The 70949-nt window shown below is 43.4% G+C and overlaps 5 protein-coding genes across 10 annotated transcripts in view; 4 read left to right on the top strand and 1 right to left on the bottom strand.

Moving 5' to 3' along the window:
* Positions 1-14953: 14953 nt before the first annotated feature.
* Positions 14954-16012, top strand: Or52w1 (olfactory receptor family 52 subfamily W member 1). The gene has a single exon (XM_021165957.2). It carries the CDS (start codon positions 14954-14956, stop codon positions 15941-15943), a length of 990 nt encoding a protein of 329 aa, XP_021021616.1. The 3' UTR covers positions 15944-16012.
* Positions 16013-21612: 5600 nt separating this feature from the next.
* CUNH11orf42 (chromosome unknown C11orf42 homolog) lies at positions 21613-24811 on the top strand. Its single transcript, XM_029479457.2, has 3 exons — positions 21613-21684; positions 23615-24413; positions 24678-24811. The coding sequence occupies exons 1-3, from the start codon at positions 21613-21615 to the stop codon at positions 24809-24811; spliced, it is 1005 nt and encodes a 334-aa protein (XP_029335317.2).
* A 322-nt stretch (positions 24812-25133) lies between these two features.
* Positions 25134-46600, bottom strand: Fhip1b (FHF complex subunit HOOK interacting protein 1B). Of its 4 annotated transcripts, none has more exons than XM_021166860.3 (13): positions 46452-46588; positions 41067-41109; positions 36548-36879; positions 35781-36419; positions 35311-35469; positions 35088-35174; positions 34722-34889; positions 31833-31912; positions 31433-31638; positions 30271-31062; positions 27885-28063; positions 27566-27728; positions 25134-25653 (listed from the first exon to the last, which is right to left on the bottom strand). In XM_021166860.3, exons 3-13 carry the CDS (start codon positions 36683-36685, stop codon positions 25295-25297), a joined length of 2970 nt encoding a protein of 989 aa, XP_021022519.1. In that variant the 5' UTR covers positions 36686-36879; positions 41067-41109; positions 46452-46588; the 3' UTR covers positions 25134-25294. The 4 variants fall into 4 exon arrangements, with proteins under 4 accessions (XP_021022519.1, XP_029335316.1, XP_029335314.1 ...); XM_029479456.2 differs by having other exon boundaries at positions 30865-31062; XM_029479454.2 differs by having other exon boundaries at positions 31475-31638.
* A 444-nt stretch (positions 46601-47044) lies between these two features.
* On the top strand, positions 47045-55271 carry Cnga4 (cyclic nucleotide gated channel subunit alpha 4). Of its 3 annotated transcripts, none has more exons than XM_021168786.2 (7): positions 47537-48051; positions 51182-51265; positions 51401-51502; positions 51681-51787; positions 51985-52630; positions 53312-53661; positions 54163-55271. In XM_021168786.2, exons 2-7 carry the CDS (start codon positions 51204-51206, stop codon positions 54621-54623), a joined length of 1728 nt encoding a protein of 575 aa, XP_021024445.1. In that variant the 5' UTR covers positions 47537-48051; positions 51182-51203; the 3' UTR covers positions 54624-55271. The 3 variants fall into 3 exon arrangements, with proteins under 3 accessions (XP_085697564.1, XP_021024445.1, XP_085697563.1); XM_085841437.1 differs by having other exon boundaries at positions 50872-51265; XM_085841438.1 differs by lacking the exons at positions 47537-48051; positions 51182-51265; positions 51401-51502 and adding an exon at positions 47045-47516.
* A 14621-nt stretch (positions 55272-69892) lies between these two features.
* Cckbr (cholecystokinin B receptor) overlaps positions 69893-70949 on the top strand; it is an 11672-nt gene continuing 10615 nt past the window's right edge. The window contains exon 1 of the mRNA XM_021168576.2: positions 69893-70097. Within this exon, the coding sequence (XP_021024235.1) occupies positions 69947-70097 (151 nt within the window). The 5' untranslated portion in view covers positions 69893-69946. The remainder of the gene's footprint in view (positions 70098-70949) is intronic.

Here is a 70949-nt window from a genome sequence, read left to right as displayed (position 1 = left end):
TAAAAATTTAAGTTAAGATTAAAAGAACAGAAAATAACAAGTTCTGGCCAGAGTGTTAGAGACTATGCTTTGTAATTGACAATCCCAACTGACATGACTGCTCTGCAATCAGCATGCCAGTTCCTCAAAACATCAAATTACTGTATGACCCAGTATACTTGGTTACAATATGAGTTTGAAGATCAAGACTACCCTGGGTTACATGAGAACATGTTTCAAAAAGAAAAAAAAATAAATAAATAAAACCTGCATTTAGCAGGGGGGGAGGGGGGCGGGGGGGGGGAAGGGGGGCGGGGGGCGGGGCGCACACCTTGGAAGGCAGAGGCACACAGATCTCTAAGTTCGAGACCAGTCTGGTCTACAGAAGTGAGTACCAGCACAGCCAGGACTACACAGAGAAACCCTGTCTTGAAAAATAAATGAACCTGCAAGAAGTAATCACTGAAGAACCAAACAATCCAATCAATAAATGTGCTAATTAACTGAATGGCCAGTTCTCAAAAGGAGAAATGCAAATGACCAACTTAAAACTATTTTGAGATCACCTCACCCCGTCAGAGTGATGACACTCAGAAAAATAAACACCGGCAAGCACTGGTGAGGATATGGAGGAATGGAGAATGGATTCCTGTTTCTTGCTGGTGAAAGTATAAACTGGTATACACTATGCACATCATCTGAAAGTAATCAACTACATGACCCAGCTATCCATCCCTGTGTATACATGCAAAGACTGAGAATAGCACAGAAGAATGTGTGGAGTCATAGCTAAAATCAGTTCTAAGAGAACTCTTTCAGCACTGCAAACCTACATTAGAAAAGAAAAGGTCCCAGGTCAGTAATCCACATTCCCAAGCCCAAGAAGCCAGGGGAAAAATGGAAAACAAACTTTATATTTATTAGGAGTGCTATGTTAAAAATTAATTGAAGTAAGCATAGGCAGAAAATAATATTATTAAGAACAGAAATTTGGGGGTTGGAGAGGAGGTTCAGTGATTAAGAGCACTTACTGCTCTTGCAGAGGACCTGGGTTTGGCTTCTCCTACCCACATGAAGGCTCGCAGGCTGTTTGTAACTCGTTTCAGGAGCCCCAATGTCCTCTTCTGGATTCTGTATGTACATGTACAGGCAAACATAAATTTAAAACATAATAGGTCTTTTAAAAAAAAGAAGTTAATGAAACTGACTCAACAGAATGAGGTGACAGAATATGCATCCTTCATTGTAGCTTTATTGGTGATGAAGCAACGGTTGTTCAAGGGCTTTCACATGAAGAGCCTTCTCGGATTTCATTTGCTAAGGAGAGTAAGGTATGCTTCTTTCATGTTACTTGCCCCTCTGTTCTGGAAAAGCAGTTTTGCCAGGCTTACTGCAAAAATATGACTGTGCAGAAGGGATTACCAGTCTCCGGTGGCTTGCAAGGCTATGGTCACTGAGCTTCATATTTCCAGAATGAGAAAAACACTGTCCAGTCTTCATTATGATTTTTGTGATAAATGGGTACATTTTTAAAATTCTGAACAACATGTGATAAAGGTATGTATATACAAATGTGTATATACTATATATAAAACCACTTGGAAAATGTTTGACCAACTCTATTTTTAGAGGTGTGCAAGGATGCGATATATAAAAGTGGGGTTTTCTATAACTGCTGCATAGGGGACTTTGTGGCCCTGTGCACTAATGGGTCTAAGTTTCGGCAGCTAGGACCATCCATTCCCACGTGAGTGTGTGGGCACTTCAAGACATGAACTGAAACAATTCACTCGGCTGTCTGAGCAGCAGTGTTTCATAGGAAAAGAAAACCAATCTATCTTGTATTGTCTCACCACATAAAGGCTTCTTCTCTTTAAATAAAGTAAAAAGAGCTCCTCAGAAAGAAAAAGTTATATCTATTGACCTGAAGGTCTGAAATATGTTCTTGTCAAGTCCCTAAGAGTAGTGCTTGCTATAAAGACAGCACTCATTAATATTCACAGCCTGAGTGAGAGGAGGGCATGTGAGATATTAACAGAAGTATCTTAGGCATAGAGGAGCTGCTCATACAAGGACGAGATGGAAAGAGATTGTTATTAATTTGGTCTTTAGATGCCTTTATTTTTATTTACTAAGCAGTTCTGAAATCTGTGTTAAGAGAGACAATAAATAAATAACATTTTTAAATATTTTTGGATGATTTAAAAGCAAACAACCTAGCAAAATAAAAAGGAAACACTGAACAGCAAGAACAGGACCAGGGGACAGCCTGGCTACAGTTACGATCAGATGATAAGAGATTTTAAACTTAGGCAAACCAAGCTTATTCTCATGGACCTCAGTGAAGGCCTCCAGAGAAAAGGAAGTGGAAAGGTTCTGTGATAAAAGACTCAACACAAAAGCAATCACAGACAGCTGAAGGAACTCGAGGACTACCTGTCCTCAGGCACCACACACCTCTGTGATTCTATACCCGCCCATCAGAACTGGAAAAGGACAACTTGGCCCATGGGGAAGTGGAAGAAGCAGGCTGGAAAAGATGTGCATTTGAGTAGTGTGAAAACAGAAAAAATTGACATTTTCAATGCCTCTTACCCAGCACCGACCCCCATGGTTTCAGGACAGCCAGTTCTGCAGAATGTCTACACTGTTCAGTAGTCAAGGAAAGGAGGTGATAAGAGATGCTAGACAGGGAATTGGGGGTACTGCATAGAATTTTAGAAAAGCTAGAAGATATATCTGTTTGCCTTCAACAGGGAGAATTTCATCAAATTCAAAAGAGAATTCCAGAGTGCAGGCAGAAAATGCAAGTGTCTCATAGACAGGAACCATAATATAGAAGATTCTTTAAGTATAATTTGAGCAGATGTGAGCATAGTCAAGTAAATACAGAAGACAGAAGATAAGCCATTTATTTGCCTACTGATTTCAAGCAAAGCACTTGGGGTTGCTCCTTCAATCTCAAACAGAGTGTTGTTATGAGGAAAGGAAGTGCAAGCTGGGGAGAAATGAGATTACTCCAGGAACACATGATGAGACCCAAGCTGATTCCGTTTTATTAAGTTCACATAACCCTGAAACATGCTGTCATTAAGAGAATCCATTCTGGACTCATACTGACCTAAATTTAAATTCGGATTTATTAGATGTTTGGTTATCATAAGTAAGCTACTCATTCATCAGTCATATCGGACATAACGTAGAAATCATGGCATCTAGTTCCACACTAAGATGATATACGTACAAATGCTTAGCTTATACCTGAATCAGGAAATGATTGATATCTCAGGACCTGAAGGTTGTTGAGAGTCAATAGCAGTGCCTTTACAACCTCAGGGGAGGAGAACACATAATAAAGCATATACAAAAAGCATATATCCTACATGTGCTTTTATTAAAATTTAGATTTCCTTCAAGATAAATGAGACTACAAATAAAATTAAAAGACATCAGCCTAGAATGCTATATTTCTAATGTAAAATAAAGAGTTGCTGTTTAGAATACTTACAACCAACGACATACTTACACAGGAAAGAAAACAGCTGGCTAGAAAAGCAGCCCAAAGAAATGACTGGGGGGGGAACAGCACCGGGGTAGCTAGGGCACAGAGTCGGCTGACACCCGCCAGCTACCCATAAGGACCACCAAGGGATCTTAAGAACTCTGGTGAGGGGAACACAGCATCTGCTCCAATCCAATCGCGCGGGACCTGAGACTGCATTAGTTAGGGAAGCAGAAAACCCGGCCTGATCAGAGGCACAAGTCCCTTCCGGTCCACGCCAGCACAGGGGTACCTTGGGCGTGGAGTCTGCTGACACCCGTAAGGTATACACAGGATCCTCCACGGGATCTTAAGAACTCTGTGAGTGGATCACAACTTCTGCCAGGAAGCAGGTTCGAACACCAGATACCTGGGCACCTTCCCTGCAAGAGGAGAGCCTACCTGCAGAGAGTACTCTGAGCACTGAAACTCAGGAGAGAGCTAGTCTCCCAGGTCTTTTGATACAGGCTAACATAACCACCTGAGGAACAAGATCTAACCAGAGACAACTACAAAAACTAACTCCAGAGATTACCAGATGGAGAAAGGCAAACATAAGAATCTTACTAACAGAAACCAAGACCACTCACCATCATCAGAACCCAGCATTCCCACCCCACCCAGTCCTGGGCACCTCAACACACCCGAAAAACTAGACCCGGATTTAAAAGCATATCTCATAATGATGGTAGAGGACATCAAGAAGGACTTTAATAACTCACTTAAAGAAATACAGGAGAACACTGCTAAACAGGTAGAAGACTTTAAAGAGGAAGCACAAAAATCCCTTAAAGAATTGCAAGAAAACATGACCAAACAGGTGATGGAATTGAATAAAATCATCCAAGACCTAAAAAGGGAAGTAGACACAATAAAGAAAACCCAAAGTGAGGCAACGCTGGAGATAGAAAACCTAGGAAAGAAACCTGGAACTATAGATGCAAGCATCAGCAACAGAATACAAGAGATGGAAGAGAGAATCTCAGGTGCAGAAGATTCCATAGAGAACATAGGCACAACAATCAAAGAAAATACAAAATGCAAAAAAATCCTAACTCAAAACATCCAGGAAATCCAGGACACAATGAGAAGACGAAACCTATGGATAATAGGAGTAGATGAGAATGAAGATTTTCAACTTAAAGGGCCAGCAAATATCTTCAACAAAATTATAGAAGAAAACTTCCAAACCTAAAGAAAGACATTCCCATGAACATACAAGAAGCCTACAGAATTCCAAATAGACTGGACCAGAAAAGAAATTCCTCCCGACAAATAATAATCAGAACAACAAATGCACTAAATAAATATAGAATATTAAGAGCAGTAAGGGAGAAAGGTAAAGTAACATATAAAGGCAGGCCTATCAGAATTACACCAGACTTTTCACCAGAGACTATGAAAGCCAGAAGATCCTGGACAGATGTTATACAGACCCTAAGAGAACACAAATGCCAGCCCAGGCTACTATACCCACCCATCTATTACCATAGATGGAGAAACCAAAGTTTTCCATGACAAAACCAAATTCACACATTATCTTTCCACGAATCAAGCCCTTCAAAGGATAATAAAAGAAAAAAACCAATATAAGCACAAAAATCACTCCCTAGAAAAAGCAAGAAAGTAATCCCTCAACAAACCAAAAAGAAGACAGCCACAAAAACAGAAAGCCAACTCTAAAAACAAAAATAATAGGAAGCAACAAATACTTTTCCTTAATATCTCTTAATATCAATGGACTCAATTCCCCAATAAAACGACATAGACTAACAGACTGGCTACACAAAGAGGACCCAACATTCTGCTGCTTACAGGAAACCCATCTCAGGGAAAAAGACAGACACTACCTCAGAGTGAAAGGCTGGAAAACAATTTTCCAAGCAAATGGTCTGAAGAAACAAGCTGGAGTAGCCATTCTAATATCGAATAAAATCGACGTCCAACCCAAAGTTATCAAAAAAGACAAGGAGGGACACTTCATATTCATCAAAGGTAAAATCCTCCAAGAGGAACTACCAATTCTGAATATCTATGCTCCAAATACAAGGGCAGCCACATTCATTAAAGAAACTTTAGTAAAGCTCAAAGCACATATTGAACCTCACACAATAATAGTGGGAGACTTCAACACAACACTTTCACCAATAGACAGATAGTGGAAACAGAAACTAAACAGGGACACAGTGAAATTAACAGAAGTGATGAAACAAATGGACTTAACAGATATCTACAGAATATTTTATCCTAAAACAAAAGGATATACCTTCTTCTCAGAACCTCATGGTACCTTCTCCAAAACTGACCATATAATAGGTCACAAAACAGGCCTCAACAGATACAAAAATATTGAAATCGTCCCATGCATCCTATAAGACCACCATGGACTAAGGCTGATCTTCAATAACAACATAAATAATGGAAAGCCAACATTCACATGGAAAATGAACAACACTCTTCTCAATGATACCTTGGTCAAGGAAGGAATAAAGAAAGAAATTAAAGACTTTTTACAGTTTAATGAAAATGAAACCACAACATACCCAAACTTATGGGACACTATGAAAGCATTTCTAAGAGGGAAACTCATACTTCTGAGTGCCTCCAAAAACAAACTAGAGAGAGCACACACTAGCAGCTTGACAACACACCTAAAAACTCTAGAACAAAAGGAAGCAAATTCACCCAAGAGGAGTAGATGTCAGGAAATAATCAAACTCAGGGGCGAAATCAACCAAGTGGAAACAAGAAGAACTATTCAAAGAATCAACCAAACAAGCAGCTGGTTCTTTGAGAAAATCAACAAGATAGATAAACCCTTAGCCAGACTCACTAGAGGGCACAGGGACAGCATCCTAATTAACAAAATCAGAAATGAAAAGGGAGACATAACAACAAACCCTGAAAAAATCCAAAACACCATCAGATCCTTCTACAAAAAGCTATACTCAACAAAACTGGAAAACCTGGACGAAATGAACAAATTTTTAGACAGATACCAGGTACCAAAGTAAAACCAGGATCACGTTAACGATCTAAACAGTCCCCTATCCCCTAAAGAAATAGAAGCAGTCATTAATGGTCTCCCAGTCAAAAAAAGCCCAGGACCAGATGGGTTTAGTGCAGAATTCTATCAGACCTTCAAAGAAGATCTAATTCCAGTTCTGCACAAAATAGAAGTAGAAGGTACTCTACCCAACTCATTCTATGAAGCCACAATTACTCTGATACCTAAACCACAGAAAAATCCAACAAAGATAGAGAACTTCAGACCAATTTCCCTTATGAATATCGATGCAAAAATACTCAATAAAATTCTCGCTAACCGAATCCAAGAACACATTAAAACAATCATCCATCCTGACCAGTAGGTTTTATTCCAGGGATGCAGGGATGGTTTAAAATCCATCAATGTAATCCATTATATAAACAAACTCAAAGATAAAAACCACATGATCATCTGGTTAGATGCGGAAAAAGCATTCGACAAGATCCAACACCCATTCATGATAAAAGACTTGGAAAGATCAGGAATTCAAGGTCCATGCCTAAACATGATAAAAGCAATCTACAGCAAACCAGTAGCCAATATCAAAGTAACTGGTGAGAAGCTGGAAGCAATCCCACTAAAATCAGGGACTAGACAAGGCAGTCCACTTTCTCCCTACCTATTCAACATTGTACTTGAAGCCCTAACCAGAGCAATTCGACAACAAAAGGAGATCAAAGGGATACAAATTGGAAAAGATGAAGTCAAAATATCACTTTTTGCAGATGATATGATAGTATATATAAGTGACCCTAAAAATTCCACCAGAGAACTCCTAAACCTGATAAACAGCTTCAGTGAAGTACCTGGATATAAAATTAACTCAAACAAGTCAATGGCCTTTCTCTACACAAAGAATAGTCTAAGAAAGAAATTAGGGAAACAACACCCTTCTCAATAGTCAAAAATAATATAAAATATCTTGGCGTGACTCTAACTAAGGAAGTGAAAGATCTGTATGATAAAAACTTCAAGTCTCTGAGGAAAGAAATTAAAGAAGATCTCAGAAGATGGAAAGATCTCCCATGCTCATGGATTGGCAGGATCAACATTGTAAAAATGGCTATCTTGCTAAAAGCAATCTACAGATTCAATGCAATCCCCATCAAAATTCTAACTCAATTCTTCAATAAATTATAAAGAACAATCTGCAAATTCATCTGGAATAACAAAAAACCTAGGATAGCAAAAACTCTTCTCAAGAATAAAAGAACCTCTGATGGAATCACCATGCCTGACCTAAAGCTTTACTACAGAGCAATTGTGATAAAAACTGCATGGTTCTGGTATAACAACAGAAAAGTAGACCAATGGAATAAAACTGAAGACCCTGAAATGAACCCACATACCTATGGTCACTTGATCTTCGACAAGGGAGCTAAATCCATCCAGTGGAAAAAAGACAACATTTTCAACAAATGGTGCTGGCACAGCTGGTGGTTATCATGTAGAAGGATGCGAATTGATCCATTCCTATCTCCTTATACTAAAGTCAAATCTAAGTCATTTCTTTTTTTTTTTTTTATTTCCAATAGAGAAGTCAAAAATTACCAATAAAGGCATATAAAATGTATATTAAAACAAAGTAATATTATTAGTTATAGTCATAAAAATATCAGTCTAGTAATATAAAGTTATCAGTAGTATTTAAAAAAATAAGATCTTGCATAAAGTTGTTAAGGAAACACCAAATTAGAACAATTTTGAGAACAATTTTATAGTATTCTGCAAAAGAAGAAATGTGCATTATCTTAAAATCTACAATTCCACATGAAGATATATGCTCTAGAGAAAGACATATGAAATTTTCGCATCTCTATTTATACAGAAGATGTGTACAAAGTTGTTAATAATAGTATACATAGAAAAACAGCCAGTAGCAATTTTAAATATATTTTAAAATACATATTTGGTGTAGTCATAAGCTATAAAGCTCTATAGTGATTTAAATGAGTGGTAAAAATCTGCTTATCTGTATAATAATCACTCAAAAACATAATTTCTACATATAATAGTGATTACTCATGTAAGTATATAAAAGCAGCAACTAAGAAAAGCATTAAAACTTCATAATCGTTTTATCATGAGAGAATAGGACATTATAAGGGTTAAAAAAGACTTTAATATCTGTAGATGTTATTGCCTGTGTTAAAAATATCTAAAAGCAAGTGAGATAAAACATTAACAATTGGCAATGTAGGGCTTATTGATACTTGTGCATATTCTTTCTTTGTCATTTATATCTTGGTCGTTTCTAAGATAAAAGTATGATTTTTAAAAAATAAAATAATATAAAAACACACAAGAGACAAGAGGATCAGTAATGAGACTACTACAATATTCCAGAATAGGCATGAGACATAAAAAGGACATGCTCCAGTGGCAACAGGAATCTCAGACACATAGGTCCTAATGAGATGGCCTGGGTGGCTCTTTGAGTGTATATCCAGGCTGCTGTGATAAAGTGCCACAGACTTTGTGGCTTAAACAACAGGCATTTCTATCTCACACTTCTAGGGGCTGAGAAGTCCAAAATCAAGGAGCCTGCTGAAGAGGCTCCTAGTGGGAGCTCTGTCCTTGATTTAGAGTCAGCTTGCTGCTTTCTTGCTGGACCCACATAAGATGTGAAAAGATCGGAAGAGAACAAGCCCACTCTTCTGATTCTTGTGAGAACACTGATCTCATTCCGAGTGTCTCCTGGTCTCAGCTTAGCCTAATCATCTCCCAAAGACCCATCTTCAAATATCACAGTGGGGGTTGGTGCAACAGATGAATTGAGGGCATAAATGTACATTCCCCAAAAAACACAAGAAGTCTATTTATCCATCTACAGTACTGTGCTTGGCATATGATGAATTTTTAATATTTGATGAATTCTGTGTCTAACATTAGTAGCTTTCCTGCTTATAAGTCACCTATACAGTGAGTTAAGAGGGAAGGAGATTCTGGTGGGAACAGTAAAAGTACTATCCAGTACCTCAGAGAAATCTTGCCTGTTGTTTTGCAACAGTCTCACTCTACAGCTCAGGCTAGCATTAAACTAGTAGTAATCCCATGCTTCTGCTTTCCAAGTGCTACAACTACATGCATGAGTCACCATGTCTGGATGGGAAGTGATTTCTTGACGGCCTCAGCCAAATTCCAATAAAAGGAGTCACTTCAGGACCCTTCTTCTAAAACCTAGAGAACCTTTACAAGAACCCATATCTCCTATAAGCTTTTAGAGACACCCAGTACAGGTCTATGTTTTCAGCTAATAATAGTATAAATAAATAAATAAATAATCAATCCTCTTCTGTGCCTCTCCTAGAAAGAAAAGAATATTCTGTATGTTAAAGGGGTTCCTTGGTGCCCTAACCCAGTCTCACAGGTACAGTGTGCACCAGAAGACTGTGGCATCAGCATGCAGGATAATGTTTGTCACTAGTTAAATATGGTCAAAGGTGGTGTCAGCCTCAGAATTCTATAATTAGGAAGGACAATTCTGTTGCAGAGGAAGAAAAAATAAATAAGGAGAGCAGGTAATACACAAGGTTGGCTAAACTAGACATGGCAGGGTATGGTAGCACACAACAGTAATCTCAGCTATTCAAGAAGCTGAGGCACTAGGATCATTAGTCAGAGGCCAGATTATGTTATATAGTGAGTTCTAGTACTTGTTGGGCAAATTACTGAGTACATATCTCAAGAAAAAATAATAAGGAACTAGGAATATAGCTCAATGGTAGATAACTTGCCTAGTGCATGTGTGAGTTCTAGTTTCAAACTCCCCGTAAGGCAAAAAATACATACATACATACATACATACAAACATACAAACATACATACTAGACATTACCTATTCTACACTCCTAACAAACTTGAGTTCCACAGGATCCCACTATAAAGAAGATGGAGAATAAATAGTTCCTTTTTCAAATCAGTGCCCTCAGGCCAAGCACATCTACTACTCCAGGGAGTAGAGATTGGCAGTGTCCCGTGGTTTATAGACTATTTTAAGGACCTTCACAAGCAAGGGTTGGAAGGCTGGAGATGGTGGGGTGATTGATGCTAGAAGACAGAATGGGTGTGGTGATTCCATGATCTTTCCACATTTCCGTATGGTAATGCCACCTGACCTTACAAGATCCCTTCTCTTCTCTGGATTTAGGGTAAGATGAAGCTTCAACTACTATAATGCCGCTAGGTCTGCAGGTATCTCATACTGACCTGGTAATTGTGATTTGGTATTTCAGAGTTACTTAGGATTCTGTAAGAGGATTCAGTGTTTAGTGGCACCACTAAAACCAAGGTTTTCTGAAATGTAATCTACTGTATAAATGAGTAATGTAGTGTTTACAGACAATTTAAAGTAAAACAAACAAACACAGAAGAGGTCCACGTGGAAACATGCTGATATCTGACAACCCTGTCTATGGAAAATGATGTTGGAAGCTATATTAGTCTAAGTAAGAGAGTCAGAGTCAATCTCAAAACAGAGCCTCCCCTATCCTATTTTTCTATGCCAGTCTTGAAGCAACTGAGGGGATAAATATCCTCTTCTCTACAGGGGTCTTGGCAAACAGCAAGGCTGGAGTAACAATCTGTATAAGGCAAGAAGAAAATCTCGTTCAACATAGCTCAGTAGCTGGTATTGGTTAAAACTTCTAGAGTCTGGAACCAAGCTGTTTATTTTAGGTATGTTTAAGTATAGTACAACTTTGGGGAAAACTTTTCTGGTGTTACACAATCTCATGTGAACAAGGAGGCATAATTACATAGAAACTCTTCTTAAAGAACATGTGACATCTTCCATGAAGATGGGTTCTAAAGATAAGTAAGTGTTAAGGACTAGGAGTTGGTCTCGGTCATAAAGATAGCACAGAAGTTATCTAGGTTATTAGCTACCTCTGGTCCTGCTTGTGGAAACTTGGAGGAGCCTCTGGCTATGTAGACAGTACAGAGGTCATCTAGACTTTTAGCCAACTCTGGTTCAGGTTGTGGAAGCTTGGGAGTAGCCATATATGGCCTAGCCGTACAGATAGCCCAGGGGTTACCTAGGCCATTAGTCACTTCCATCCCAATTCCTCTAGGCAGGAAACGGCTTCTATATCTTCTCCTTTAAAAGGGCAACCCAATGTGCTTAACATCTCTCATCTCCCCAGTGCTATCTGTGAGCACAATGGTATCTGTGTTCCCAACACTTTTTCCCTGCCACTTCCCACAAACCTGGGAGGCTTCACATCCTCCTATGGGAAGCAGACCCTAACATAGTAGTCCTATAAAGTCATGGGCATATTGTCAAATCTCCATCTTAAGTCAGGTGACCCCAAAATGCACTCAGAGAACTTCTATAAAGATGATCTAGGGTCTAGAACACCAACAAAAGAATTTTCTAAAAACAGATCTCTTGATGCATCTTGTAAACTCAAAATTATCAGGTTTCCAAGAACTCAATTACCTCAATTCTAGATTGTTGTATCTAAGAGATCTGTGATTTATCTTACAAGTCATCTCTAATAGACAGCCAAAAACCTCTGAATCTCTTGAAGCCAAAAGCATTTTTCTCCAACTCCTTCCATAGCTGTCCTAGTATAGTTCCTAGCTCCTGAGCATTCCCCTCCTTCCTCAAGCAATTATCACCCACGGCTTGATTACATCAAACTGCATCAAAACCAAAGCCCCCTGAATTATCTGTCCCAGGAACAAGCACCCACTGCCCCTAGCTAATCTACTAAACTTCTGTGCACATGCTAAACTTCAGCTGAAGTACTTAGTGCAAGTACACTAAGGCCAAATTATTTGAGTTTGTGTACTAACTTTGCTGTTGGTTGTGACTATTGGCAGGTTATTTCATCTTGTGCCTTAGGGTGTATGTTTATTTTGTTTTGTTTTGTTTTGCTTTGTTTTATAAAACAAAGAAAGAATCATACTTACTTTAAAATCTGTTCAGAGGTGAGGGCGTAGTTCAGTACATAAACTCCTGGAGAGCAACAGGTCTTGTTGTGGTCCCTTCATCTTCCCCCATGTGGCAAAGGACCAGGAACAAAAAGGGTTCAGTCAGTTCTGCTACAGTGCTGGTTTTGAAATGAAAATTTGTCCAAACACAGCTGACATATTAGGAAACTGAGCAGTGAGTTTTATACTCATAAGTGATTCTGCATTTTAGAGACTAGATAGCCATAAAAAACTTCACCCAGATAATCCTGGCTGAGCAGGAAAAGTCAGCATATATTCTTCTTCAAACATATGTCAGGGACCTCAGTTTATCCGTATAACTTTCAACACAATTTTGACAGGCTTTCTATGAAACCAAGTTTTTTTCTCCACATATAGTATTTGCATACTTTCTAACCATATAATAACCCCCCAAAATGTACTGTGGGTTATTTTTGCATGTGTGTATATGCATGTGGAGGCCAGAGGTTGACATCCTCACCCATTCTCCATTTATTTATGGAAGCAGGGTCTCTTGCTAAGCCTAGATATACTCTAGGCTAGCTAACTTGTTCCAGAGACCTCCTGTCTCTGTTTCCTAATTGCTGGTATTTCAGGTGGCCCACCACATCCACTTGGCTTTTATGTAGGTGCCAAGGATCCAAATTCAGTCTTCACACTTGTGTACTTTATCCTTGGCCCCCATTCCTACCATTTTTAATATGTGTTACTGATATTTTGGGGTACTGCATCACTGATATTTTGGAATATAATAATGCTATTTCCATTTTTCCAATAATCCCAGTGGTTTTTACTGTGATTTTTGAATACTGTGGTTATTTTAAGGATGTCTTTTTATAGCAAAAAAAACAAAAAACAAAAAACAAAAAACAAACAAACAAGCAAAAAACCCCTGCATTGAGTAGTCTTCTGGTTGATGGTGAATAGCACTCTTCTCCATGGATACCTAACTCCTAAAACTGTAGTAACAAGTGTGCCTGTCATCCTAGGCTTTGAGGCTAACAGATCTGCTCACAGTTGAAAGTCATAAATGTTCAATCACAACCTAGACACGCATGCTAGACAATATGAAGCTGTGAAGACAACATGGTTAAGGAGAAGCAATGCTTGCTCTGCACTTCTACTCGAGTGAGGAGAGACCAATAGTTATTAGAGTGGAGCAGATGCCATCATAGAATGACACAAGTTCTCTCCAGATACAAAGACCTTCCAGAGGAAGTGTTCCTCGGAGTTTTCCAAGGTTTTCCCTTCCATGTCTCCTTTCCTTTCTCTTTATTGAGCATGCTGAGTCTGTGAGCACTGAGCAAGAATACGGTACAAAGAAGAGTTAATGTGTCACAGGTGAATGGGATAAGGGCCCTGAGGGATGCAGGCAGAACAGCTCATAAAAAGCCCCAAGAGGCATTGATCAGGTGAAGAAAGACTGCCAGCACTCAGTGCTTAGGGTAGCTCTGTAGTCAAGTCTTCCACTGGTTTTGTCTTCATTCAACATTTAAGCTTCTGCCGGGGTTAGACACTTGCAGGGACTCCCTCTACTCATCGTGCCTCCTCCATCAGAGGTGTTTCTTCCTATACTCAGTACTCTGGGATTTCTACCACTTCCTCCTTCAGCCGCCTTACCTCTGAGGCAGTCCAGGACTCCAGTTGGAACCCCCTTCGGAATCCAGAATGAAAGGATACCAAGAAGAAATGTTTCTTGTCTTGCTGCCATCTCTCTCTCTCTCTCCATTGCTCCTTACTCACAACTCTCTGCCTGATGTTCAAGATTACAACTTCAGCACCAAATGCAGAATAATGTAAGCATCCCTTGGGCCTACCAAATTTCTCCTGTCATTTCAGGCTCCCAGCTTCACTCCAGACCCTACTTTGTGCCATTATAGTTTCTCCTGCCTTTCTATACTGCCTCCTCCTTGCTTCCTAGTGTATTGATAACCCAATTATTAATTCAAGTAAATACTTAAGATCATTGTGTCTAGCCCTATTACAGAATCAAAATCATAGAAGTTCAAAGACCCTCCCAAAAATAGTCAAGATGAGGTAAGATGATCCTCACCCCACACCAGTTTTCTCCCCAAATACAGAGACCAAGACTGTCCTTGGACTCTGAGGGAAAAGGCAGTCATAGCTCTATCTTCTCAGATGACCTCATATGGGAGGACTCTGACTGTAGCAGCCACCTCATCAGTCACCCATTTCCTTAATCTTTCCTTTCTACCCCTGCCTCTGCTCTCCTTATAACACTTATGGATAACTAGGAGCAAAAGATTATCCTATGACCTAATTATGGTCATGAAATAATTACCAATCAAACCCCTGTCTCAAGCAAAGATCATTATGCTCCTGTAATATTCCAGGCCCTTCACCAGTTCATGGATGGATTTGCGGCACTGTAACATGCTCAGAATCTCTCCTCCTCTTGTTCTTCCTCTATCAGGAACAATACCCCCATGAGACTCAAACTTCATCCTTACAGAATGGCAGAAAGTTTACAGTCCAATTCTACCTTCCAATGCCCTGCTTTCTTTATATTGACTGGCATCCCAGGGTTGGGAGATGGCCAGGCCTGGCTGTCCCTAGTGTTTGGGCTCATGTATCTGCTGGCCCTACTAGGCAATACAACACTTCTGACAGTAATCGGAATAGACTCTACATTGCACCAACCCATGTTTCTACTCCTGGCCACTCTGGCAGCTACTGACCTGGGCTTAGCCACATCTATAGCCCCAGAGTTGCTGGCTGTGCTGTGGCTTGGACCCCAACCTGTACAATATACTGCCTGCCTAATCCAGATGTTCTTTGTCCATGCACTGACTGCTATGGAATCTGGTGTGCTTTTGGCCATGGCCTGTGATCGGGCTGTGGCAGTGGGGCGTCCACTACACTACCCTATCTTGGTAACTAAAGCCCGTGTGGGCTATGCAGTCCTGGCACTGACACTGAAAGTCATGGCTGTTATAGTGCCTTTCCCTCTGCTGGTAGTACGATTTAAGCACTTTCATGCCAAGATCATACACCACGCCTATTGTGCACACATGGCAGTTGTAGAGCTGGTGGTTGGTAACACATGGGTCAACAACATGTTTGGGCTAGTACTTTCACTGGCTGTATCTGGTGTAGATATTCTGGGCATTGCTGGATCTTATGGGCTCATTGCCCATGCGGTACTTCGGCTACCTACCCAGGAGGCCCGAGTAAAGGCCTTTGGTACATGTAGTTCTCACATCTGTGTCATCCTGGCCTTCTATGTGCCTGGTCTCTTCTCCTTCCTCACACATCGCTTTGGTCGTCACACTGTCCCAAAGCCAGTGCATATCCTTCTGTCCATCATCTATTTGCTGCTGCCACCTGCCCTCAACCCCCTCATCTATGGGGTCCGCACCAAGCAGATTAGGGACCGATTCTTAGAAATGTTCAAATTCAGAAAAAAGAAGTTTTAATAGACCTTGAAGCAAACAGTAGGGGAACTCCCTTGGAACAAAACCTGGAGTCTGGGAATGTGGATTATATTGTCATTGTCCTATATGCATAGTACTTTGATGACTCAAAGGTATTTTCTGTGACACCCTTAGTATGTATATCACTGGCACCTCTAAACTTTGGCCTAGCCAACCTTATCTCTTACTTGAAAGGAGGCAAAAACAGGGGCTGTACATTACCATGCAGGTAAAATAAGGAGATGAAGGAATTAGATGAGATTCTAAAATACAGTCTATTGGAGAATTTCCCTCTCCTGCCCAACCCTATCATTTCAACCCAAGTCTCACTCTGCTTCTTAGATGTGTAGATAACTTCTTGTTTGGAGTTACACCCTTGTCTGTACCTGGAGCTGATTCTATTTTCAGCCTGTTCCAAAGATGTTATACAAACTTATACGCCATATTGTAAGAATCTGAAAAATGTACCCTATAGAGCCAATTGAGCCTTAAGATATTCCCAATCAAAGAATTGTCTTGTTCTCATGTGCAATCACTACTTTATCTTCCTTTCGTTCCAATAAAGACTCCCAAAGCAATAGCTACAACTTCTTTCTCTGAGGCTGGGACTTTGGGAGTCAGAGGTCCAACTAAAATAATAATTAATTAATAATAAAGCTGATATTTAAAGGGCCATTATGATCACTTGTCAACCTGGCCTTTTGTGTACCCTCATGCAAGAATATAAAAGCCCCATGAGCACTCCTGTCTTGCTCACTGTCACTAACAACATGTGATACTGGTGCAATATGATGAAATGGGAATATTTTATGCTGCTGCAGCTGTCCAACAGAATATTAAACTGAAAACAGCATGGCATTGCCCAATGGGGGAATCCATTTATAGTTAAGGCTGGACAGTGGATGGAGTAATATATAACAGACAGGGAGTCACAGCAGTAAGGTCAAAGAAAACTGCAGTCATAACCACAGTATTGGTGTTATTGGAAACCTAAAGCAAGAACAAGCTAGCCCAGTAGCTCAGACAGCTGGACCAAGCACCATGAGACACCACAGAACTGAAGGACATTGGTCATTTCTAGGATGAAATGAGGTCTTAATAGACTCCTATAAACAAGGAAGAGGTACCTCAAAATGTCTGCATGATTTCAAAATCACACTGAATCTGACTGGGTGAAGAGAGCATCTAGTCCACATAGTTCTCAACCTTCTCATGTTGTGGTGACCCCCAACCATAAAATTATTTTCATTTCTATTTCGTAACTGTAATTTTACTAGTTATGAATCTTAATGTAAAAATCTTTGGAGGTAGAGGTGTGCCAAGGGGGTCGCAACCTACAGGCTGAAAACCACTGGTCTAGTCAATGGTGTATGAGTTCAGTCATTCTCAAAACTAACCTTTTTCATGCAGTTGTTAAGTTCAAAAGTCCTCCACAAAATGATTTTGTAAAAAGCTAACAAAATACTAGTCCTGGATCTGGAAGAGATGGCTCTGGGAAACACTCCTCGCCTGCAAGCATAGTGACCTCCATTCAGGTTCCCAGCACCCACATAAAAGCCAGGTGCTAATCTATAAATCCAGTACTGGGGAGGGGAAGGAGGAGGGCCAAGAGGAGACAGACCCCTGGAGCTCCCTAGACAATCAGTGAGCTTGGGTTCAGTGAGAAACTGTTTCAAAACATAAGGAGTAGGATGACAGAGGACAACCCACCTTCAGCTCTGGCTCCTCTGTGCATGTGTGTGCACACACAGACATACTGAACCTGATGGACCACAAGCTATGATATCCATACACTTCTCTTACAAGATTTCCCTTTGATCTAGTCTGAGAAAATAACTGAGATGTGAACAACCATGTATGGCAGTAGGATATTTATTACATTATTATAAAGAAATATAAAGAAATTCGTGTATGATAGTCCCATGTCACACATTCATACACACACACCATTTTCTTCTCTGATACATGGAAAGAGAAAGCATGTGCAATCAATGTTCATGAGCAATGAGTCTGTTACCATCCCGCCATGGGAAGATAAGGCACCTTCAACTCTTAGCTGTGCACAGTTCTCCCAGTTTTCTTGTTCCAAAGCCATGTGCTGAGAATGTTTTCTTCAAGCCAAAACTCTAACACATTTGTGTTTTGATGATCTTCCACACATACCTACCATGTGATATGTTCAGAAAGCTTTGCCAGCACACTCTCATTCTCGTTCTTCATAATAACCTGAGAATTAACTATATGCCTACTGCCCATCACCTATACTTTCAAAATAAATAATCTCTGTAGAAACATCTTTTCCATAACTTTGGCCCCAACCATTATGATCCTATTTATAGCCTTTATTTCACTTAGTGTAAATGTTCACATATCTAACTGAAATGAACGTTAACAAGTTTGACTAGGGGGCACTGCCCTGAATCTCAATGGGGACATTCCTAAACATATGAAGTATCATTTCCTTTCTTTCTGTAAACTTAAAAATTCTCAGCTTTCTTACATATTTATCCCAAAAAGTTTAAACTAAAGCATCAAGAGTGTGTATAGTTATCCCTGCAGCCTGAAGCAAGAGATCATTAGGGATCTTTATCACTCTATATCTTTACTGTCACTGCTACTTTATGCTACCAAGATTCATGCAAAGAATCCCATGTTTTCTGCATAAAGTCCTACTTATTTCCTATCTCCATACACATCACTCTCATATCCTCAAGGCAATCAGAACTTCTTTCCAAAGATAACCACACAATGGTGCCACATGGGAAACAAATCCCAGAAAGATCCCAAACAGTCCAACCCTCAGGCTCACCAACTCATTCGTGACTTAGTTATTAGTTATCATCTGTTTTCCTTGAGCATCTTTCAGTCTCAGATTCTGAGCAAAAAGGAAAAACAGACTTACTCACATTAAGGTATAGCATCATAGAATTTAGAAAGCCTAGGAATTCATGGAAATTGAAAGGCAAGAAAAGGGCAGATGAGGACTTCCAGCAGTAGTTTATTAGAACCCAATCTAACCTCTGAACCATGTCCATGAGAAAAAATTCTAGAGCTTCTGCTTCCTATTTAACCGATAAGCCATCCCTGCACTAACCTCATACATGTCTTCTCATTCTGGACTCCCCTAGTCATCTGCATTTGCTTCTCAGTCAGATCTACTTCTACACTGCAGAGGTGCAGAGGGACATGATTCTGTCCTTTCTACTTGTCTCTATCTGCCTCTTATTCCACATCCGTGTTCCTCATCAAAATTTCTGGAGGGAACAGAGTTGCCAACTACATACACTACACTGTATTTCTTGTCCTTGCCAACCAAAATGAAAGGATGGTATATATCTTCGAATGTAGCAATTAAGTCAGAAGTACACAAGTGGGAGGCCAGCTTCAGTAACACAGTGACATGCTGGATCAGGAATGGAGAAAATGCTTCAGTGATTAAAAGCACAGACAGCTCTTCCAGAGGATGCAGGTTCAGTTCCCAATACCCACATGGTGGCTCAGAACTGTCTCTAATTCCAGTCCAAGGAATCTAATGATCTCTTCTGTCCTCCACTTGCACCAAGCACACACACACACGATGCACGGCCAGACATGAAGGCAAAACACCCATAAACATTAAAAATTACAGCCCTAATACAAAAGATGGTATTGTGTGAGGGCCTTGCCAAATAGGCACAAAAAAGAAGGAACTTGGTTTCAGTTGTCTTAAGAAACCTGAGGTTTCTCACTTGGACTGTTGTGGCTTCTCTTGCATCCTGTCCACTTCCTTCTCACTAGGCCACATGTATTTCTCTCATCACACACTGAAGTGAACAGTGCAACACCACCAAAAGGATCAATATTAAGAGCTGGATCCATAGATCTGTTGTTAATTACTTACTGTGTGTTGTTGGCTAATTAGTTTTTCTGAACCTTTTCTTCACTATAAAATGAAACATAATACATATTCCAGAAAGAAGCTGGCAGTAGTGAATGCTGTAATCCCAGCATTCAGAAGGCTGAGGCAGGAGGATTGCTGTGAAATTCGGGCAGCTTGCAGCTACATGAGTTCAGAGCCATTCTGGATTACACAGTGAGGCCCTGACTCAAAAACAAACACAAAACAAAAACAAGAAATATCTAAAAGGATCATCTAAGATAATACATTTAGTATTGGACACACACCCTAGCACTGAAGAGTTCAACAAATATCTGACCTTAATTCCTCTCCTGAAAACAAGAGCAAATCTACTGTCAAGCATTTGCTCAAAGAACTGGCACTGTCTGTGCATTAGTACTGGCTGAGGAGACGTGCCTCTGGCTTGAGACCAACTGCACTGCCTTTTGGACAGTTTTCCTGATAACACTTTCCCATCAGTGCCATACCCTTCTGTGTGGCATGCACGTACCACTTCAAGCTGGCTCTGAGTACAGCCAGCTTTGCAGGACAGCATTTCTCTCTAGGTCAAGCTATAACAGGACACCCCCTAGACAGGAGACCTCCAGGGAACCTCAGAAACAGTTAAGACAAAGTATTGAGTGGGAAATGATTACTAAAAAGTTCTAAAGTAATTTTTTTGAAGAGTCATTCTTCTCAAGCAAAACATTAGGTGAGCTCTCTGGGCAAAGACACAGGGGAGAAGAGCAATAACAAGAGTGGGAGAGAAACTACTACACACAAATTCACCCAACAGGAATGGAACATGAAGAAAATCTTCATGTTTACCTGGGTAATTCTGGCTTCCTGAAAATTCCTGCCAGTTACTAAGGGAACATAATTCCATCTAGATCTTACTCTCCACATTGCTTGCTCAGCCTATCACCCTCCTACGCACACCTGCTCTCTACCGCATTTATAACCCACTCATTAATAACTGGCTTCAACCTAAGAGCTTTCAGAAGTTAGAATTCCCAGCATACCCCCAGATGAATTAAATCATAATTTGTAAAAATAGGAAACAGTTATCAGTAATTTTCAAATCTCCCTGGTAATTTATAGGTTGAGAATCCCTGGGATGATGCTGCTGCTGTTGTTGTTGATGATGTTGATGATGATGATGATGATGATGTATTTTTCAGTCTAAGTCTTGATCTATACTTCTATGTCCTTCCAGACCCCAGTGTAGCCTACTAATCCACAACTAACGAGATAGCAGTTACTCTAGTAAAGCAGTAAAAAAGAGGAGTGGTCCTACCCTGTTTCCTTAAAGAACTCAAACCAAGAACTATAGTTGAGACTTGGACAGAAAGAATATGTTGCATTTTCCTCTCCCGAAGCAATATAATGACCACTCCAGGCTGAGGCAGAAGACCACGAGACCATGAGGCAAGACTGTATAAGAAAAAAGAAAAAGAGTGAAAAGAGAAGAGGAGAGGCAAAAAAAGAGAGCGTCTTTGTGCTGTTTAAAGACAGGACAGGGCAGGGCAAGAACATAAAGGAAAAATAAAATGACAAAGAGTAATAGAAATGAGAAAAAAGAAGTAAAAATTTGTAAATATTATGACCCACAGACTGTAATGAGGCTAGTAGAGTTTCAGTGCTCTCTGTATCCAAGGCTCTATCACCTATTAGGGCCTCTATGACCTCATGCTGGAGTAGGTCACAGCCCAAAGTAGGCGGGCCTAATCTCTCTGGGCAGCTTGGGGGTTCCTGCAGCAGCCACTACCTTGCCCAACCCCTCCCACTCCCCACCATGTTGGTCAGTAGCCCCCACCTGCTAACAATGGATGAAGCAGATGCCACTTGGGCCCTCATCAAGGATAAGGTAGGTAAATTGAGAGGGCTAAGGAGAAAGTGGCAAAGTATGACCAGGCTGGGTCTTGGATGGTTTCTGTGTAGGAAGAGGTGGGAAATCTAAGACAAGAGTAGCAGTAGCAATCAACTTATAAAAGTCACAAAATACACCTGAATGAATGAGTAATGGGTGAATGAACAGCAGCAAATTTAAATGAAAACCAAAATCCATGAGAGGAAAAAGGAAAAAAAAAATGTGTATTTTCCATATTAAACCACCATCTTAGAGCAGAGCATCCAGCAGAATTGACGGCATTAACTCCCATTGCTCGTGAATATGCTAACCACAAAGGCAAGGGAGGCAGAAAAGGAGAGAAAGGGTCTTCCCAAGATTAAGACTAATTGGTTTCAACAGTGAAGTCTGTACCTAGACTAGACCTGCTAATGATTACATTATCATAAATGAGGTATTTCACTACAGAAAAGAAAAAAGAAAACTCTCCTTATATTATCTCATTGAATACCTCAGGGCAAAGATACACAGGATAAATGTGCCAACTTCAAGCACAACAGGGCACCTCTGAGTGCCCTGATTTCTTTCTTTCAATACAACAGGCCAGCACTTCAACACTGCTTTATGTTACAAAATAAGAGCAGAGCAGCTTCAGGGGTCATTGGGTAAATTCAGTGTAAGAACACAGATATGTGGAATCTGGGAGATAAAAGGCAGATAACTTGGAACTTCTGTATGGCTTTGCAATCTAGCATAACTGAGAGCCAGAAGGCTCAGCCAATGAAATCTATAATGGGTCAAAACTATAACAGCTAAGTTACTGACTACTAAAAAGGATCTTACCAGGTTCCCAGGTACTCTCATGAACTGGTCACCAAGCACAAATACGGCAAACAAAATAATAATAAGTAAAGGGCAAACCTAAGGAACTGGAAACCCTAAACAGATATTGGAACAATACAAAAAAGAGACATCACACACACATAGAAAGAATTATTCCTTGTAGCTACAGTAGAAAGAATGTAAGAGATAACTGTCCCTGCAAAAGAAAATGGACATCATAAGCCTGCATCTGTGTATCCATTTTTCCCTAATATTACCCATATAACCCATCACCTAGGCATGATCTTTGAAGATTCCTTTTTTTTTTCACATCCATGAAGAGACCAAGTTCAACCAATTCTATGTCTTCAACTCTTTCCCATTATGTAGTTCAGGAACTAAAATTGTGTTTTGCTTGCAATTATTGCAACAGTCTTAAGTTACTTCTCTTTCCTGCTTTATGCTTTTTTAAAAAATCAGCTCTCTTCTTCCTGGTCCCATCTTCCCACCATGGGCTTATAAGTGGCTTCCCGGCATCCCATTGGCCTCTGAATGAAAACAGTCATTTGTGAAAGGCATACACATATGACTTTCCATATCCTTTTTCCTGTGTGCCTTTCCTCTTCCTTCCTTAAATGCAAGTAATATGAAATTATGTGCTCCTAAATGTTCCTAAAGGTTCAGGGATTTTCCCTGGCTGACCATTCTGTCAGGAATGACTACTGCCCAACCTGTTAATTCCTCCAAAGCTCAAGTACTGCCACTGACCAAATTCCTTTGATCATCTCTCTATCAAAGACAAAGACTTTTAAATCATTTATCCTTGACACATCCTGTTATTATTTTACTTAACTACTATTCACATTTTTGTTCCGTCCATTAACCCAAGCTACATTGGTATAAAGACAAAGTCTCATTCTTTCATGTATCAAAGTATTTACCAAAATTTGGCACAAAATAAAACATTAGATTCTTCTACAGGGAACTGGGAAGTAAGAAACAGATCTGTTAGTATACTGTAGCAATGTACTTAAACAGTGAACAATAGTGGGTAGGTCAATTTAGACAACACAAGCTAACCTCTGACCTTAACTCAGCCCCTGACTTATAAACTGGCCACCTGCAGGTCATCGAGGAGCGTTTTGGGTCCAATGTAGTGGCAGTACCTTTCCTGTCGGATGCAGCCTACTATGATCTACTGGGCGTGTTAGTGAAACAGTCCCGTCCAGCCCACACCCGCCTGGCTTTGCCAGGTAGGCAGGGCAGAAGGGCACTGAAATCAGTAGGGCTGCTACCAAATCTTCTAGAACAGGCAGGGTCTGAGGGTGTCTTTGCCCACTGCACTCGGGAATACTCACCAAATGGCCGAGCCGAGACAGCCTATGAAGAAATGCGAATGATGGATGGGCAGCCCTGCAGGATTCGCCTACATATGGGAGGTCTGCGCAAGAAAGTTGCTTTCCTGCTGCTACCACCAGGGCAGGTGAGCCTACAGCAGAATCTTCCCTGGCTCCGAAGCACCCACAGCATCTACGTCATCTACCAGGTCTTCTCCTGCACCTGGCTGCAGCTAGGGGTTTTGCCTACAGCCCGTGAACCCCAGCTGATCCGGTTACAGCGGTCACTACCTATTGCTTTCTCCTGCCTCAAGTTTTCACTGCAGCCCAAGGGTGTGCTGGGACCACAGAAGTCTCTGACCAAAGACCCATTGCCCCAAGGAGCCAACTGGGTTAGACCTAGCCTTAGCATCATAACAACTCTGGTCCCCACATCAGTATCTGCTGATACCCATGAAGTTGCTGATGTACCTCCACCTGTCCCAGCCCCACCTACACCACCTCCCCAAGAAGGGCCAGAAGGCAGACCCACCAGATTCTCCCATAAGGGTCGAAACCCCTTCCGGAGGGGCCCCTATATGCTTTCAGGTACTGCTAGGGGAAATGAAGATGAGGAAGGGGAAAGGCCATTGGAGGGAGAGGGTACAGGAAACATAACCAAGGAATAGGTTCAGCAGCCCAGAGTTTGTACAGGACCTTCATGAAGGACTGAGGGAGCCAAGGGGAGGGTGAGGTGGAAGCATGGTCGTGGTAAGGTGGCGGGATGGAGGTGTTGTAGCACAAAGAATCAGAGGGAGGGACTAGGGAGGAATACCAGGGCATGAGTCAAGCTGTGACTATCCCCAACCCTAGCAGAGAACTGGCTCTTCAGCCCCCGCAACCCTCCACCAGGAGCCCAGGGTGGGGGCCCCGGGGACCCAGACCGGCACTCCATGTCCCTGCCCCTGCTTCAGGGTTTGTCTTCGGAGTTCGACAGCGACGAATGAAGCTGAGGCAAGAGATGCAGGGGCCAAGGCCCCTAAGATCTGGCATAGGGATACTGGTCCCCAATAAACATCAGCTGCTGCAGCCCCAAACCACCCTAGGCCTGTGTGCTTCTTCTTCTAGGGTCCAGAAAGATGAAGTCTCCATTTTCCCCTACGCATCAAGTCCTCTCACCTTCTAACAGTAAAAGGGCTATCTTGAAACCTTATCATCAGTGTTTTCACCAAAGAGAAAAATGGCCCTGATGATTCCCCCATCTATATACAATCTTCATAGGGCCACAGCCCCACAGATAAAGGGTGGCAAAGAAGAATGAGCACAGAATAGAGATTTCCCTTTTATACATATTGCAACAAGTTCTCATAAAACATTCATCTGGAATAAATTAAAAAGTCCATTTGCCACTGCCTCCAAACATAAAAAGGAGCCCGTGTCCTGGATTTCAGCCCAGGCCACAGAAGGCCCTGATTGTCCATGGAAGAAAACTAAGGATTGAGGGGCCCAAAGCCTGAGATGGGAGGAAGAGATACCTCCTCTGAAGTATCCAACAAGAAAGGCGAGGTGACAGCATGGGCCTGGGAGATGGCAGCCAACTCCTTGAGAAACTCAGGGAAAATGACTGCACAGTAGACAGCATTCTTGACTCGCAGAGCCTCACCTTGGCGCTCAGAAGCCCCGCCCCGGGGAAGTAGAACTGGAGTTGAAGCCCCTGGAGAGCCCCCACCTAGTCCAAGTCCTGTTCCATCTCGCCCAGGTTGAAGAACCTGCGCCGCCTGTCGGGCCCTGGTTGGGCTGTGTGCATGCCGCAGGAGTAATTCCCCCAAGGATGGCCTCCGGCTCCTCACTGGGAATAAACAGGGGTATCAAGAAAGTGCTGGGATCAGGGAACCTGCCTTAGTCTGAGGAGCAGATTCCCTAATCCCCTTAAATTCTTAAACTTCTCCCCTGGGATTCTGGAAGAAGGACAAGCTGGACAAGAAATGAACTGAAGTCCATTTCTTGTCTTGTTTCCAAAGATGACTGAAGATGAGCAAAGTGCTTTTCTTAGTCTCACACCCAAACCCAACTTGTTCAGCATTTCCCCCTCTATCAAGTCTCCTCAATAGCCAATATTTGAACTACTTTATTCCCAGCTACAACTCCTTCCTTCTCCATGACCCCTCCCCTAAGGAATTTAATCACTATTCTACCACCACCAAGATCGATTCCCTCAGTCTGATATGCCCTAACTTCTTGTTTCCTATTGCCCTCTAGAGCAGTAAGTCTCAACTTTCCTAATGCTGCAACCCTTTAATACAGTTTCTCATGTTGTGGTAACCCCAAACATAAAAGTATTTCATTGCCACTTCCTAACTATAATTTTGCTACTGTTATGAACTGAATGTAAATATCTGAAATGAGAGCTCCAAAGGGTCACAGTCCACAGGTTGAGTACCACTGCTTTAGATCTACATTCATATATAAGTCAACTACTACTTTGCTCTACCTACCTAGAACTGACCCACATCCTCTGCTCCTTCAATACTGACATATACAACTGTAGTTCAAAACTGCTTCATTCTTCACACTCTAGTGCCCATCAAGGGTCTACTACTACTTCATTACTCATCAGCCCTTGTCCTATACCTGCCAAGACCTCCCTCCCATTGGGTATACCCATACAACTTCATATTTGCTTAGACTGAACTGAGCTGTCTAAAATACTGCCCTCTGTCTAACTTTCTGGGCTTCTTCACTAGAGAGCCTAGACTCTCACCACCTATTCACCACCACCTCTCATATTGGTGACAGAGACAACATATAGACTTATTAACCTTTCATTCAGAGTCCTTCACAACCAGGGTCTCACTCACCAACCTCTTCTCAAACTCTCTAAACCACCCACCTTCCTGAAACCTAGCAGGCCCCTTCCATCTAATCTGTAGCTTTCTCTGGCTACAATTTACCATTCCTACCTTTTAAACCTAGCTCAGTTAACTCACCTGGGAGAACCCTGAAGACACCTGTGATATTCCCTACACTGACTTTCTGTTCCACTATCATTAACATCAATAATTTCTTCCCAAAGCTTCTATCTCCGGCACTAAACTATGAACTCAAGAACTTAAGACCGTCACATTTAATGTTTCCTTGTTTCCTCAACCACTGACCATATTTCACAAAACTCCCTTTCCATCTCTGCCCTATCACATGCTTCCTTTCTTTTCAAACTTCCTGGTCCTGACTGTTCTTCCTGAATCCCTTCTCTTAGTGCCAATTACCTGCAATTACTCATCACATGCAGATTTCTAAATCTCTCCTGATTTCTTAGTGTCTGAAAGATCAAACTTCTGCTCAGCCTAACTGCCACTCTAAAAACCACTCTTACTCCAGCTAAAGTTTTCCTGTCTTACCACCAAATGTTCCACAACCTTGTAAAACTCCCTATCCCAACTAAAATCTAAGATGTCTCCTGAATAAAAACAGAATACATCTATACCTACCTAATAGGCCTTATTATTTAAGGCCACATATCACATCAAGTTCTCACAATACCTCAACCCAATAACTTCCTTCTCCTTCCTTGTCCCTTGACCCTTATGCAGTTTGTGTTGATACTGCCAATTAGGCTCTTTTAATAAAACAACTATATTCTCTGACCCAAAGCCTGACACAAAAACTTGCTTTTCAACAACTCTTCAGTTTATGGTTCTTAACTAATGCTGGACAATGAAATATCTAGGGAGAATAAAGGAGGGTGATCAGTTAGGCCTCACCTAGGGAATCAGAGCGGCGGGGTGCAGGTCCTGCTGTAGGACCCTCAGCCCAGTCCAGCTTGCCACGGGCAATGAGGTACTTCTTGGCTTTGGATAGCAGAGCAGGGAAGTCCTCCTGGGAGGCCGCAAAGCTCTCAATCTTATTCTTCACAGAGCCCAGCACCTAGGAAGCACAACTTTATGACCTTTCTGATGGTTCCACAATTATACCGACCTTTCTAGTCCCACTGCACCTGGTCCCAGCCCACCCAAGGTCACTAGCTGTGGGCCTGGCCCACCACTGAGCCTGGACGCACCCATGCATGCATGCATCGCACACCTGCAGCAGGGACTTGACACTGGGCTGGAAGACCATGTTGGTGTTGAGCAGGAAAGAGCGGAGCAGGGGCTGGGGGTGACAGGCCAGCTGGGCCACCAGCCCCGTCAGCAGGAAGTTGACATAGACGGAGTTCTGCAGCATGTTCTCGAGTTTGGCAAAGAGCACAGCCATGAAGGGGCCTGGGAAGGGGGTGGGCACAAGGATACAAGGCCTGAACATAATGCACTCTGCTCATATTACTCCCCCAAACAAGACCCCACTAGATGAAAATTATATGTAAGTATCTGAGTATCAAATGACCTGTGACCAGTCTATCTAGTCAATTAAGGTAATCCAGATGCCAGCATTACAGACATTATAACTGATGAGTCGTTCTTAGGCTACAGAGTCAGAGATCTCATCTCAGATTTCAGATGTGTCCTGGGACAGGATAAGCTGAAAGCTCTCCAACATTTAGTTCCCTGTTTGTTGTAAAAATAAATATACCTACCTCATTATGATAATTAAGAGGACCAATGAGATATCAATGTCAAATATCCAGTACAAGATCTAGTAATTTTTTCCATTTGATTATAACCATAACCTATACTGTATTTCTCAGTTTTTAAGAAGCTTCACTCATGAATACAACAGAAGAATACAGAGAACCAAAACACAGAATCAGGTTCCAAGTAAGACAGAGTAACATGAAACTGGTCACAAAGAAAGTAAAAAAGAGCTGTAACACAGAAGAAACTATGAACTTCAAAGCAACTAGTAAGTTTTTAAGGAAACAGAGATAACATTAGCTCTGTCCTTCAGGAACAGGGAAGAGGGGTAAACTAGATCCAGCAGGAAAAGAATAGCTTAGTTGGGGCACAGAAAAGTGATTCAGGATAAGAAGGGATTAGCATTATGTTCTGGGAAAGATGCCTTGAGACATAACAAGACACTAGACCACTAAAGCCATCAGAGTATTTCTAATGAAGGATTTTTGGAGAAAAGAGATGTACTAGCAAGTATGATATCAGAATAATGAACAAGAGGTGGTGAATCCTGAAAAGTTTTATACTGCCATCTGCTGGAGGTGTTCATACAACTAGCCACAGCTCAAAAGTAATACTAGCTTAAGAGTCTAAACAAGATCTCTAACTTTTTCCTTCTGTTCATTCCCTGGGAGTACCTTGTAAAGGATAATATAAAGAGCACAAATAACTTTACCAAGAAGAAAAGGGAAAGAGGCACCAACTAATACTTCAAGACTGTGATAAAACCGTATTACCTCTTAAAAATACTGAGCAGGAAAGGAGTAGAACAGAGGCTTAAACGAATAGAAAGATAGTTTTCTATAGTCTTCAAGAGAAAGAATACGGCCCAGTGCTATAACAAGACAGTCCCAAACTTACCAAGATACACAGTAAATAAACTCGGTTATCAACAACTAGGATAGGTGGTGTCTTGGTCAACTTAAATCTTCTGTAACTCACTGATGATAATCCCAGTGTAAAGCTACCATTTGCTGAGTTTTCACAATGTGCCAATATAATATTAAGTGATTTTCATGAACCAATAATAGGTCCTAACTTAGGGTCTGCTTAATCCAAAGCCTGTGGTCTTAACTTTAGCAACTGTACTGCTTCCCAGATCGTCTTGCTGGGATGTACATTAGAGCTGGATAAAGGCTTGTCTTGCTCATAAACAAAACAGATCCATCCCAAAATCTCAGGTTAGGTCTAGCTTCAGGGGTATCAACCCAAAAGGCCTACCAGGGACACTCAGAGACATACTTTGTCATTTGCCCTCAAAGTGTTGCCAACCATCCAATCCTTATTAATCATGTCCTTAAAATAACTATATTGGATAGTCATGGCAGCTAAGAAAGTATAAGACAGTAGATGGAAGAAGTGAAATCAGGCCCTTCATTGAAGAGACAGAAAGTGCTGAGCAAGAAGGAAATGACTCTAGGACCATAAGAGACCTAGCAGAAGATTGAAAAATACACAGACTGGTGGGAATGGCACAAAACAGAGGTGCACCTGTGTCTTTCACACAGGACAGTACAAACATCGTCCATGTGGCTCAGATGTATTTTTCACCAAGCACAGAGCATCCTATTTACAAACCCCAGAAAATGGCCAGCCTAAAGGAAAAGGAAGAACATGCATCTAAGGACATACAAGGCACAGACATAAGTCAATATCCAAACAGCACAAGCATGGAAAGACATATCAACAAACATGAGGGCACAGTATGACATGATATGTATATAGAAGGGACTCAAGCAAATTGGATGACGGCTAGGCAAATACATGAAAATGGCATAGCCAAAAGGGTCTTAGAAATCAGCACAAACATGTTGAGAACATGCAAGAGTACACACAGTGAAGGCTTAGGTCAAATAGCTTACCAGTGAAGGGCTGGCTCGGCAGCTGGTGGAGAGTCCGCAAAGGGCTGCTGAGGAAGGGGCCGGGGGGCTCAGGAGGGCAGGTGAAGCTCTCGTAGGCCTCCTCCTCCTCAGGAGGTAGTGGAGGCTCTAAGGGAGGCTCTGAGCCAGCTCCACCATTGCTCAATGCCACCTCTAGCTCCTGGAGCTCTTGCCCAAAGCTCTCTAGTCCTGCCATGTCCTCAGAGGTACCCTCTAACAATTCCCTAACTCCTTCCTGTGGCACCAATCGTGGCACCAGACGAACCTTCTTGGCTCCTTCTGGCCATGGCCCTGGTACCCCATTGAGCTGGGGTGGGGGTAGGTAGCCAGGGGTATCCCCTACACCCACAGCTAACCCTCGACTCCCTAGGTTTTCCTCCTCTCCTTCCCTTACATTGTCCCTGTCTTCCTCTGGTAGTAGACTGCGTTTCTTAGTCCGAGAGCCAAGAGGGTTAGGCTCAGGAGGGGGGCGCTCGCCATCATAAGGGGCAGACCAGGTTCGGCAGGCTCGGACACAGCGGTCTACACCACGGCGAGCCTCACGCAGATATTCCAGGTAATTGTCTTCTAGCTCACCAGGCTCCTCTGCAGGACTGGGCCTTCGACCAGGGCTGGAAGTTGGAGATGCAGTAAGCCCTGGTGATCGAGGAACTGGACCTGGGGACTCAGAGCCACCTAGGCTCTGCTGCCGAAGAAACAGAGCCAGACGAGATGGTGTGGAGGGACGGGGCACCGTTACCACTGACGAAGAATCAACACTTGGGCTTCCAGGGCCTTTAGAGAAAAAAGAAAAATAAACTCAAGGAGACAGATCAAGACACAAGAGATCTAGAGACTAAAAAAGAAGAAAATGAGGAGGTAGAAATGGAACCATTTTGATAGCTGACTCTCCAATCTCTAGACTAGTTTTTCCTAATTCACCATCTCCCTCACCACCTTCATGAATGAAATTATACAAACAGAATACATGAGGAGGGCTAGTTCTTCCCAGAAGTTTACCCAGAATTTCTCTGGGAATGCTAAAGATCCTCTCTGCAAGACCACTCATTAATTTCTGTAGAGAAGGAATTACACTCATTGTCACCTTCCTCCCCTCACCCAAGCCCTGCTTTCTCTGTAGGCTCACCCATAACCCAGGCCATACCCGTGATGTCCTCCCTTCTCCCTGCCTCTCTGCTAGGCCCACCTCGTGCCCATGAGGCATGCTCTGGTCGAGGTGGGCTAGGGGCATGGTGCCGACAGCAGCGTGGTATTAGGGAGAGAAACTTGTCAGCTGCTCGTCCATAAAGATCCACATCACGCACAGCTGGCTTCTGGCTCAGCATCACATGGTTACATGGGACAAGATACCTGAAAGAGAGCAAAAAAAAAAAGAAAATAGGGTGATGAGGAAAGAAAGCATCTAGAAGAGCAGGCCAAGTAAACTAAAATGCTAAACCAGACTCCTCTGAGACACTCATAAGCAACCCCAATACAGCCCACCACCCCAACAAAACACTAGGCCCTGAGGGTCAGCCATCCCTCAGCCCTGCCCCCACAGGTACCTGAGAACCAGCTGCAGCAGAACATCCTCACAGCTGAGGTTCAGAAGGGTCCTGAAGAGACTCAGAGAGACCATGCAGAGCTGAGGGGGAAGGGGAGGGAGGGAGTCACCATAAGAGCTCTCTACCCTCCAAACTATTTACCATTCCCCCAACCCCTGTCCCAACTAACCACTCCTTGAATAGCCCATGTGCCCAGGTCTAGCACAGAACCAGTATATAAGTATTAACTAGATAAACATATAATCTTTGTGAACAAAACTTCACCATTCACAGATAAGAAATAGTCATGTGTCAGATCCACTGGAATTCTACAGACCATGTACATAACTGAAGACCAACATATTGATTCCATTAATGCTCCAATGAGACCCCAAGGAAACAGACACTAAGAAAGACTATTATAACAAAGTAAATAATTCAAAGGAAACTACAGCAATATGAAAGCAATATGATACCTGTCAGAATGTACTGTAGTCACCAGTACTTGAATGGTTACCAATAAAGAATCAGAGGGAACCTGGAAGAATCCCAACTGGGAAGTAAGTGGAATTATGAGTATGGAATCAGAGTCACCTCTCCAACACCAGTGTATCTCAGGAGGTGGGATAAAAAGCTCAGGGCAACTGACAGGAAAGGGAGAAAGTAAGTGGGTAGGTCAAAGCAGGAAAACATTTTGTTTTAAAAATGGAAGCCTTATTTCTGGCTAGACATAAATAACAGACATGCAATAAACTAAAACTCTCATTGCTCTGAATGCCTAGTGTTTTATGCTTTCTTTATGGCAAGTATATCAGATATCTTTGTCTTGTATAGTCTTGGCATTGCTTGCTAAATGGCTGTTAAAGAATTAAGTGGATCAATAACTGGAAAATGTTCACACTTAGGGCAACATAGATTTCCTAAATGACCATTTTTAACTAGCAATGAGAATTCAGACTCCTGAATAGTAGGGTGAGCAACAATGTAGTTTTTCAAAGACTTGATCATCAGAACCCATATAAGCATTTTACAGTCCAGAAGAGACTTTACAGATGTGATTAAAATTATGGACCCTGTGGGGCTTCAAAGTGTAGCTCAGTGATGAGTATTTATTTAGTATACATGAGGCCCTGGTTATGATATACAGCATCATGATTTAGAATGTAAGACTGTCTCACAAAAAGAAACAGAAAGAAGACTTAGGAATATAGCTCAGAGGTAGATTGGTTGCCTAGCACACACAAGGCCCTGGGTTTGGCTCACAGTACTGTTTCTTAGAAAGAACTGTAAAGAAAAGAAAAATTGGGAAAGGGGCTCAAAATATTGTAGGGATGTGACCCATAGTTGTTGGCTCTGAAGATGGAAGAAAGCAGTCAAGCTGGGATGGTCTTCAGCAGACAACAGAACAAAAGCCCAAATGTGTACTCCAGAATGAAAAACTAATGTTTTAAGTCATTAAGTCTGTGGTCATTTGTTTTGACTGCAATTAGAAACTAGCACAGACAATCAGGCCCACAAACAAGTTAGCCACAGTGGTTCACTTGAAGGCTCAAAAGCCAGGCCAACACACTATCTTAAAAAAGACCAGAAGGTGGAAATGAAAGCATCTATGTTTAACATGGGTATCCTACAATCAGAAGAGACCTAGTTACTATAAGAACCAGCAATCAAGAAGTAACAATCCAAGAACATGAAAAGGTCCTAAAACCCTTGGAAACTAACAGAAGTAAGTGCTAGAAACTGGAAACCATGAAAGAAAACTACAATAGATTAGGATGAAAGAATGGCAGATAATCACAAGGATAATAGAGGAATGTACCTTGAGGGAAATGAACTATCAGGGCAACCCATGGGGCCAGACAGACCTCAGACACAGGCATGCCCTACCTTTAAAATAAGGATAAAATATATATACCTTTATAAAATTAAGTGTTTGATATCTTTTTGATATACCTTTATAAAATTAAGTGTTTGATATCAGAAACATTCACCTTCTCTTCTCTCTCCTCTCTAGAATGCATTATTCCAATCTTCTCAATTCTCATCCCTCTCATTCTTTCTCCCTCTTGCTCAGTCCATCTCTAGTCATACAGATCTTTCAGTCCTAAAATACGTTATACTCATTCTCTATTACGTGCGCTTTGCATATTGGTCCCTCTGCCTAAACTATTATTCTTACTAAATATTCAAAAGATAACTACATCATCTTGGCATAACATCGCCTCCTCTGGGACATCTTCTCTAGCTAATCCATTCTTTTCTAAACTTTTCTACTTATTTATTTTAACTTACTTTGCACAAATAGTAACCTCAATTTTCAACTGTTTTAGTAACTTAATTTGTTACCTATTTTCTGCATTAAATAAGCGCTAATATATCAGCAACAATGACTACCATGATATACCCAGCATCCAGTGACCCAACAGGATGTTGTATCAATACAAATGTGCAGTCAGAGGGAATATAAGTAGGTGGACAGGTAGATTTGTGCCCTGATTATAGTTCAAATACAGTCAATCCAAAGAGGAGAGACTGCAAGCATACAAGGAACTAGACCATTTATTAGTACAAACACAAACCCAAAGCACTCTTACATCAGCCACAGTTAACTGAGGGAGTGATAAACAGCTTACAGGAACTATGAAGCCATACTACATCGCAAGCACTGTATCACGGCAAAGCCTAGAGCCCTGAAAGATAACTGTGCTGCAGATGCACATAGTATGAAAACAGGAAAGTAAATTAAATTCTTTAATCAAAATGGCTGAAAGTTTAGTGCTACATAGTTCCAGCTTGAAGTGACTGCAGGAGTCAAAACCCAAAAGAGAGCAGGAACACTCTTGGACAATAGAGATCAGAGAAAGATGGCTCACCCAGGTAGTAAGCCAGGACAGAGTTTAAGAGCCATACCCGGGAGTTGCTGCCAATACGGGCAACGAGCGTGTCAAGGATGGTGTGGGTATCATGCCGATGTAACAACAGGAATCGGAGGAAGGTACGGAGCAAAGCAGGCTCTGAGATGCTCCGCAGGAAAAGTTCCAGATAGGCGGTACTCGCAATCATCTCCTCCACAGAGGTCTGGATGAAGGGAAGAAAAGGTTGGACACTTATGTTTTCCCTGCACATATAATAATTTCTATTCCCTGGATTCTAGAAAACAAGAAGTATCAGGAAGGGAAGAACACTACCCACTGCCTTCCTTCCACATAAGTCCTTTCACTGGTCAACCACCCTCCAGACAAGGTACTCCTATGCCTCACCACCTATCATCCTTACCTTGTGCAGGGCAGGGCCCATGACAGGCACCAGGAAACCATTGTGAATATAATCAACCAGCTGCTTCTGCACCAGAGGGTGAGCTACCTAGATGGAACAAGAGAGAAGGAAGAGATTAAGACAAGTCCACTGCCTGGAAGGGAAAATAATAATATAATATAGGCATAACGCCAGGAAATGGACACTCTTACCCCAACTTCCCAAAGGAAGTCTTTCATCCTACCTGAATGACTGCATTGCAGAACTCAAGGGAACTCATGAAGAGTGCAAGGGCAGGCACTCCTATCCAGTCTTCCCGGCGCAAGCAGTGCCAATCATCCCCTGGAACCTCAATCTTTCGAGGCAGTGAGGAGTACAGGGCACTCAGCCCTGTGGCCAGCACCTAAGGAGGGTTACCAAATGCTCAGATAATAAAACAAGAGGGCTTTGGGAGCTAACTAAGATTTTTATGGGAATACAACTAAGAAAGTACCAAGGTATGTATTAAGTTGCCATGTATCAGAACCTCACCTACAACACCTGCCCTATCAAGCTATGCTCATGTTTCTTCCCCATTCCAACACCAGGAGTTGCCTTCAAATCTAAAGTAAAGGGCCCTCCTTGATACCTAGCCTTTCCACATCACCTGGATAGGATGGATGCTGTCCAATGTTCACATGCCTCACCCTACCCCCCATCCTAGGGTTTGCTAACCGGGCAGAAGTAAGAGTGATCTGCGATGTAGCGGCCCACAGTGGGGCTCCCATCTGACAGAGCCATGAGCAGAAGTAAAGCATCACGGGCCTGCTGGCCCAGGGTGCCTTCTCGATGGACAAAGGGGACAAGGCGAGAAAAGAGGAGAAGACGTGGAGCAGCTCCAGGCTCTGGGGGTGGCTGCAAGAAGAACTCGAGTAGTGAAGGCTCCCGAGCAACACACACGCACAGCTGGCTGAGAAGTAGCACCAGGCCTTCATCCAGTGCTGGACTACTGGGCACAGGGCGGCCACAGGCATCCAGTAGGGCAAGCAGAGCCTCTCGAACTGGCCCATGCCGCAACAGAGGTTGGCGAGCTTCGCTCACTAGCATTTCAAATAGTTTCAACTGTTCAGCCCGCCGTTCTTCAACCCCATCCCCAAACTCATCCCACTGCAACTGCCATGTCAACACTCGGCTCAGCAGATCTTCACGAAGAGCAAACTCTAGCAGGGGCCCAGGGCCTGAGGGGGCTGAAGGAACCGCTCGATCCTCTGCCAGCAATGTTAGCATTTGGTACGTGTGGTTTCTCACAGCACTGAGATCATCTGCACCTCCAGCAGCTGCCCGAGGGCCTTGCCGCTCCAGGATTCGTACCACCTGAGGCAAAGGACAGAAAACAGGGTGATGCTACAGTAACTGAATGGGGTGATAAAAACATCAGACTCAGAAGGTTATAACTACTGAGGTGAGTAACAGACTAGGTATTTTGTCATGGAGTCTCCTACCTGGGACCAGTGATTCTTGAAGACCATGAGGCATGTCTCAGGGTCAGCCATGACAGGGGTCTGTAGACTGGCCCCTTGTGGTACACGGTGCCCAGGGACGCGGGAGGCCAGCCTGCTCAACCAGTTCATCTTCTCCATGAGGCAGGCTGGACAGGGCCAGCAGCCAGAGGACTACACTCTGAGAATGTACCAGCTGGAGGCTTTCTCCACTTCTGTCTCCAATCTGCTTCATCCGGTCTGTAGGAGCCAGTAGCTGGCCACAGAGCCACAGATTACACCCAACTAGAGCAGTAGCAAGCTCAGAGTTCACTGTCCAGTCCAGTGTTGCAAGTCTAATTCAAAGGGAGAAGATGAAAATGATAAACAGCTCACTTCTCTTGACTTCCCTAAAACAATAACTCAGAAGCACTCCACTGAAAATTACACAAATTACACAACTCCACACAGTACATGCAACATATATGCCCAAAATAGAATGCATAATTTCTACCACCAAACTTGTAGCTTCCTCAACCTTTTCTATTTCACTAAATGTCACAAACATTCACCTATATGCTTAGATCAAAAGCCTGGCCATAGTCCTTGTTTACCCTCTTCCTTCCAATATCTAATTCATTCAACAAATCTTGTCATTCCAGAGCATTAGGAGTTAAAAGCCAGCTTGGACTACATAAAGTTTAAGGTAAGCTGAAGTGACATAGTTAAGACTTTGTCTCAAAAAGAAAATAACAGGGATAAAAAAAGTATAAAAAGAAAATAACAGGGATGAAAAAAGTATAAAAATAAAATTATATCTATTATAAGTTTCCAATGTAGCTTTCTTTGAGACAGGCTCTCAATATATGAACAGGCTAGCTTTGAATTCACTATGTAACCCTCAATTCATCATTCTGGCCTCAAACTTACTCTTGCCTCACTACCTCACCCTTACCAACGCTGTGTTTAGAGATGTATGCCACCCACCATACCTGGCTTATAGTTCTATCTTTGCATCATGAGAGTTTATTCTCCATTCAGCAACCATATTATTTTAAATCTAGATTTTACTAAATCTCTCCTCTGTTGAATAGCCTTCAATGGCTTCCTATCACACTAGTCAGTCCTAATTTTTTACCTTATCCTACAGAAGCCTATACAATGTAATTACTACAAACTTCTGTCAGTCTCCTCCTCATTGATGCTTTAGTCACACAAGTCTTAAATATTCCCTGTGTCTAGAATGTTCTCCAGCTCTTCCCCTTGCTCTCAACAATTCTATTAAGTGCTATCTTCTCAGAGAAGGCCTCCGTTCTCAACAATTTTCTAAACAGCTTATCTTCCTACCTTCACTTTCTAGTTCATAATCCCTTAAAGTTTCTATTATCTGAAACCTATCTATCTTCTCTAGCTAGCTATCTTCTCTACCAAGAAATTAGTTCTTGGAGGGCAGGATCTGCCTATCTTATTTACTTTTGCATCCTTGGTGGCTAAAATAGTATCTATTTGTTGAATGACTGAATAAATACCTGCTCAATGAATGAACAAATAGATAACATATACCAAAATAGCTATTGGCTCAGACCATAACCCACAGTTCCTTCTCCATCATACCTAACACCTCTTTATCAGTATTGTCACTAAAGAGCAAAAACTCATCACATAATGTGGCTCAGCTGTGTTTCCTCTTTAGATTCTAAAGGAGCTGAAAGAACCCAGAAATCTGAATCAAGTCCCACACTTTGACCTAAGGTTATATTAACCAACACGTCCTTTCATCCATTTCATCACTTAGAACTAAAGGAAGATGGCAACTGTGCTGAAGGACATCTTTTGTAGAAATGATCTTATACAGGGAAGGGCCAGTCCTAAAGATCAGGAAAGGCATACTCAACTGATTAATTCAATGTATAATACTGATAAAGTACTGGACATTGTACTAAGCATTGAAAATACAGGTAACAAATGGGTAGGATAGGCAAAATACCTAGAAATTTTGCAAAACTGTAATAGAAGAGTGAAGAGATACAACTAACTTTGCCTGGGATGCTGTAAAGAGGGCTCCACAGAGATAGTATCTGACTTAGGTCTTTAATGATAAACTAGTTACATGAGGAGCTTTCTTCATATCGAGAACAATAAAGTCAGGCAAAATGGCTCCCACCTTAAAATCCCAGCACTTGGGAGGGCAGGGAGGAAGATCAAATTAGGCAGGTGGCAAACAGCTGGTCTAGAATATAACTGAAGATAATCTGCCTCTGGATTTAAACCAAAAGTGAAAACAGTAAGACATGGCACATCCAGAGGTGAGCAAAAGAGGTGATTAATGAATCTAACACTGGAGACTTGGGAACACCACTGATTGTCTTGTAACACATAGGGAAATTATGCTTCACAAAAGGTGATAAGATCAAGCATAGCACACACCTGAAATGCCAGCACTCAGACTAAAGCAGGAGACTACCAATTCAAGGCCAGCCAAAGCTATATAGCAGGTCCCCAACTAGCTCAAACAAAAAAAGCATCCCTCTAAGTCAGAGGGAAAAAACCAAGATGGAAGAAAGGGGAAGACAAAAAAAGGACAGACAACAGTTTTAAGCATGTTAAATTTTGAGACACTTAAAGAATACTTCAAATATCCAGAAAATGGGCTAGGAATGCAGCCTCATTGGTAGAGTACTTTGTCCAACATGCACAAAGCCCTGGGTTCAATCCCCAGCACCACATAAGCCAGGAATGATGGTGCACACCTACAATTCTAGCACTTGGGAGGTGAAGAAAGACAGGATAGAAGTCCTAGATAACCTTCAACTACAAAGTGAACTTAAAAGCCAGCCTGGGTTATAAGACTAGCAAAAAACATAAATATAAAAAAAAAAAAAAGAAAAAGAAAGAAAAAGAAAAAGAACATACTTCAGTTCAGAGTGAAATTAAACTAGAGCTATAAAATTCAGGAGCTGCCAGTTCATAAGTGATCAATGAAGCTGCGAATGAAGCTAAATGCAAAATCTTTTTAAAAAAATAAAAATAAATTTAATAAAAACAGGATTTAGGAAAGCAGAGTGTGGTATCTGAATGAAAATGGCCTCCACAGACTCATAGGAAATGACACTATTAAGAAGGTTTGGCCTTGTTGGAGTAGATGCTGCCTCATTGTTACTGGGATTGAGCTTTGAGCTTTCCAATGTTCAAGCCAGACCCAGTGTCTATCTCTCTTCCTGCTGTCTGCCAATCCAGATGTAGACCTTTCACTTTGAGGTTCTTATCTGCCTGTACACCATGACCATAATGGACTAAACCTCTAAACCTGTAAGCCAACCCCAATTAAATGTTTTTCTTTATAAGAGTTGCCATGGTCACGGTGCCTCTTCACAACAAAAACCTAAACTAAGACACAAAGAGAATTCATTGACAAAGATTTAGCCAGATAAAATCGCATCCCTATAATCCCAGCACTTGAAAAGCTGAGGGGGGAAGATTGTCAGTTTGAGGCTTGCCTGAGTTATATAATAAAGTAATTTCTCAGAAAGAAAGAAAGAGAGAGAGATAGAGAGAGAGAAAGAAAAAGAAAAAGAAGAAAAAGAAAAACAAGATAAAAAATGCCAGGCATGGCAGTATATGCCTTTAATCCCAGCACTTAAGAGGCAGAGGTCTGTGACGTCAAAGCCAGCAGGCACTATCTACATGGAGAGCTCCAGACCAGCCAGGGGTACATAGTGAAATACTGCCCCTCCAGAAATAACACACACACATATATCCATTCACACCCCCAATAAAGACAGGGAGGTAGTCAGAAATTAGAGACGTCTAAGAAACAATGATCTAGAAACCAAGGAATGGATGTTTCAAGAAACTGGAGATTGCTCGTAATCCCATAAAGAAAACAAGTAGAATGAAGATGGAAAACTGTTCACTGGTTTTATTTAATTTTTTTTTTTATAATCTTAGAAAAAGTTAAAGAATGCCTGAGAGTCAAAGTATAAAATATACTTTAACAAAATTCAGTGACAAAGAGAAGGATGAAAACAGGGCCATTTGTGTAGAAAAAATGGGGAGGTGGGAGTCAGAATGAATTGAATGCTGCTGGCTCAGGCCTGGGAAGCTGAAACAGGAAAATCACAGTGAGTTCTAAGCCAGCCCCAAGGATGTTTGTCAATTAAGAAAATAAGTCTGAAGAAAGGAAAAAGTTAATATGGATAAATAAGGAATACGATATCTGAGGGGGGAAAAAAGAGCATATACTTTTAAAAGAAAGGAAGACAGCAGTACAGGATGAGTGCCCACCTCAAGTAAATATAAATGCAAAGACAGAGGGAAGCATCTACTACCTCACCACCCTCCCATCCTTCACACCCCACCCTCCCACCCCAGCCTCAGCCTGCCCCCTCCCCGCAAGCAGGAGACTAACAGTAAGGGAAAAAGAAGTGAGAAAGTAAAGCCACAGAATGGATGCTCACTCTTTCACACAGCATTCTATAAACTATCAACAACTGCACATGCTAGTGGCTAAGAACAGAAAAGATGCACTGGAAACAGTACTTACTCATATGAAGTCGGAAGGATCTGAGGTCCCAGGCGAGCACAGGCTGAGAAACAAAGCCCACAGTTATACGATAAAACTCTTCCCTCTTACTGATATTAGCCTTTGATACTGTATCAGCCTCTGCTGGTTTCTTTAATCACTGCCTATACCTTTGTAAATATAGTCCCATTATTAATTAAATTCTTATGAAACCCAGCCTGAGCCATCTGCCACCTGCCACCTGCCAAGGAGCTTGACTGATACAAGAATACTCACTGTTTACAGAGTACTCGCTACAACATATCTCATTTGAGGACTGAAAACAAATAGAAACCTTATGCTTGGAAAAGAATAACACAAATAGTAGGTAAGGCTTGAGCTCTGAAATTCCTCAAACAAAAGTCTAAATCTCAGTGTACCATCTTTCAACTGTGTGATATTAAGTAAATCACAAATCTGAGCTTGTTTCCTTGTCAAAAAATTCCTGACAAAGTAACTATTCTTTTTAAGAAGTAAATGAGGTAACAGCACTCCAGGCAAAAAGCCAATCCTCTGTAAACTGTTTCTTTGCTCTTTTCCTTTCTGGTCCTGTATGACAGGGTGCTCACACCTCTGAGATAAGAGGTCTAACCTGCTCTAAAGTATGTCCTGGGCACTCAAGCCCCAGGAAGCTCAGCAAAATAAGCTTTTCATGTGTCTAAACCAAAACCCCTCCAGGTTTTGGAAGATTAACAAACTGTTTCTATCATGCAATATCTGGGGTACCCAGTCTTCCTCCCCTCCTTAACCACTACAAAGTACCCTTTTCTCACTACCTCCTGTGAACCTTAACAAGAACCACAGAAAATCAGCATCTTAGAAGTCAAAACTGAAATCTAGGCCCTGTTCACATGCTGAAAAAAAAAAAGATTTAAAAAGGTCTTTCCTTGATATTCCTACCACCTATTTAAACTCCTGGCAAAGAAGCAGAACTGCCATGGAGTTATGATGCCCTTTGTCCTAGAGCAAAGTCCAAAGAAAAAGATAGATTCCTCTGTCTTCCCTGATTTACCTTAAGGCTAAACCACTAGGCGAATAGGGAAGCAGTAGTTGACTTCTCCAATCTACACACAGCCAGGATCAGCCACTCACCTCAGGGTCCAAAACACAATACAGCTTTATAGGGCCCCACAGCAAAAGGTGTCAACCAACCTTAAAACAGCAGAGACAGGAAGTGACTCAGCTTCAGCTTCTCTTAAGAACCTTTGCCCTGGGAGAGGCAAAGAGAAAGAAGCAGGAAGGGAGATAGATAGATAGATAGATAGATAGATAGATATAGATATATATAAACTTTACCAGACAAGGAGAGACCAAATATATATACACACACAAACTTTAGCAGCCAAGGAGAGACCAAATGACCTTCCAAGAAGAAACCTCTTCCTAAACAAAACTGATTTTTGGCATAAGGCTTTTGGCCCAAACACACTGAAAGTGGAAAGACCTGATTAAACGTGTAGAAATGAGGGGGGTGTCAAGGGGGCCTGTCTCAATAGTCTATCTGGAGCTCAACTCATACATACCATCCCTGCTTTTCAATGTCTCAGACAAATAGGCTTTCAGGATACAGCCCACCTCTCCCCATACCAACTGGGCCTCTTACAGGTATCTCTTCATCTCAGTGGATGGTCATAAGGCACAAAGTGAACTGCTAGTCACAGTGACTGTCTTTACAACAGTGAACTCCTCAGTGTCACACATGGTTATCTCTACACCTGTTCTTTGAGGATGACAAAGAGGAAGTCAAAGACTGGGTGAAATTGATCCTAAAGGGTAAGAAAAGTTCACTGGGCAGAGAAGAAAAGATGTTCCTAGAAGAGGAAGCAGCTTTTACAAAGATTCCAAGGCTAGAAAAGTAACATGTTTGTTAGAGAACTGTGAACAATTTATTCAAGCTAGAACACAGAGGAGGAAGTGGCAACAGACAAGGCATGAAGAGGTGAGTTGAGGCCATATTAAGGAAATTGGATGTTGTCCTACAGGCTACAAAGAGCCAACTTTTTTAAGCAGCATAGTTTCATGATCGAATTTGTATTTTTAGAAAGATCATTCTAGGAATAGGCAAGAAAAGATCAACTTTTAAAGCAACAGACTTTAAAAAAAAATAGGTAAACACCAAGGAGCTGAGGACTCAGGCAAAAGTTGGTGATGATGTGGCAATGGAGATAACAGAGGGAAAGTATTGGTCATCTTAGTGACTGACCAAATTTAGGAGGTAAAGGAGCAGAAAGAATAAAGGATGACACCAAAGTCATCCTCTGGATTGATATGAGGGCAGATGGTTGCAAAAAAATGGGTCATTGGGGCAAAAAGACTAAGTTCTGTTTCAGGCATGTTAATTCAAAGATCACTGTGGAGATTTATGCATAAGTGCATATATATATTTAGAACACAGAGACTGAGACAGATAAAAAGAAATTATCACATCATTCTGATTTTTCTTAATATATTTTCACATTCTCCCTTTAAACTAAAACTTTTTCTCCCCTAACCAGAATGAGAATTCTATGCAACTTCATAGGACTACAACTTATTTCTATTGTTATCTTATGGGACTGAATTCACAACAAGAATTTGTTGAAAGAATAAATGAATGAATTTGTTTTCCTAGCCCTCACTAAGAGTGCACACACCACCACAAAAATATTTCTATCACTACAGCATCCTCATCCATGTTTCATCCTCTCAGACCTACCACTCCTCTGTAGATCAAAAGTCAAAATCCATTGTAATTAATGTTACTATGGCAACAAAAAGTTTAGTATAGCAAACAAAAAGCTTTCCAAATTCTGTGCTTTCTCTAGTAGAACCAAGAATTTATACAGATCCTAAGAATGCTCTAACATGCCAACCATAGTAGTGAACACCTTTTACCCTAGCACTTGGAAGGCAAATGCAGGCAGATCTCTGTGGCCAACCAAGCAACACTGTGAGACCTCATCTTGGGGGAGGGGAGAGAGGGACAAAAAAAAAAGGAGTGGGGGAGGAGAGAAAGGCAAAGAAATTCTCTAACATGTGATTAACATAATTATCAGTAATACGCCCAATACTATACATACCCATTCCATGTCATTGATACAATATTAAACAAAGCTCTCATCCCTATGACATGCTCATGCCCCTTAATTTTTTTGTTAATAGAACAATTACAAATTATAAAGAAATACTTCTTGCAGGTATGAGGTCCTCTATTTCATCACTTTTCCAATACATAATGTGTCCTTTGCCCATACTGCCTTTACTTTCTATTACAAATCTTCCTTCCTCTAGTCACTAGCACTATGAAGATGCCAAACTAACTTGTTTTATCACTCTACCCTGTGAAACTGCTAGCGTCTGAATCTGATTCCTCATCTCTAAAATTCCTTCCTTTGCCTACTTCACAAGGTATCAACATAATTTCAGCAAATTTTAAGGATGCTATGTAAAGCATGTCACTTTGATTTTATAATGAATTAATATAATATGTAAGCATGCATGCTATTCAGATATCTAAAGTTACATAAAATTACTATATAAGTACATGGTTCTTCAACCTAAAACAACACACACACCACTATCATTCTGAATGTCAGGATTTCATAAACCAGTAAAAATATTTATTTTTTAAAAAGGTGATCAACTTTTTATTTTCATCACTTTCTTTAAACCTACCATGTACTTTACCACTAATTATTTCTCCAGTGAAAGAGCAAAGAGCACCTTAACACCAAAAAAGAACAATAATATTAGAATAAGTTACCCCTGCCCCTCTTTTGGCAGTGTTGGGATCAAACTTATGGTCTTGAATATGGAAGGGCACTCTCCCACTGAGCCACTCCCCCAGGATATAACTTTATTTTTAGTTCTTTCATCCTGTCTTATACAGATGAACGCTACCATGGACTGGATCCACAGGTCAGTGTTTGGGAATCATTACTACAACCTGTTATGCTTGTCGGTCCTCAAAAGTTCTGATTATCTGGCCAGACATATCATTATGAAGAAGGCCTCTTTGGTCTCCAGAGAGAAGAAAATATACCACAAGATAAAATAACTAGCTCTGAAGCTGAGATTCTTTAACAGAATATAAACTGAGGCTGCCTCAAATTCTCTAGGGATAGTCTTCATAGAAAGACCTAAATATTGTTATGGGTAAAGGAGGTTCAAGATGCCTCAACTACATAGCCGACTGTCAGATCATAGAGAAGATCCAGAGACGTGAAAATGGTCATATCACTAGTGAGACTAACCCCAAATTTCATGTCTGTGTGGATAAGGAGATGGACTTATAAAATACAAATAAAATGAACTTAATTATAGGATGCAGAGGGAAATATGAGCTGTAAAATAGAGAAAACTTTTCAGGTGGTCAAAGTGTTTGGCATCTTGATTTCACAAATATGCACATATGTCAAAACATGTACACTTAAAGTATAAGCACTTACTGTACAAAAATTTGCTTCCACAAAGTCATGGTTTTTTGTTCCTGCTTTTCAAACTCCTAAGAAGAGCAAACCTAAACACAGTGCTGCATATGACAAGCCATGTGACTTCCATGAAAGCAACAGGGAAGGAGGAATGTAGTAAGGGTGCCCAGAAGCAGGCAAAGAGAAAATATGGGTAGTTCTCTCTCTCCACCTCTCAAAACACAAAAGCAAACTTCCTGATGGCCTCATTTTAAAGTCTGCCTTACAAAAGCAGAACCTGAGAAAACTGTGGTTCCATTATTACTCTGTAGATGACTAAACCTCAAACATTTTCCTTATCACAGTTACTGTTGCTTATGATGCTGTTTTGTGTGTGGTGTTTGGGGTTTGTTATTGTGGTTCTGGGTTTTTTGTTTGTTTGTTTTTTCTCCTCTCTCACTCTCTAACATATCTATGGGCACAGGACGGTCAAGTGCACAACACTTGCGCCCGGACTTTACTTGATCTTAAACTATTGCTCACCCTGGACAGGGCATCCAAGGAGGCCCCACAACCAACCTGAGCTCTCATCTCACCCTCAAGCCCCTTTCCTCCTTTGCCCTGCTTTCAACTGCTACACCAAGGCACAGCCATCCCACGCTGGTTCCCGCCTTGGCCTCTAACGCTCCCCATCCCCGCACAGGCCTTACCCCCTCAACTCTTGTCCCAGGACGTCCCTCACCTTTCCAAGCTCAGCGAACCCACACCCTTTGCAAACGGTGGTTATGAGTTCCTTCAACTGGGCCCTTCAGAGCTGGGCCCAGGTTCCCCTCCAGCGGGCTTCTTCCTGGTGCACAGCACCTAGGCTGTCCCCTGCCCCCCTACCTCAGACGTTCGCAGCCCCTCACCACCTGCCAACCCTTCACCCTGTCCCTTCAATTCCCAAACCCGGTGCCGTCATCCCGAATCCCCTCGGCACCTTGCGCCTCTGCGCGCGCCGCGGCCCACGCGTCTCTTTCGCTTGCACCACGCCGCCCTGCCCGGGCCTGTCGGCGGCCGGGCTAGGTGAGTTCAGGCCGCCACCATCGCTCTTCAGGCGAACCAGCCGCGCCCCGCCCCGCGCCACACGCAGCCCGCGCCCCCGCGCACCTCACGCAACCGCCCAGTGACGCACGGCTGGGCAGCGGCGTGCCAGCTCATTGGTCCGGCCAGGCCCCAGCCAGAGCGTCGACGCCCGTTTCCTGGCAACGGCCGAGCGCAGGGGCGGGATCTCCGTCCGCATTCCAAGAAAGGAGCCGCTCCACACTCTCAGGCCCCGCCCCTTCGCCTCGCAGACTCCGCCCTTCTTGAGGATTCTGGCGTTTTATAGGGGACGACTGAGAAGAGGCGGGGCCAGAGGAGAAAAATTCGAACCCGAGGGCAGAAGGCTGCTCTAAGGGAGGGACAAGCTTCTGAGGCTAGGAAAGAGTAGACTTTGGAAGGCACTGGGAAAGATAGAGGGCGAGGACGAGGGGGCGGGAACACAGGCCCTGGGCGGTGCTTATAGCGTCAAGTGGGCAGGGCTTTTCCTAAAGGATAGGCCAAGGGCCAGTCTGTGGGCAGGGCTGTGGAAAGCTCTCCTAGACCAGGCTGTTTGCTACCAAGCTAGTTTGTTTCCACCAGACTTGTGCACGCCGGTTGGATTCTACCTTCCTACCCGTGAAGACCGCTTCTTCCTAGCTCTCCCGAAGCTTCCGTGACCTCGTAGAACGTGGAATACGTTCTTACATGACAGCCTGGATTCCTGATCCGTTAGAACCTGTCTCAGTCTTAGGGCTGAGAAAGGAAAAGCGTCCAGAAGCAGCACTTACCATGATCCCTGTGCATAGAGGATGAAAGAGCTGAGAGATGGCTTCAGGGAGAAATGCTGGCTGAAACAAGAGTGAGAAACACTACGAGAATTAGCAGTTTCCGATAAAATCTGTAGTTGAAAGTATTCTATCAGTGTTACCTGATTGTGATCATTCTGTGATGACATAAGATGATGGATGATAGGGGGGCATGGGTAAGGAGTTTACAGTTTTGTGTGTTGTTTTTGGGACTTTTCTGTGAGCCTAAAACTGGTTCAAATTAAAAGTATCCATAAAGAAGAAAGAAATAAAAATTTCACCCTAAAGATAGCTATCCTAAGGCAAGGCAGAATGGTCAAGACCCAGAGAACACCTGGAGCTGGGAGCATGCAAAGCAAAGATCAGATGAGGATGAAAATGAAATATATAATACTGCGGGACTAGTTGACCATGTTAGTTTATATTATATTCTTGGAATTTTATACATAGTCAGGTGGACAGGGCACCTTTGCAAATGGTCATTCAAAAGCAAAGCCCAAAATAGGATCAAAAGGATGTAGAAAAGGGAGTTTGTGGACACTGGAAGGGCTTGAGAATTAGGTAAAGGGAAGAGGAAGGATTAAATATTGATATCCTGTATAAATTAAAAACCATCAAAGGGAACCAGAGAAATACCATCGTGGTTAAAACACTGGCTGAGCAAACCTGACAGCCAGAGTTCAAATTCCCCAGAATCTACATAAATACCAGGTGGGTGTGGTGATCCACCGGGATCTGTCCTTGAAACTCTGTTTTATTGAGAGAACCTGTCTCATTAAATCAGATAGAAGAACAAACAAGTGTGATTCCTTCCATCAGTCTCAGGCCTCCATAAGCACACACACACACACCACTCAAGGGCATACTCACAAATTTCCAGAGCTGGGGGCATTGTTATAAGAGGTGGGAGTAATGACTAGAAAGGAGAAGAGTGACTCCACAAGCTTATAATAGTTCTGCTTCTTGATCTAAGTGCTGCGCTGGGTAAGTTCAATTTGTGAAAATATATCAAGCTATAGATTTCTCTATTACTGTTGTTCCAGTGATAGTGGTAGTTACTATGTTGGATGTATTAGTCAGCTGTCCATCACTGTTCCAAAATGAGATTAATAACATAAAAGAAAAGTTTATCTTAACTCAGAAATTTCTGTCATGCTTGCCTTTGGAACTTGGTGAGGAAGTAGATCATGCCACAGAGTATATGGCAGAGGAGGCTGTTTACCTCATGCCATCCTGGAAGTAAAGGGTAAGATAGAAAAATGTTAGAACCCCAACATTCTCAAGGGCATACCTCATTGGCATGCTACCTGCCCCTTCCTAAAAGTTTTACCATCCCCCAATTGTGCCAGAACTTATTGACCAAGACCTCAGAACATAGCCTGTGGGGTACCTTTAATGGCATAAAGCAGAAGGCTTGTTATTCTGTGATTCCAATAAGATGCAGCAGAAGTGGTTTATTTCTATCCCATGAGTATCTAGGAAACTCAAATGTGGGAGTGACTTGAGCCATCATTAGAATCATCTAAAGGCTTCTTCAGTTGAATGTACAATGCTGGCCTGGAGCAAGTGAAAGGCTGAACTCAGCTCAGACTTCTCGAGTTTCTCACAGTGTGATAGACAGGATCAAAGAGAGCAGGATCCTGAGAGGCAGCAATCACAATATGCATTCCAAGCTACCCAGAAAGTAGCAACATCTTTGATGGTCTAACCTTAGATGTCATACAGCATCACCCTTAGTATGCTCGATTAGCTGATAGTCACAAGTGACAAACATCAAAAAATTTGCAGTCATTTTTTAAAATATCTGAATTACATAATACTAAATATTGGTCCCAGGTGTGTGGCTGAGAGGACAGAAATGGGTGTGGGGGGCGGAGTAAGTGGAGGAAGATAAAGATGCTGATACACTGGGTTGGAGGGGACTGCCGTGGTTTGAATAAGAATGGCCCCCATAGGCTCATATATTTGAATGCTTAGTCTTTGAAATGATTAGAAAGATTGGAAGGTGTGGCCTTGTTGTGTCTCTAGGGGTAGGCCTTGAGGCTTCAAAAGCCTTAGGCTTGCACTCTCTCTTCTGCCCTCGACCCCTGCCTATGGGTAAGGATATAGCTCTCAACAACTACTCCTGCAACATACCTGCCATTACTGGCATTACTGGCACCATGCTCCTGACCATGGACCAAACTTCTAAAACTGTAAAGAAGCCCCCAATTGAATGCTTTTTTGGTGGTGGTGGTGGTGGTGGTGGTGGTGGTGGTGGTGGTGGTGGTGATGGTGGTTAGTTACTTGGTTTGATTTGGTGTTTTAAGACAGGGTTTCTCTCTGTAACAGCCCTAGCTGTCTGGGAATTCACTCTGTAGACCAGGCTGGCCTTGAACTCACAAAAATACACCTGCCTCTGCCTCTGCCTCTGCCTCTGCCTCTGCCTCTGCCTCTGCCTCTGCCTCTGCCTCTGCCTCTGCCTCTGCCTCTGCCTCTGCCTGTCTCCCAAGTGAGTAAAGGCATTAAACCATACCTGGCAAATCATTTGTAAGAGTTGCCCTAGTGATGGAGTCTCTTCACAGCCTTAGAACGGTGGCTAACACAGTATGACAGTTAAGGTGTCAAAGTGGGATCTAGTATGCAGTTAGTCAGTCCTATGGATGACTAAAGCTCAAGGAAGTTCATGAGAATTACTAGATAGCAAAATAATTCTGTGGGTGACCAAGATCAGCCAGAACATGTGTGGGAGATGGAAATGAAAGAGAGAGATCTAAGATTTCTAGGAAACACTAACCTAGAAGGAATGTGCGAAGACTCTTTTAAGAGAGACTAAGAAATAAACAGAACACCAGGAAATGGTGACATTACAAAAGCTATGGACAAAAACATTTTGGAAACCTTTCCTAGGGATATAGATATTTCTTTCAAGAAATTCCAAAAATGTAAATCTGATACTAACTCATAGATGTACAAAACAGTTTACAGGTTCCCGATTGTCTTTGATTGTCCCCTCTTGTTCTTAAAATTAGGGGTAGGGGACAGGTTAGCAAGATGGTTCAGCAGGTAAAAGCATGAGCCTCACCACTGGAATTTGCTCTCTAGGTGCACCAGCTGACTCCAAAAGTTGTACTCTGACCTCTGACCTCCATAGGAATGACAGCAGGGACATCAGCCTAAGGGGGCAGGGAGGAGGGGGGGATTATAGGAAATACGTTTGTTTTGTTATGAAAAGTTCACAAGAAAACTTGAAAGAGGTTGAGGGTCCACAAAATATGTCCAGTAGCTGGTGGCGTTGGGCATGAGAAATAATAGGAAAGGAACAAAAGTAGCACAGGATGAGCACAGAGCGAAGATTGGGTGATAGGTATGTAGATAAGGATGTGGCTATGGAAAACACCTCTAAGTGAGAGGCACCCCAGTGTCCCTAGAGGCTAGTTTAACACCTGACATGAAGGAGCCGCTTGGCACATAATTGTCAAATAAATAACTAAGACCAAACAGAGAACCTGCATAAAGTGAAACAGAATTCAAACCGACATTTTCCGGCAGGCTTGGGGAAGGTGAAAGAAGACAGTAACAAAACTGAAGCTTCCTTCCCAAGCATCTACCTCCCACCACCTCCGGGGACCTCATTAAAGGTGTTTAGCTGGGCAGGTGTAAACCAGCCTGGGTCCTGGGAGACAGGGCAGGGTGCTGGAGCTACAGTGCCTCCACCCACTCCATCCCTGCTAGCTCTAGTAGTGTTGCTAAGAGCTTCAAAGACAGAAAGACGCAGCTGGAGCCCCAGGGCAGCTTCTTCCAGGAAGCCAGGCACTTTCTCAAGCCATCTCTAATTGGCGAAGTCCTGGATATCCTACAGGCTAGGACCACACTACAGAAACATGAGCCAAGACAGCAAAGTGAAGACAACAGAGTCCACGCCCCCAGCCCCAACCAAAGTCAGGTGAGAGAAGTCTGGTTCTCTGTGTGGGGTCTAATCACCTCCCTCCCTGGGGCTTCCTCCTTCTTGGTGTCCTGGTTATAACCCAAGCACTGAATGTCTGGCGGATAAATGAGAGAAGTCTCTTTTTCCCTACAGGAAGTGGCTGCCAGTCCTAGACCCATCTGGGGATTATTACTACTGGTGGCTGAACACGATGGTCTTCCCAATCATGTATAATCTCATCATCATTGTATGCAGGTTTGGCAGGGTGCTAAATGAGGGTCCTTAAGAGAAGGGCAGGCCTAGAGGGTGAGGCCTAACAGAGAGGTGTCTTCCCTGGAAGGGCTCAGGGTAGAGGACTGAGGGACCTGTCCTGACAAACCAATGACACATAGTTGGTACCTTTAAGCAAATCCCCTCTGCCCCTACCCTGCAGGGCCTGCTTTCCTGACTTGCAACACAGTTACCTGGTGGCCTGGTTTGTGCTGGACTACACGAGTGACCTGCTGTACCTACTAGATATCGGGGTACGCTTCCACACAGGTCAGTGATTCCCAGGGACTAACCTCTCCCCAGGAAAGTGTTAAGAAAGTAGCCACCTCTAGGGCTGCACAGTCACGTGTTTGAGTGCTCACCCAAAAACCTGCCTTCATCTTGCCTTCATGTCTGACCTCGGCATACCCAGCCTGCAGCTGACCTACCCATGGTTGACCCTAGCCTATCTCCCTCTTTGCTCCTAGGATTCCTAGAGCAGGGCATCCTGGTGGTAGACAAAGGCATGATCGCCAGTCGCTACGTTCGCACCTGGAGCTTCCTGTTGGACCTGGCTTCCCTGGTCCCCACAGATGCAGCCTACGTGCAGCTGGGCCCCCACATCCCTACACTCCGGCTAAACCGCTTTCTCCGAGTGCCCCGCCTCTTCGAGGCTTTCGACCGTACAGAGACCCGCACAGCTTACCCAAATGCCTTCCGCATAGCCAAGCTGATGATCTACATTTTTGTCGTCATCCATTGGAACAGCTGCTTATACTTCGCCCTGTCCAGGTACCTGGGCTTCGGACGGGATGCATGGGTATACCCAGACCCCGCGCAGCCTGGCTTTGAGCGCTTGCGGCGCCAGTATCTCTACAGCTTCTACTTCTCCACTCTGATCCTGACCACTGTGGGTGACACACCGCTGCCAGCCCGAGAGGAAGAGTACCTCTTCATGGTGGGTGACTTCCTGCTGGCCGTCATGGGTTTCGCCACCATCATGGGTAGCATGAGCTCTGTCATTTACAACATGAACACGGCAGATGCAGCCTTCTACCCAGACCATGCTCTGGTAAAGAAGTACATGAAGCTACAGCATGTCAACCGAAGGCTGGAGCGGCGTGTTATTGACTGGTGAGAGGGTGGCTATAGACCAGGGGAGGTATGCCTGAGGACCTGAGTGCAGTAACTCTGGTCTTGCTGCCTTCCGGAGGGTGGCATTCGTTCATAGGTCTACTAGATTGAGCTTAGAATATGGTGTCTTCTACTGAGAGAATCTGGAAGGGGAAGAGGGTGGGCAAGAGAGTGACAAAGAGAGGAATTTGCATAAAAGAGTGACAGAGTGACAAGAGAATGAGAGCTGCTTCTGACTGAGAGGATTGGGGAAGCTCTGAAAGGAGTGGGTAGAGGGGAACTATCCGGGCAGGAGATGGCTAACAGATTGATTGTATCATGAGATTGCAAACTATGTTCTGAATAAAGGAAATGTCTTCATGTCAGGAAGCTACCTACCACAAAGCATGTCGAAGAGGGTGGGAGCTTGCTGACTAAAGCAATGCAATGTGGAAGTGGTACAAGACACTGAGGCTGGGGGTAGAGCCTAATGGGAGGCAAAAGAAATGTGTCTATCAAATGGTCAGGGCCTCTACCCCTTGGATGAGGTAGAAAAGATCGTGTCTGTAACAAAGAAAAGGGATCCCATTGCTCTTATGAGAAGCCAGTGTGGCTGGACTCTTGGCTGAGCTGAGTCCTGGTGAGTAGGCAGAGGCAGACACACTGTGTTCCAGTGAGGAAATGGTTCTGCTTTTCTCCCAGGTACCAGCATCTGCAGATCAACAAGAAGATGACCAATGAGGTAGCCATCTTGCAGCACTTGCCTGAGCGGCTGCGGGCAGAAGTCGCTGTGTCCGTACACCTGTCTACCCTGAGCCGAGTACAGATCTTCCAGAACTGTGAAGCCAGCCTGCTGGAAGAGCTGGTGCTGAAGCTCCAGCCCCAGACCTACTCACCAGGCGAATATGTATGCCGCAAAGGGGACATTGGCCGAGAGATGTACATCATCCGCGAGGGCCAGCTGGCTGTGGTGGCAGATGACGGGGTCACACAGTATGCTGTGCTGGGTGCAGGGCTCTACTTTGGGGAGATCAGCATCATCAACATCAAAGGTGAGTCTCCAAAGGAAACTGCTAGGGACAGGGCAGCAGAACCCTGGGACAAGATGGCACTTTGGGGCATGTAGATTTAGGAGATCTGGCCCTTGTCTGAGTTGCTACAGGGCTCAGGAGAGAAGCAAGATGTGGGTTATCTGTTGCCTGGGAAGCAGTTGAGCTAAGGTCAGTGGGTAGGATGGATCCTTAAGAAAGCAGAGCTTTCATGTTCCACAGTCACTAGCGGAAGTGCCAGCAGACCAGCTAAACATTACTGCACCAGCCATGTTGTTATATAACTAACTACCCATGGATCATCTAGCAAGGAAGGTTACTGATAAGCACAGAGCTTGGTCACTAGCACTTTACTAGATGAAAAAAAAACAAGTCAGGAAAAGTGGCTCAGAAGCACCAATGTGGAGGTTATATCCTAGTTCAGGAGTGAAATGCGACCTTCCTGTCTTCTACCAACTGCTCTCCACCCACCCACCCCCTCATGTGTCTGCCCTTGGACCACAGGGAACATGTCTGGAAACCGACGAACAGCTAACATCAAGAGCCTGGGCTATTCAGACCTCTTCTGCCTCAGCAAGGAGGATCTGCGGGAGGTGCTGAGTGAGTACCCACAGGCCCAGGCGGTCATGGAGGAGAAGGGCCGTGAAATCTTGCTCAAAATGAATAAATTGGATGTGAATGCTGAGGCAGCTGAGATCGCCCTCCAGGAGGCCACAGAGTCTCGGCTGAAAGGCCTCGACCAGCAGCTTGATGATCTACAGACCAAGTTTGCCCGCCTCCTGGCTGAGCTGGAGTCCAGTGCACTGAAGATAGCTTACCGCATTGAAAGGCTGGAGTGGCAGACTCGAGAGTGGCCGATGCCAGAGGACATGGGTGAGGCTGATGATGAGGCTGAGCCTGGAGAAGGAACGTCCAAGGATGGAGAGGAAAAGGCTGGCCAGGAGGGACCCTCAGGCCTAGAATGACCCCATTCTCACCCTAGGACTCCCAGCTCAATTAATTCCAGAGTGGTAGGAAAGTCTGCCTGCAGGAATTGTCATCCTATTTGCTAGGTCACAGAAACTTAGGTAAATTGGCCTAGAGATGCCTAGCTATGGATGTGGGTCATAGCATACATGTCCCGTACTCACCAGCAGCACGCACACACGTACACCCTCAGGCTCAGGCTCAAGCTCAGGCTCAAGACTGAGTTCCACATAAAATGTTCCTGTCTTCTGCTCCCAGTGCATCCTCATAAACATAACTATGACTTATGCTCACCCTCTGATCACAGAGAACAAGTTAGTGCACTGGGACTGCTGGGGTAACCTTTGTACATTTAAAGGAGGTCACTGGTATAGGACAAAGACAGTGTTGAAGCTACAGGGAAAGAAGGCAGATACAATTTCTAAACTACTAGATCACCACTTCAGCTGCTCCCAGGCATGGCCAGACTTCAGGTCTGAGCTGGGCCAGGTAGTATTTTAAAATGAATGTGATGTGTAGCTTAGTGTTCAACTAGATAATACGCATCATTATTGGGAGAGATTAAGAGAGTTATTACCCTTTAAAACATTTTAAAATGTGTAATTATTTTGTGACTTATTAATAAAATGTAAGGTTCATCATGTTGGCACTGGGTTTATCTTGTTCATCTCTATATTGCCAGGGCCCAAGCTGCCTGGTACATAGTTGGTGCACACATACACATTTGGTGAGGAGAGCTGGAACATAGAATGCTGAAAGAAGATAGGAGCCACTTCCTCAAGAGCCTCTTCTACCATCTCTGCCCTCAAATCACAATGAACTAGGATGGGAGAGGGGTACAATGTGAATGGCTTCATCATGTACCTCATGGACTCAGGGAGGTGAAGTAAGCTTATTGTCAGTACAGTGTGACAGACACCCTTGACCCCTTTGGGGCTCTGCTAGAGTGGGTGAGTCCTGCCACTCCATAGAATCCTCCTCTGCAGCAGCACAGGTACACTGTACTGGGCCAGCTCCAGCTGCCTGAATGCAGGGATATAAGTTTCAAGGCCAGATGTGCATCTTCTTCTGCCTCTGTTCTTTGAGGATGAGAGGTGCAATGTCACCGTATGGGTCCTTCAGTGGTGGAGCAGTGCCCATCACGGTGTGCAAGACAAGTGCTTTCACAGTTTGAAACTGTGCTCGGTAGCGAGGCGAGAACACAATCTCAAGATTCTGTAATAACAAAAATAAAAGTCAATTCTTTTAGTCTAACCTCCCCTACCCCCCTACCCCTACCCCCCCCCCCCAGTGTGTAACAAGCACCAAGAGAGGTACTTCAGTATATGGCCAGAAATGTAATTGAAATAGTCATTCGGGGTACTGAATGCTTCATCCTTCCCATCCATCATAGGAAATAACTGAAATGTTTGCACTGCCTGAATGTGAAGCTATTTGAATAGCAGGGTCTGAACCAGGAATCATCAGAAACCTCTGCCCCATTTTGATTACATAAGCTAGGTCTCTTAGGACTTCACCAGCTATTCACTTAGAGGCAAATGTTTCCATCCATCTACACAAGCTTAGAGGTGAATGAACAGAAACTTCTGGACCTCAGGGTGGAATATTCCTTAAGTCTGATTAAAGGAACAGGAATCTTGAAGATTCTGTTAGTTTTTTTTTTTTTTTCTTGCTGTACCATCTTACCGCAAACTCCACAGCCTAAAACAGCACCCACTAATTACCTCACAGTTGTGTGACTCAGATCCAGGCTCTTCTCAGAGCCTGCTAAGACTGAGTTCAGATGTCAACTGGGCTGGGCTCTTAGCTGGAGGCTTCAGGGAAGAATCTGCTTCCAGATTCAGTCAGGCTATTGGCAGAGTTTGCCAGTCTTGACTATGGGACTCAGATCTTTGTTTATCTGATGCAGTCACTTTTAAGCCCACACCACCCCCACCCGCTGCTTTCCCCAAGCATTCAATTTCCAGGACCAGGCAAAGGAAATGCTCTTCTTCATAGGACCCCATCATATTAGGCTAGGTCAACCTGAATCACGTGAAATAACTTCTCTGTTTGGCTTTAATTACATCTGCAAAGCTCCCTTTGCCATAATCAGAAGGCAATAGTAATAAGCAAACTTCTGCCCACTCTAATCTCCTGGGAGGAGGCAACCTAGATCCCACTTTCACAGAAGGCATGGGACTGAAAGAACTCAGAGTTGAGTGTTTGTGGAAACTAGAGGTTGACCACAGTGTCACGAAGCACTGGAGTCTCCGAGTGTACCCTGTGACGGTGTGTAAGCCTGCACGAGGCACGTCCCAGCTGGCTCTGTCAGAACACCATAGACTCTGCCCTGAGTCGGGGAAGAGAAAAACAGACAGAAAGCCATAAAATACAACGGAGACAAAATCCCCTGTAAGTTGGATGGTTAGAAACGTTAATGAAATTGGCAAAACTCAAGATATGTACAGTATTTCTCATGTCATTAAGGAGGCATTCATGACTGCTGTACACATAATATATTTTTGGTTCTCATAATGATGTTAGGAAGTTTATGCTCATCTTCTCCAGAGCAGGAAACTGCAGCCCATAGAGCAACTGAAAATAGATTTGATTTGTTGAGAAGTTACTTTACGCCAGGGTCTGGACCACATGTATTGTCTCAATTCATCATTACAGCCATATGGGAAGGATATATCGGTACTATCTCCATGTTGAAGTGCAGAAAATGAAGCTATGGGATTAAATAACAAACCCCAAATCACGGGGCTCCTAAGTCACATCGAAGGAAACCTAACTCACATGAATAAAAATGAAACCTACATCTAATTATTTTTATATTTATTTACGTATTCATTCATTCAGTTATAATACCAGATTTGGGGCTAAAGCAATTCAAGCTCCTTCCTTCACAGAGAGCAATGTGACGCTTTTGATCAATCACTGTGGTAACCAGGGGAGACCAAGTCATTCCAGCTAAGCAAGGTTGTCACCCACTGTCAAGGTTGTCCAGTGTGAGGAAGTGTGATCTCAAGGACACAGCCACAGAGGTGGGAAGCACCTGCTACACTGGGAAGGGGAGAGTGGGGCAAGCATCTGCACACCTACATTATGTGTGCTGCTAGATTTGCCCCCAGAGTGTCAAAATATGTCAAGGGCTTTCCTGCTGAGATCACGGATGCTTGAGATTTAGCTCTTCTCACTTCTAGCAGACGCAGGCCCTCACTGTCTTCTCTCAAGAGTCCTGACGGCAGGATGCCTTGGACTGGCTGAAATTCAAGGTGTTCAACCTCTCCTGTTTTCCCAGTTAGCTATTCTCCTGCAGAAAAATTACCTGCCCATCCTACCCTAGCTCTCTTCCTCTTTCTTTCTCTCTTTTTTCTTTCTCTCTTTCTCTTTTTCTTTCTCTCTCCCTTCCTTCCTTCCTTCCTTCCTTCCTTTCTTTTTCTTCTTTCTTTCTTTCTTTCTTTCTTTCTTTCTTTCTTTGTGTTTGGCTACTAGACCTAGAAGACATATGGAAATAAATTGTCAAGCTTGGAAAGGAGTCAGATTCATAGGGAGAATGGCTATCCAACCTGAGGTAAGACCTAATACAAACTCTAAGAACAGGAGGCCAAGTGGGTGGATTCTTGCTTGGGGTTCAGCTGGAGTTTGAGCCTGGAATCAGAGATGGGTTGTCAAGCTGGTATCAAAATCCTGACTCAAGTCGGGGTACCTTTTAAGCTGGACTGAAATACTGCAGGTGGGACAGAGCATGTCATTGTAGGCAATCACACTTGAGGTTTACTTCTGCTCTACAAAATCTTTTAGCGCTATTGAGAGCAAATGTTAGAAAATTAAAATGCAGATTAATTTATGAATGTAGAATTCCCACCAGCATCTGGTGGATAGAAATTTCTCCATAATGAATATCATTTATCACTCATATCCCTCTACCTGTGATTTTTGCCTTGAGAGTTCTGAGGCTCTAGCTGTCTAGCTCCTGTGGGCCCAAGAATTTATGGCCTCTGGGCTCTTCTGGCAGTACCAGATGAGGCCAGCAGAGGGCGCTAGGATCTTCCTCCTCTTACAACCCTCTGTTCCAAGCTTCAGAATTACTTTGAAAAACTGGGAGACATACCCAGGAAGAAATGGAATTTCAGGGGCAAGGAATAATATTGGTGGGCACTGTGATCTTGATTTGCTTGTGAAAACACCTTTTCAGACTTTTTTTTTAATTTTTAGATTTATTTTATTTATGTATGCACATGCCTGGTACCTTCAGTCGTAAGAAGAGGACAACAGATCCCAAGGAACTGGAGTTACAGATGGTTGTGAGTCACTTTGTGCATCCTGGGAGCTGAACCCAACTCCTTACAATATTAACAAGTACCTTCCCAGGTTCAATATCTTAGCCTGTTGCTCTCAGCCTTCATCCCCAGCAGGACCCACAGGAGCACCAAAAGCTAATAATTTGGGGACATTCTTAGAAGCTCTCTCTGAGTGGCTTTTCTTTGACTCTATTAGCCCTCAAGTGAGGTCTTGACCTGGTAGATCTCTGGTTTTTATCGACTAACGTTGAGGCCCAGTCAGCCATCGAGTGTGATTATCCAGCCAGAGACAGCCTCTGGCTGTGTGGCTCTGCTCTCCCAAAGCACAAGCTTGGGGACCTGGAAGGCCAATACTGCCCCTGATTTCTTTCCCCTACACAACATTAATGCCTGATCTGACTCAAGCTGGCTGCCTTCCTAGCCATTTTCCTCTTTGTTTAATTATGGCAAGAGAGGAGCCTCCTGTGTGGGCAGGGATTGCGTAGGCAGGAGCTCGACACAGAAGCATATCCACGCATCACAGAAATGCAAAGAAAGCCTTGAAAGGTGTGGACTTGGGAGAAGTCAGACCCAGAGAGAAGGACTGATGAAGTGGAACAGGGGGAAGCTCTCTGTGTGTGTGTGTGTGTGTGTGTGTGTGTGTGTGTGTGTGTGTGTGTGTGTGTGTGTATGAGAGAGAGAGAGAGAGAGAGAGAGAGAGAGAGAGAGAGAGAGAGAGAGAAGGGATGCTGGGGGTAGAGCTTATTACAGGACCCTGACAGGACACCACTGTGTGAATGGTGAGCTTCCCAAATAAACAACTAGTACTGAGTATTTTGTGGAGCTGTCCCCTGATTAGAATAAACAATGCATTGCAACACAGGTTATCTGACTGGGCATCAGTCACTGTAGTCTCCTCTCTTTGGCTGCTTTTCCTGAGCATTTACTGAAGCAGTAAATATCTCTCACACACCTCACTTGTGATATTGAGTACTGAAAGAAGAATCATACTTGGGTCACTGGGTCAGAGGTTGCCAGGGTGACAGAACCTCCCTGTAAACGGTTCTAACCATACAAGGTTAGTGGTCCAGAAGCCCCAAAGCACAAAACTAAACTAAAGCCAAACACAACCTTAGCAGGTGAAGACGAGTTCCAACAGCAGCCTGTCTCTCAGCACAGCCTGGCCCTACTTGGCATCGTGTGGTTCAACTTGCTTCTTAGGCACATAAGTTTGCGACTGGTTCTAGGATGAGGATCCAGGCCTTTCTCCTATGAATGTTCATACTGATTTTGCAGTTCTCTTCTTGTTCTCAAAGAAACCTCTCCTGTTTTGTGGCCCTGTACAATCTTCTCTCCAAACTCTGGAAGGTCCTTGGTCTAGATGGAATTTCCTCATTTGGAATTATGAATATTTATCCTCTTAACACATTTGCATCCAGTTCTTCTCTCATACATGGAAACTCCCCCCTTCTCCAGGTAGCAGTTAGTTTACCTTCCTTTTTGTAAGCCATCTTCATTGGCTGAGCACATAGCTCCGTGGTAGTGTTCATCCACATATGCAAGGCCCTAAGTTTAATCTTCAACGTGGCTGAATTAATTAACTTAAATGACTTTCATTAAATTAGCATATTCACAGTATTTCCAGGCCCTGGACTCCCATTACCCATCAGCAGTTAGATACTGCAGAGGAAATTACTCTGGTCAAAAGATGATGGCTGACATGTAACATCAAAGAAGAGGAAGTGGGGAGATTATAAGGGGCAGAGGTGGTGGATGAGCAAAAAGAAACAGGCGCTTTAGACACAACAGGGCTGTTGTACAGATGAACTCACAGAAACTGTGTCTGCTTGTACGAGAAGTGGGCACAGTGTCGTCCCATCCCTAACCAAGAAGCTGCTTATAATTGATACCTGCTGGGAGAGAGAACATCTGTTGGGTTTTTTCCCAATGGAATGGTTACATCAACATCCTTCAGAGCTTCAGGCCTCTTGAGCAGCTCAAGAACAGCGAGTGGTCAAAATGAACTGCGTGGTTTTTATGTGCCCTGTTTGTTGATTTGGCACCATTTTCTTTAGTTTGATTTGGATTTTTTCTTTTGGGGGGGGGGGTAAAGGACATGAAGTTGAGTGGGAAGTGGGGTGGTGGGTAGGTTCTAGGAGAAGTCGGGGAGTGAAAGAATATGATCAAAATATAAAAATGAAAACAATGTAAACCTCTATTATAAAGATAAAATGAAACTTTCAGCAATTTGAGGTTCCTGAAGCCAACCAAGTACAACCATTTGGAGGCAATGTCTGAGTATGATAATAAAGAATGTGGGGGGTAATAAAAGAGGTATGTGGGGCTGGCGAGAAGGCTCAGTGGGTAAAGTCATTATCGGGCAAGCGCTGGGTAGGTTTGCCTTGGGATCCTCAGAACTGTGTATACCTCAACAGAACAGCATATGTATATGTGATAGCAGCACACCCACAGTGAGATTCGATGTAGATGCAGAAGATCTCCAGAAATTTGTCAGCCCGCTGGCTCCACAGTGATGAGAAGAAACCCTTTCTCCAACAAAGTCAAAGGTGAGGACCAACACCCAAGGCTGTCCTCTGACCTCCATGCCCAAGCCAAGGTACAACTGTGACAGAACCCACAGAAATGCATATACATTCACATACACACAAACCTCTCTCTCTCTCTCTCTCTCTCTCTCTCTCTCTCTCTCTCTCTCTCCCTCACACACACACACACACACACACACACACGGGGGGGAGGGAGGAAGGGGGAGAGAGAGAGAGAGAGAGAGATTTAAAAAGAAGTATGGGGAAAGGTCTGAGAAACCATTAGAGAATGAGCATGCCATAATAAAATATCACAGCCTGGGTAGCTTAAGGAGCAGGGATAAATTTTTTTACAGTTCTTAAGCTACAAGTCTTAGGTCTGGGTAGCAGCAGACTCAGCTATTTGCAATGGTCATTTTTGGGTTTGCAAACACTTGCCTTCTCACTGTACCTTCTCACTGTGTATGAAGAGAGAGGCAGAGAAGGAAGGGAGATAGGTGGATATCTGATCCCCTTCTCTTATGAAGGCATCAGCTCTCCAAATCCGTTATGACCATATCTGATCTCCCTAACTGCCTTCGAAGCTTCTCATCTCTTACAATTCCTGCTTCACAGGTTGGGGTCTGCACTCATCAGAGCTGTGTCTTCTCTCTCTGTAGTCCTGCACCAGAGAGCTCCAGACTTCCTTGTGCTATCCACTATCCCTTACCACTGAGGAGAGCTGAGGTCTCCAGAGCCCCTCTTGTTACTCAAGTTAGGCTTTGTCACACCCCTAGTAGTTCCCACCCTGTGCCCAGCTTAGAGTCTACAGCCCATCACTTCACACTTGTCCCTGTGTTCTTCTATCCTACCCACCTGGTAAATCCCTACCTTTGATGAGCTGAGCCATCAATATTCCCAGCTAAGCTGCTGAAGAAAATGGAAACTCTACTCTTCAGGGGCTCACCCTACTGCCTCACTAACTTCATCCCTCTGTGCTCCACTTCCTACCCCCCTAATACATTTAAGTAGTATTGGTTTGTGGTTTGTTTTTCGTTTGGGGGGGTAAGGGGAGTTGGGTTTTTTGGGTTGGTTTCGTTTGGTTTTGGCTTGATTTGGTTTCCAACATTGTTGTTTTAGCTATGTTGAGTAGGGTGATGGCTCAGTGGGTAAAGTGCTTGCTGGGTATGCACAAAGACCTGAATCCAATCCTAAAAGCCCCCTCAAAGCTGAGTTCAGCAGCACATATCTTCAACTCCAGTGTTTCTACTCCAGATGGGAGGTGGAGACAGGAAGGATCCTCAGAAACTTGGGGGACATTTGGCCTGATATACACATTGGAGAACAAGAAAGAGACCTTGCTTCCAACAGGTAGAAAACAAGACCAGACACCTGGAATTGTCTTTTGAATCCCACACCAGAGCTGTGTCATGTGTGTGCGCACATACACACACACACACACACACACACACACACACACACACACACACACACTTACCTAACAGTCTGCAGCTCCTGGGCATACCAAACCCACAAATCTACTATATTAGTTAAGATTCCCATTGCGTTGCTATGGCAATAGTGAAAGAAATGAGAGGGATGAGAGTGTGGAGTGCTTTTTATGCAGAATAACCGGAGATGGTAAAAATCATTTCAGAATAAAGAACATCCGGGCTTTTGCTCTCTGTCACCCTGACACCTCTCCCACGTTGCCTCCGGCATCACCAAAGGTGGCCTGCCCTCACAACTACAGTCACCCTGCAAGGGGAGAGGAGCCTGCTTCTCTCCTTCAACACTTTCATTTAGACCTGTGCTTTGTCTCTTCCTGGCATAGCCACTATCCATAAAGCCTCACTTCACCGCAGGGGGAAAAAAAAAAGAAAAGAAAAAACAAAGCAAAAACTAAATAAATAAACCAAAAACTATATAGTTGTTAGCTGGTTGCTGACAACTTGGTTACAACCGTCTACCTTTGTTCCCCTTTTACACTTGACATTGAAATTAAGTCTCTACTTCTATATATCAAAAAAGAAAGAAAGAAAGAAAGAAAGAAAGAAAGAAAGAAAGAAAGAAAGAAAGAAAGAAAGAAAGAAAGATAGGGCCCTCTTCTCTAGAGCCCACTTTCCTCGTCTTCTCAGAAACCTAGCATCATAAACTAACCTCCTCCATCCTTCCAGCTGCATTGCAAGTCTTCTCTATATTGGAAGGATTCCATCTTAAAAAAAAAAAAAAGTTTGAGAGTTGAAATTCATCATTTCCACATCCTTCTGTAATTCTTCCCCTTCTGTAATGATCATATTTCTAAAACACCTCCCTGAAACCGCTCACTCTACTTCCTCCAGGCACTGACCAAAATGGCTCTTTCCAAAGTTGCCAAGGCTCTCCAGGTCACTAACTTCTGAACAATTTCTCAGTCATTCAGTTTTTTACCCAGGAACAGCATTTGAACAGTTCAGCACCTTCTCCTGTGATGAGGATGTGGGATGAACGGTAGAGATTATCTTATGTTTGTTTGGTCATGGCACCTGTCAATAATAAATCTGATGGCCTGTACCTTAGGCAGGAATTAGGAGGTGGGACGTCTGTTGGGAATTCTGGGAGAGCCAGGCACAGGAGATTCACTGTGATGAGAGGGACACATGGTATCTGAGCACAGGTAACCAGCCACATGGCAAACTGTAGGTTAAAAAATTTGTAAATACATTTTTTGTCTGGTGAGAGCAAGGAGCTGGGAAGAAGAACTGGACCAAACTTCTACAAAGAACAGTCCTTATTCACTGCTGGTAAGGATGTAGGCTAGCACAGCCATTATGGAGATCTGTACAGAAACATCCCAAGTTAGAAATCACTGGGGCTGGGGAGATGGCGCCACAGTTAAAGCCATTGTTATCAAGCAAAGGGACCAAAGTTCAGATCCCTAGAGCAATGGTTCTTCATCTTCCTAATGCTAAGACCCTTTAATACAGTTTTGCATGTTGTGATGGATAACCCCCAACCATAAATTATTTTCATTGCTACTTTATAACTGTAATTGTGCTACTGTTATGAGTCACAATGTAGGTATCTCTGTTTTATGATGATCTTAGGTGACTCCTATGAAAGGGTCCTTCAACCCCTAAAGGGGTCATGACCCAAACATTGGGAACCACTGTCCTAGAGCCACATGACTGCTGGGTGAGTACGACAGCACACTGAAATTCCAGCCTATGAAGGCAGAGACAAGGGACTTGCACAGAAATCTGGCTAACGAAACTAGACATATCTTGTGAGTTCTGAGTTTGATTGAGAGACCATGCCCCAAAGAACAAGGGTGTAGAGCCAAAGAGGATTTTTTTCAACATCAATTTTAGCCACACATACTTACACACATGTGTTCATGCCTGAACACATGCACACCTTTGAACACAAGTAAGCCTGATGATCCAGCATTTTATCCCTGAAACTCAAATAGTGGGGAAAGGAGAGAGCCTAATCTATAAAATTGTTCTCTGATCTCTACATTTGTGTCATACCAGAAGCAGACACCCCCCACACACACATTATACACTCATGTGCACACATAATGATAGAGTTTTTTAAAAAGAAAAATAGAACTGTCAGAAAACCCACCTATATACTACTCCAGGTCATATACCCACAAAGATTCTTGCACATTCATGTTTACTGCTGCATTAGTCATAATTGCAAAAAATGGATCCTTCCTACATGTCCATCAATAGACGAATGGGTAACAAAATTGTAGTGCCACTACCCAATGCTAGAATTCTGAAATGATAGAGGTAAACACAGATGAAAGTGGCTGATATTAGAAAATACTACATTAAGCTAGGTAACTCAGAAAGAGAAAAAGTAGAATATTCTCTTATATGCAAATCCTAGCATATAATGGTTATGTGTGTGCACAGGAGACCATGAGAAGAGAAGAAGAGGAGCTGAGGAAGGCAGGCAATGAGGCATTATGTCATGAAAGGAGGCTACAAAGGGTTGGAAAGGGTCAGGGCATATAGGCGAAGAGGATGGCAGGAGAATTAAAAAATAATTTTGAAATGCCAATATCAAACATGACATATGTATGCTCATTTAAAATTCCTAAAACAAAATAATGATACATTTACAAATAATATTGGGCCTAAATTTATAGTTCTCTGTGAGAGGAAAAGAATTCATCAAAAGTAACATGCCTAGAACAGTTTCTGTTAGCAGGTTTTATTCAGTAATTTATTTTGAAAAATCTCAGGGACTTATCTCTCATTCCCCTCTGCCACCCTTTATCTGCAAACACTCCGAGTTCTGTCTCCTGGACAGATTTTACATCCATCTTCTACATTCTTTCTATGACTTTAAGGTGCTACCATGTCCCATCTGACCCAGTCTCACCTCCTAAATGGTTCTGACATGAGTCATCCCTACAGTCTTTACAGTGCCTCATGTCTTCCTGGTGTAGTTACAAGGGTCTCCACCCACTTAACTAGAAGGTGTTTTGTTTTGATTTTCTATAGCAGCTTCAACAGATCACAATGTTTGCAGTAGCTTAAAGCCATTCATTTATTGCTTACAGAGCCATTGGCCAGAAGTCTGCCCAATGTGGTGTCACAAGCTGTCATTTACACTGACTTCTCTTCCAGAGATTCAGAAAGGACTACAAGTCCCTAGTATTTTGCTGCCTACTGTAGGGTAACTGCTCTCAGTTAGGAATCACTTTAGGTCCTTGCTCTGTGCTCTCCTCATTCTCTGGCTTGTACCAGCTGTTGTCATTTCTTCACAGGGTTCCCTGTCTTTATGTTGAGGAGTTAGAGAGGTGAGAGTATTCAGCAGCTAAGAGTACTTATTGCTCTTCTAGAGAACCAGAGTTCAGTTCTCATCAGCTACACTCACAACTGCCTATAACTCCAGATCATGGATCCAACACTTCCTTCTGTCCTCCACAGGCATCCACACAACGTGGCATATACACACACGCACACACACGTGAGATATATATATATATATATATATATATATATATATATATATATATATTAAATCAGTCTTCAAAAACTAGTGTACTGAGCTGGGCATGGTGGCAGTCTTAGTGAGGTTTCTATTGCTGTGATAAAAAACAAAAAACAAAACAAAACAAACAACAACAAAAAACCCACCACTGCCAAAAGCAACTTGGAGAGGAAAGGGTTTCTTAGGCTTACACTTCCACATCCTAGTCCATCATCAAAGGAAGTCAAGACAGGAACTCAAGGCAGGATCCTAGAGGCAGAGCTGAATCAGAACCTGTGAAAGAATTCTGCTTACTGCTCCCCATGGTTTGCTTAACCTGCTTGCTTATGCATCCCAGGACCACTCTCCCAGGGATGGTAACACATCAGGCTGGGCCCTCCCTTATTAACCATTATGTAAGAAAATACCAAACAGACTTTTCAACAGACAGGCAGTCTGATGGAGGCATTTTCTCCTTGGGCTCTATCCTCCAAGAGAAGGCACATAGGTGGATGAAGGACCCTGGGAGCAGAGGAGTTTGGGGACAAATGAAACAAGAAAGGTAACATCCCCCAGTGCCTGCTAAATTCAGATCTGAGATTTTTCTCCTTGGCTCAGTGGTTAAGAGCACTGACTGCTTTTCTGAAGGTCCTGAGTTCAAATCCCAACAACCTCATGATGGCTCACAACCACCCATAATGAGATCTGACACTCACTACTGGTGTGTCTGAAGACAGCCACAGTGTACTTACATATAATATTAAATAAAGAATCTTTAAAAAGCAAACAAACAAACCAAAAAAAAAAAAGTTAGCAGAAGCCAGACTATGAGGGCTTCATAGATCCAACTGAAAGATTCCCTCTCTTCTAGCAAAGATTGGTGGGTTGGTGTAATTCAAATGGTATTCTGAACATAGAACTCTGCCATAGAGGACTGGATGTAACCAGCAAAGTGTGTTAGCCATCCTAGGAGCTGGGATTGGATCACAAGACACTTGAATATAAGCACACTCACTGAGTAGCTAAAATCAACAGGACGTTGCGATTGCTTGAATGTGGGAGCGATATAGCTATAATTCCCCAGGAAACCGATCCTAAAACAGAGAATGCTGTGCAAGGTGTTTACTAAGGTGTACTCTGGAATCAACACCTGTGCAAGAGCAGGTAAAGCGAGGACTGGGTAAAGCGAGAGGCTGGGCAGTAACTCAGACCCAACAGAGTCCTCAGCCAACCTCAGAGGAGGAGCTGGAGTGTTATGAACAGATTGTCCTTGGGGGAGGGGGGACGAGGACTATTCTGGGGCTGATTCCTCTGTGCTGATCAGTCATTGGATACATAACACCCTGAGAAGAGTTCATGATTCTGAAGGAGTTGTTACTCTGCTCTAGCAACTGCTGAACAGGACTGATAGTTGGGAGCCGTCTGCTCGGCAATGCATCCTTTACTTTTAAGGAGTCTGGGCTTTGTGTCACAACATCTATTACAGTGGTGGAAGAGCACAGAAGAGTTAGGATGATTCTTAGGTTTCCTTTTCATTTTTATGTTATGTGTTTATGTGTTATGAGTGTTTTGTCTACACATATGCATGTGTGCCACATGAGTGCCTGGTACCCACAGAGGCCAGAAGAGAGAAATGGATCTGTTCAAAGGAGTTGAGAATCACTTTGTCAATGCTAGGGAACCAAGTCCAGGTCCTTGCAAAAGAAGCAAGTGTTCTTAACAGCTGAAGCATCTATACAGCCCCGATTTCCTAATTGTTCAATGTGCACATCCTAATGAATTTTTTGTAGGACTGTGTATTGCAAATTCTGGCTTATTTGGTAAAATCCCCACTAAGTGGGAGTTCTTCATGGACAGACTGATTGCATGAAAGGGTGGCACAAAGTCCCATAATTAATACCTGGATACATAGTTTTCTGGATAAGTGAATGTAAGCTACATCCATGTCCCTCTCTCTCCCCCCTACATTCCCTTTGTCCCCGTGTTTCTCAGTGCTACCGTCATCCAATGTGGGAAAAGCTCATCGGATTATCAGAGATACCACCTGTGCTGGAGCTGAGCAAACACCACATCGGGTTCCTCTGATCCCCGGCTCTCAGACAAGCAGAGGTGACAGTGGAGGGAGGGGGTGATGACATCCCATGCTTAACCCCTCCTCCAGCTCTGCAGCCCTTATGAACTCAATGCTGACTGATCATGTCCTTTCCAAACAGTCAGGATACTGAATCCGAATTCCCCATGTATCTAGACTACCCCACCCCAACTCTAATTTTCTCTTCCTCAGAACCCCCCCACCCCCACCCAACCTCTGACAGCCACTTTGGGATCCCAAAAGATATTTCACATCACACTAGAAATTCTTTGGAATGGAGGAGACTGGTCGAAACAAGGTCACAAAGTAGAGGAAGCCAGTCCTGCCTCAGGAAGCAGAATCCACTTCATTGGCTCCTTCAGCTTTGTCCTACCCCTTACCCCGCCCCGTCACACTCCAGTGACCCAGTCCTTTTCTGATCCCCTCTCGTGGGAACCCAGCACCCTACTCCCTTGCTGTAACTGTGCTGAGGGCAAACGGAGCATCATCGTTTCCAGTGGGTGTGGACGCTGCCTAGAGACTAGGGAGATGACCAAGCTGCCTGCTCCCTATCTTTCACCCTAGTCAGGGCCAGAACTAGAACCCTTACCATACCTCAACTCAGTTCATTTAGTGCAGTTCTCACCTCAATTCCCCGCCGCCCCCCAGTGCCCTAGTCCACTCTAGCCCTTTTCCTTGTACAGTCTCCATTGTGAGCAACTGCGGCCCTCCAGGACCCTCCGAGTTTTTTAAGAAAAAGCCTAGGTTTGGGGTTTCAGATAGGAGGTGGGATGTACAAAGGCAGAAGCTAGCCTTCACGAAAGAGCTAAGAGCTGATACTGTGGTTATCACTGCGGCCACTGCGGCAGAACTCGGTAACTGCGGCTCCAGACAAACTAAGGCACCTGCTCTGTAGCGGGGGCCCTGGGACACAAACCAAACCGGATCACCACCGCCATCACCACGTCTTCTAAACCACCAAAGAAAGATGCTGGACCCCACAGCAGCTACCCCATCACGCCATCCCCTCCGGCAGGCGCACGTGTAAACACACACACATACACACACACACACACACACACACACACACACACACACACACACACACACACACGCACACACGAATTTCCAGAACTGAGGACATTGGTATGAGAGGTGGGCAGAAAAGATATTTCTAAGAGAAGGAGAACCTAGCGCGGGGGCGAGCCTGGAGTGCAGTCACCCAGGAGCGCGCGCACGGAACTCTGGAGTCTAGGAGGCGCGCCAAGAGTCACCTGGTGGGACAAAAGCCGCCCAGAGCCTGGGACCGGCTGGGTCTAAGGGAAGGCTGGTGGCGGAGTGGAGGAGTAGGGGCCGGGGCAGGGGGCGGAAACTAGGAGGGGCTGGCGATGTGGTGGGCGGGAGCCTGAGCGAGCAGCGCCGCGGGAGCAGGTGGAACCGGTGCTGGAGCTAGCTTAGTTGGAGCTGAGTGGGACTTCACAGGAGCCATGGATCTGCTCAAGCTGAACCGCAGCTTGCAAGGACCAGGACCCGGGTCAGGGTCTTCTTTGTGCCGCCCGGGTGTCTCCCTCCTCAACAGCAGTAGCGCCGGCAACCTCAGCTGTGAGACCCCTCGTATCCGCGGAACCGGGACCAGAGGTGGGTGCCTCCCTAAGCCCTTCTCACTGCACCACACAGCACTATTCGAGAACCCCTTTGACCTCTACACTGTCAGCTGTCCATAGCTTACCCTGATAGGACTTCCTTGGCTCCCACCTAGGTCCCTCCCCTCCACACACTGGCTCCCAAGCTCTCCTGACTCTAACACCTTCACACCGTGCTTCAGAGCCCTGGCCTCATACTTGCCCTGCCATTAGCTACCTAGATCATTCCCAAGTTAAGCATCACACAGCTGGGAAGCAAGGACCTCTTCTTGCCAGAGGGTCTAGCTTTCTTTTCCAGTTTACAGAGCCAGTGCTGAGGGAGAGAGAGGCAGGAACCAGGGAAAGAAAGGCAAAAGAAGGAGGCTGGGCCGGTGAGGGTAGAAGCTCTCTGGACTGCATGAATAAGAGTTGTAATCATCTCCCACTACCCCAACCTTCCCAAGGAAAGATTCTCAGATCTGAATTTAGCAGGCACTGGGGGATGTTACCTTTCTTGTTTCATTTGTCCCCAAACTCCTCTGCTCCCAGGGTCCTTCATCCACCTATGTGCCTTCTCTGTCTCTCTGAAGGTCCCCAAGTCCCTTCCAAAGCGCCCCAAGTATCCCTTTTCTCACTTGCCTAGAGCTAACTTCCCCTGGCAACAGTCACCCCATTCCTTTGTGTCACCTTCCTTTCCTACTGCTTTCCCTCATCCCAGCTTCAAAATGACTCATTCCTTCCATCAGTAGCATCTTCCTTGCTTCAATGAACATCTTTAAATGTATGCCCCCCTCCATCCCCATATTTGCTTGCAATGTTTAATGAACATTTGCTAGGCTTAGCACTGGGGACACCGAATGAACTAGAC

The sequence above is a fragment of the Mus caroli genome, unplaced genomic scaffold, assembly GCF_978045245.1.
Source record: "Mus caroli unplaced genomic scaffold, Mus_caroli_1 scaffold_8, whole genome shotgun sequence".
NCBI classification, from domain to species: domain Eukaryota; kingdom Metazoa; phylum Chordata; class Mammalia; order Rodentia; family Muridae; genus Mus; species Mus caroli.
The sequence above is the reverse complement of the archived record's forward strand: the minus strand, read 5'-3'. Positions and strand labels throughout refer to the sequence as shown.

Excerpts from the sequence above, each read along its gene's own strand:
- Or52w1 (XM_021165957.2), top strand. The coding sequence starts at position 14,954 with ATGAGACTCAAACTTCATCCTTACAGAATGGCAGAAAGTTTACAGTCC.
- Fhip1b (XM_021166858.3), bottom strand. The coding sequence starts at position 36,685 with ATGGAGAAGATGAACTGGTTGAGCAGGCTGGCCTCCCGCGTCCCTGGG. Across the intron at positions 31,063-31,432 it reads GAGAAGGGAGGACATCACGG|GCCCTGGAAGCCCAAGTGTT; the intron begins GTATGGCCTGGG and ends TTTTCTCTAAAG. Across the intron at positions 25,654-27,565 it reads CCGCCGCTCTGATTCCCTAG|TGAGGAGCCGGAGGCCATCC; the intron begins GTGAGGCCTAAC and ends GTTTATTCCCAG.
- Cnga4 (XM_021168786.2), top strand. The coding sequence starts at position 51,204 with ATGAGCCAAGACAGCAAAGTGAAGACAACAGAGTCCACGCCCCCAGCC. Across the intron at positions 51,266-51,400 it reads CCAGCCCCAACCAAAGTCAG|GAAGTGGCTGCCAGTCCTAG; the intron begins GTGAGAGAAGTC and ends TTTTCCCTACAG. Across the intron at positions 51,788-51,984 it reads CGGGGTACGCTTCCACACAG|GATTCCTAGAGCAGGGCATC; the intron begins GTCAGTGATTCC and ends CTTTGCTCCTAG.
- CUNH11orf42 (XM_029479457.2), top strand. The coding sequence starts at position 21,613 with ATGTTGGTCAGTAGCCCCCACCTGCTAACAATGGATGAAGCAGATGCC. Across the intron at positions 21,685-23,614 it reads GGGCCCTCATCAAGGATAAG|GTCATCGAGGAGCGTTTTGG; the intron begins GTAGGTAAATTG and ends GGCCACCTGCAG. Across the intron at positions 24,414-24,677 it reads GGGCCCCTATATGCTTTCAG|CAGAGAACTGGCTCTTCAGC; the intron begins GTACTGCTAGGG and ends CCCCAACCCTAG.